This window comes from Drosophila ficusphila, unplaced genomic scaffold (assembly GCF_018152265.1).
Source record: "Drosophila ficusphila isolate 14025-0441.05 unplaced genomic scaffold, ASM1815226v1 contig_498, whole genome shotgun sequence".
Classification (NCBI taxonomy): domain Eukaryota; kingdom Metazoa; phylum Arthropoda; class Insecta; order Diptera; family Drosophilidae; genus Drosophila; species Drosophila ficusphila.
The window spans coordinates 1-67,500 of record NW_025064418.1 but is presented as its reverse complement, the minus strand read 5'-3'; the positions used below and the strand labels follow the sequence as shown (position 1 = coordinate 67,500).

The following is a 67,500-nucleotide window of genomic DNA, read 5'->3' as shown; positions in this document are numbered from 1 at the left end:
ATCATTAAAATTGTAATATTTAAACAATATTATGATAATAGTGTGCATTTTTTCCATATAAGGACATTGTAATCTATTAGCATACAAAATTTATCATAAAATATGGCTTATAGTTTATTTAAATTAAAATGCTTGCGTTTTAACACAAAATAAATGTCATTAATTTGATAAAGTGCTGATAGATTTATATGATTACAGTGCGTTAATTTTTCGGAATTATATAATGGCATAATTATCAATGATTTTTGTGTTTATTATATGCACTTGTATGATTAACAATGCGAAAGATTCAGGATACCTTCGGGACCCGTCTTGAAACACGGACCAAGGAGTCTAACATATGTGCAAGTTATTGGGATATAAACCTAATAGCGTAATTAACTTGACTAATAATGGGATTAGTTTTTTAACTATTTATAGTTAATTAACACAATCCCGGGGCGTTCTATATAGTTATGTATAATGATATTTATATTATTTATGCCTCTAACTGGAACGTACCTTGAGCATATATGCTGTGACCCGAAAGATGGTGAACTATACTTGATCAGGTTGAAGTCAGGGGAAACCCTGATGGAAGACCGAAACAGTTCTGACGTGCAAATCGATTGTCAGAATTGAGTATAGGGGCGAAAGACCAATCGAACCATCTAGTAGCTGGTTCCTTCCGAAGTTTCCCTCAGGATAGCTGGTGCATTTTAATATTATATAAAATAATCTTATCTGGTAAAGCGAATGATTAGAGGCCTTAGGGTCGAAACGATCTTAACCTATTCTCAAACTTTAAATGGGTAAGAACCTTAACTTTCTTGATATGAAGTTTAAGGTTATGATATAATGTGCCCAGTGGGCCACTTTTGGTAAGCAGAACTGGCGCTGTGGGATGAACCAAACGTAATGTTACGGTGCCCAAATTAACAACTCATGCAGATACCATGAAAGGCGTTGGTTGCTTAAAACAGCAGGACGGTGATCATGGAAGTCGAAATCCGCTAAGGAGTGTGTAACAACTCACCTGCCGAAGCAACTAGCCCTTAAAATGGATGGCGCTTAAGTTGTATACCTATACATTACCGCTAAAGTAGATGATTTATATTACTTGTAATATAAATTTTGAAACTTTAGTGAGTAGGAAGGTACAATGGTATGCGTAGAAGTGTTTGGCGTAAGCCTGCATGGAGCTGCCATTGGTACAGATCTTGGTGGTAGTAGCAAATAATCGAATGAGACCTTGGAGGACTGAAGTGGAGAAGGGTTTCGTGTGAACAGTGGTTGATCACGAGTTAGTCGGTCCTAAGTTCAAGGCGAAAGCCGAAAATTTTCAAGTAAAAAACTAATGACTAAATAAATATATATACAAGCCAAAAATAATATACTTGAATAATTTTGAACGAAAGGGAATACGGTTCCAATTCCGTAACCTGTTGAGTATCCGTTTGTTATTAAATATGGGCCTCGTGCTCATCCTGGCAACAGGAACGACCATAAAGAAGCCGTCGAGAGATATCGGAAGAGTTTTCTTTTCTGTTTTATAGCCGTACTACCATGGAAGTCTTTCGCAGAGAGATATGGTAGATGGGCTAGAAGAGCATGACATATACTGTTGTGTCGATATTTTCTCCTCGGACCTTGAAAATTTATGGTGGGGACACGCAAACTTCTCAACAGGCCGTACCAATATCCGCAGCTGGTCTCCAAGGTGAAGAGTCTCTAGTCGATAGAATAATGTAGGTAAGGGAAGTCGGCAAATTAGATCCGTAACTTCGGGATAAGGATTGGCTCTGAAGATTGAGATAGTCGGGCTTGATTGGGAAACAATAACATGGTTTATGTGCTCGTTCTGGGTAAATAGAGTGTCTATCATTTATGGTGGTTACTTGTTCCCCGGATAGTTTAGTTACGTAGCCAATTGTGGAACTTTCTTGCTAAAATTTTTAAGAATACTAATTGGCTCAAACCGATTAGTTCTTATTAATTATAACGATTATCAATTAACAATCAATTCAGAACTGGCACGGACTTGGGGAATCCGACTGTCTAATTAAAACAAAGCATTGTGATGGCCCTAGCGGGTGTTGACACAATGTGATTTCTGCCCAGTGCTCTGAATGTCAAAGTGAAGAAATTCAAGTAAGCGCGGGTCAACGGCGGGAGTAACTATGACTCTCTTAAGGTAGCCAAATGCCTCGTCATCTAATTAGTGACGCGCATGAATGGATTAACGAGATTCCTACTGTCCCTATCTACTATCTAGCGAAACCACAGCCAAGGGAACGGGCTTGGAATAATTAGCGGGGAAAGAAGACCCTTTTGAGCTTGACTCTAATCTGGCAGTGTAAGGAGACATAAGAGGTGTAGAATAAGTGGGAGATATTAGGCTTCGGTTTGATATCGCCAATGAAATACCACTACTCTTATTGTTTCCTTACTTACTTGATTAAATGGAACGTGTATCATTTCCTAGCCATTATACGGATATATTTATTATATCTTATGGTATTGGGTTTTGATGCAAGCTTCTTGATCAAAGTATCACGAGTTTGTTATATAATCGCAAACAAATTCTTTAATAAAACGATGCATTTATGTATTTTTGATTTGAAAATTTGGTATAACTCCAATTACTCAGGTATGATCCAATTCAAGGACATTGCCAGGTAGGGAGTTTGACTGGGGCGGTACATCTCTCAAATAATAACGGAGGTGTCCCAAGGCCAGCTCAGTGCGGACAGAAACCACACATAGAGCAAAAGGGCAAATGCTGACTTGATCTCGGTGTTCAGTACACACAGGGACAGCAAAAGCTCGGCCTATCGATCCTTTTGGTTTAAAGAGTTTTTAACAAGAGGTGTCAGAAAAGTTACCATAGGGATAACTGGCTTGTGGCGGCCAAGCGTTCATAGCGACGTCGCTTTTTGATCCTTCGATGTCGGCTCTTCCTATCATTGTGAAGCAAAATTCACCAAGCGTTGGATTGTTCACCCATGCAAGGGAACGTGAGCTGGGTTTAGACCGTCGTGAGACAGGTTAGTTTTACCCTACTAATGACAAAACGTTGTTGCGACAGCATTCCTGCGTAGTACGAGAGGAACCGCAGGTACGGACCAATGGCACAATACTTGTTCGAGCGAACAGTGGTATGACGCTACGTCCGTTGGATTATGCCTGAACGCCTCTAAGGTCGTATCCGTGCTGGACTGCAATGATAAATAAGGGGCAATTTGCATTGTATGGCTTCTAAACCATTTAAAGTTTATAATTCATTTTATAAACGACAATGGATGTGATGCCAATGTAATTTGTAACATAGTAAATTGGGAGGATCTTCGATCACCTGATGCCGCGCTAGTTACATATAAAAACATTATTTAATACAATGACAAAGCCTAGAATCAATTGTAAACGACTTTTGTAACAGGCAAGGTGTTGTAAGTGGTTGAGCAGCTGCCATACTGCGATCCACTGAAGCTTATCCTTTGCTTGATGATTCGATATTTAATAAAATAACGAAATGGAAAGAATATTATAATTATTAAATTTATTTTGATAATTATAATTTTGGATTTTTGGGGAATCCAAAGAAAAAGGTAGCCAAAAAGTACTCGTCATATTATTAGTGACGCATATAAGATCATGTCAAAGTAAAAGAAACAAAGTAATGTTTGAGATTAACTATGAATCCACTTTTACGGTAGCCAAATGTCCCGTCATATTATTAGTGACGCATATAAGATCATGTCAAAGTAAAAGAAACAAAGTAATGTTTGAGATTAACTATGAATCCACTTTTACGGTAGCCAAATGTTCCGTCATATTATTAGTGACGCATATAAGATCATGTCAAAGTAAAAGAAACAAAGTAATGTTTGAGATTAACTATGAATCCACTTTTACGGTAGCCAAATGTTCCGTCATATTATTAGTGACGCATATAAGATCATGTCAAAGTAAAAGAAACAAAGTAATGTTTGAGATTAACTATGAATCCACTTTTACGGTAGCCAAATGTCCCGTCATATTATTAGTGACGCATATAAGATCATGTCAAAGTAAAAGAAACAAAGTAATGTTTGAGATTAACTATGAATCCACTTTTACCGTAGCCAAATATTCCGTCATATTATTAGTGACGCATATAAGATCATGTCAAAGTAAAAGAAACAAAGTAATGTTTGAGATTAACTATGAATCCACTTTTACGGTAGCCAAATGTTCCGTCATATTAGTGACGCATATAAGATCATGTCAAAGTAAAAGAAACAAAGTAATGTTTGAGATTAACTATGAATCCACTTTTACGGTAGCCAAATGTTCCGTCATATTATTAGTGACGCATATAAGATCATGTCAAAGTAAAAGAAACAAAGTAATGTTTGAGATTAACTATGAATCCACTTTTACGGTAGCCAAATGTTCCGTCATATTATTAGTGACGCATATAAGATCATGTCAAAGTAAAAGAAACAAAGTAATGTTTGAGATTAACTATGAATCCACTTTTACGGTAGCCAAATGTTCCGTCATATTATTAGTGACGCATATAAGATCATGTCAAAGTAAAAGAAACAAAGTAATGTTTGAGATTAACTATGAATCCACTTTTACGGTAGCCAAATGTCCCGTCATATTATTAGTGACGCATATAAGATCATGTCAAAGTAAAAGAAACAAAGTAATGTTTGAGATTAACTATGAATCCACTTTTACGGTAGCCAAATGTCCCGTCATATTATTAGTGACGCATATAAGATCATGTCAAAGTAAAAGAAACAAAGTAATGTTTGAGATTAACTATGAATCCACTTTTACCGTAGCCAAATATTCCGTCATATTATTAGTGACGCATATAAGATCATGTCAAAGTAAAAGAAACAAAGTAATGTTTGAGATTAACTATGAATCCACTTTTACGGTAGCCAAATGTCCCGTCATATTATTAGTGACGCATATAAGATCATGTCAAAGTAAAAGAAACAAAGTAATGTTTGAGATTAACTATGAATCCACTTTTACCGTAGCCAAATGTTCCGTCATATTATTAGTGACGCATATAAGATCATGTCAAAGTAAAAGAAACAAAGTAATGTTTGAGATTAACTATGAATCCACTTTTACGGTAGCCAAATGTTCCGTCATATTATTAGTGACGCATATAAGATCATGTCAAAGTAAAAGAAACAAAGTAATGTTTGAGATTAACTATGAATCCACTTTTACGGTAGCCAAATGTCCCGTCATATTATTAGTGACGCATATAAGATCATGTCAAAGTAAAAGAAACAAAGTAATGTTTGAGATTAACTATGAATCCACTTTTACCGTAGCCAAATATTCCGTCATATTATTAGTGACGCATATAAGATCATGTCAAAGTAAAAGAAACAAAGTAATGTTTGAGATTAACTATGAATCCACTTTTACGGTAGCCAAATGTCCCGTCATATTATTAGTGACGCATATAAGATCATGTCAAAGTAAAAGAAACAAAGTAATGTTTGAGATAACTATATATAAACCTCTTTACGGTAACCAAGAGTCTCGTCACATTAATAATAATAGTTAATGAATGTATAGCCATATAGATGATTGGTGACCGGTAATGAATAAAAAAAAAACCTATATTTAATATATCTATAAATAATACATATTATTTGCGGAATCGTTCATATAATATTATACTATGATATAATATTATTAAAATAGGTAATTAATTTATTATTACGATATAAGTCACCCTGACTAACAAAAGATTTTTTAAAATACACAATTGAATGGCGGGAGTAACTGTAACTTTTAAAGTGTAGTTCAATGCCTTGTTAATCAATTAGTAATGTTCATCAATAAATTAATCAAATTCCTACTGTCCCGAAGAATTGCTACTGGGATAAAATTAAATTAAACCAACGCGGCTGGTGCTCACACTAAACACTTTTTTTCCATTAAAAATCATTATAGGTAGGCAAGGCAGTTTTGCCGATCAAAGTATTCTTCAAAATATATGAAATTATGATATCCGATATATATATATATATATATATGATATCAATAATATAAATAAATTTACCATATACATATGAAAATCAGTATGAATATCAATTATATGAAGAAATATATATCATATGTATATAAAAAAGTATGAAATATACCTATAAACCTACCTATAAGTGGTTGCCGACTCAAGTATTGTTTAAAACATATGATATGCATATGATTTTGTCAATAATATTAATAAATTAATCATATACATATGAAAATCAGCATAAATATCAATTATATTAAGAAATATATCATATGTATATAAAAAAGTATGAAATATACCTATAAACTCTTAAGTAAATTAAGAGAAAGCCACAGTGTGGGCTCATCTAGTACTGAAAACACCCGATATCTAGATAGGGTGTTCAAAAACTATTATAGGTAGGCAGTGGTTGCCGACCCAAGTATTGTTCAAAACATATGATATGCATATGATTTTGTCAATAATATTAATAAATTAACCATATACATATGAAAATCAGCATAAATATCAATTATATTAAGAAATATAACATATGTATATAAAAAAGTATGAAATATACCTATAAACTCTTAAGTAAATTGAGAAAAAGCCACAGTGTGGGCTCATCTAGTACTGAAAACACCCGATATCTAGATAGGGTGTTCAAAAACTATTATAGGTAGGCAGTGGTTGCCGACCCAAGTATTGTTCAAAACATATGATATGCATATGATTTTGTCAATAATATTAATAAATTAACCATATACATATGAAAATCAACATAAATATCAATTATATTAAGAAATATATCATATGTATATAAAAAAGTATGAAATATACCTATAAACTCTTAAGTAAATTAAGAGAAAGCCACAGTGTGGGCTCATCTAGTACAGAAAACACCCGATATCTAGATAGGGTGTTCAAAAACTATTATAGGTAGGCAGTGGTTGCCGACCCAAGTATTGTTCAAAACATATGATATGCATATGATTTTGTCAATAATATTAATAAATTAACCATATACATATGAAAATCAACATAAATATCAATTATATTAAGAAATATATCATATGTATATAAAAAAGTATGAAATATACCTATAAACTCTTAAGTAAATTAAGAGAAAGCCACAGTGTGGGCTCATCTAGTACAGAAAACACCCGATATCTAGATAGGGTGTTCAAAAACTATTATAGGTAGGCAGTGGTTGCCGACCCAAGTATTGTTCAAAACATATGATATGCATATGATTTTGTCAATAATATTAATAAATTAACCATATACATATGAAAATCAGCATAAATATCAATTATATTAAGAAATATATCATATGTATATAAAAAAGTATGAAATATACCTATAAACTCTTAAGTAAATTAAGAGAAAGCCACAGTGTGGGCTCATCTAGTACAGAAAACACCCGATATCTAGATAGGGTGTTCAAAAACTATTATAGGTAGGCAGTGGTTGCCGACCCAAGTATTGTTCAAAACATATGATATGCATATGATTTTGTCAATAATATAAATAAATTTACCATATACATATGAAAATCAGCATAAATATCAATTATATTAAGAAATATATCATATGTATATAAAAAAGTATGAAATATACCTATAAACTCTTAAGTAAATTAAGAGAAAGCCACAGTGTGGGCTCATCTAGTACAGAAAACACCCGATATCTAGATAGGGTGTTCAAAAACTATTATAGGTAGGCAGTGGTTGCCGACCCAAGTATTGTTCAAAACATATGATATGCATATGATTTTGTCAATAATATAAATAAATTTACCATATACATATGAAAATCAGCATAAATATAAATTATATGAAGAAGTAATTCATATGTATATAAAAAGTACTGAATTCAATATTCTCTTAAGTTATTATAGGAGAATAACTGTAGGGTGGGTGGCAAGCCCAATTGAAAATGCCCGATTTCAAGACATCGATGCAAAAAACTACTATAGGATGGTCAGTGGATGTCCATCTAGAATTGATATAAATCTATGTATATAATATGATTTAGTCAATGTTGACAATATATATTATAATATTATCCGTATAAATTTGTTTCTTTATTCTTTTTGAATACGAGACTTGGCTGAGCGGACTAATATTATTAAAACTCAAGATAATAACGTTGAAACGTGCGCCAAGGTTATATATGTATATATATAATAACAATTGGTTTCCAATTATTATCGTTAATTTTTGGTGGCAGGCTAATATAATGTATATTAAATTAGTACCTGCCTTAAAATCGGACGCACTATATCGTTTGCCGGTATAGTGAGTTCAAATAAAATAATAATATTTTTTAATAATATTATTATTAAATAAATACTTATTTTTCATATGCGCTCGGTTTTATATTATATATCATTCGAGAGTTATATGGAAAAATGTTAAATTTTAAATTTAACATCAAAATACAAATGATTTAATTCAATATTTATATTGATTAAACAAAAATTGCAAATGTGTGGATACATAAATAATTATGTATGTTGAAATAAAATGATATTTTAGAATAAAATATTGTACATATAATAAAATTATAGTAGCAAATATATATTAAATAAAAATTATGTTATAAAATTATACATACATACGTATATTTATATATATGATGTAATGAATAATTCTTATAACATCTAAAACTTGTTATATTAGTGGCGAAACAAGTATAAAACAAAACATAAAAGAAGGATTACGAATGCTATACAAGTTTTGGCCGTAATCAAATTCAAAAAATAGAATATTAAAATAATAGATCTATAATATTTATATTGCATTATTTCTATTCGAAAATATGAATGAAATATGTAAAGAAAAACATTATTCTGGTTGATCCTGCCAGTAGTTATATGCTTGTCTCAAAGATTAAGCCATGCATGTCTAAGTACACACGAATTAAAAGTGAAACCGCAAAAGGCTCATTATATCAGTTATGGTTCCTTAGATCGTTAACAGTTACTTGGATAACTGTGGTAATTCTAGAGCTAATACATGCAATTAAAACATGAACCTTTATGGGACATGTGCTTTTATTAGGCTAAAACCAAGCGATCGCAAGATCGTTATATTGGTTGAACTCTAGATAACATGCAGATCGTATGGTCATGTACCGACGACAGATCTTTCAAATGTCTGCCCTATCAACTTTTGATGGTAGTATCTAGGACTACCATGGTTGCAACGGGTAACGGGGAATCAGGGTTCGATTCCGGAGAGGGAGCCTGAGAAACGGCTACCACATCTAAGGAAGGCAGCAGGCGCGTAAATTACCCACTCCCAGCTCGGGGAGGTAGTGACGAAAAATAACAATACAGGACTCATATCCGAGGCCCTGTAATTGGAATGAGTACACTTTAAATCCTTTAACAAGGACCAATTGGAGGGCAAGTCTGGTGCCAGCAGCCGCGGTAATTCCAGCTCCAATAGCGTATATTAAAGTTGTTGCGGTTAAAACGTTCGTAGTTGAACTTGTGCTTCATACGGGTAGTACAACTTACATTTGTGGTTAGTACTATACCTTTATGTATGTAAGCGTATTACCGGTGGAGTTCTTATATGTGATTAAGTACTTGTATTTTTTCATATGTTCCTCCTATTTAAAAACCTGCATTAGTGCTCTTAAACGAGTGTTATTGTGGGCCGGTACAATTACTTTGAACAAATTAGAGTGCTTAAAGCAGGCTTCAAATGCCTGAATATTCTGTGCATGGGATAATGAAATAAGACCTCTGTTCTGCTTTCATTGGTTTTCAGATCAAGAGGTAATGATTAATAGAAGCAGTTTGGGGGCATTAGTATTACGACGCGAGAGGTGAAATTCTTGGACCGTCGTAAGACTAACTTAAGCGAAAGCATTTGCCAAAGATGTTTTCATTAATCAAGAACGAAAGTTAGAGGTTCGAAGGCGATCAGATACCGCCCTAGTTCTAACCATAAACGATGCCAGCTAGCAATTGGGTGTAGCTACTTTTATGGCTCTCTCAGTCGCTTCCCGGGAAACCAAAGCTTTTGGGCTCCGGGGGAAGTATGGTTGCAAAGCTGAAACTTAAAGGAATTGACGGAAGGGCACCACCAGGAGTGGAGCCTGCGGCTTAATTTGACTCAACACGGGAAAACTTACCAGGTCCGAACATAAGTGTGTAAGACAGATTGATAGCTCTTTCTCGAATCTATGGGTGGTGGTGCATGGCCGTTCTTAGTTCGTGGAGTGATTTGTCTGGTTAATTCCGATAACGAACGAGACTCAAATATATTAAATAGATATCTTCAGGATTATGGTGTTGAAGCTTATATAGCCTTCATTCATGGTGGGCAGTAAAATGTTTATTGTGTTTGAATGTGTTTATGTAAGTGGAGCCGTACCTGTTGGTTTGTCCCATTATAAGGACACTAGCTTCTTAAATGGACAAATTGCGTCTAGCAATAATGAGATTGAGCAATAACAGGTCTGTGATGCCCTTAGATGTCCTGGGCTGCACGCGCGCTACAATGAAAGTATCAACGTGTATTTCCTAGACCGAGAGGTCCGGGTAAACCGCTGAACCACTTTCATGCTTGGGATTGTGAACTGAAACTGTTCACATGAACTTGGAATTCCCAGTAAGTGTGAGTCATTAACTCGCATTGATTACGTCCCTGCCCTTTGTACACACCGCCCGTCGCTACTACCGATTGAATTATTTAGTGAGGTCTCCGGACGTGATCACTGTGACGCCTTGCGTGTTACGGTTGTTTCGCAAAAGTTGACCGAACTTGATTATTTAGAGGAAGTAAAAGTCGTAACAAGGTTTCCGTAGGTGAACCTGCGGAAGGATCATTATTGTATATAATATCTTTACCGTAAACAACAATAACTTGTTTTAATTATAAAATATATTTTTATAATATAACAAGATAAAATTGCCAAACAATTATATATTTATAAAAAAAGAAGTTCAATGAAAATTTGGATTAAATTTTTTTATAAATAAAATCAAGCAAACAAGAATAATAATCAAGCAAATTAAATTGTATTATAATATATTCACAAATTTATGTTTATATATTATAATATGAAACTTGCGTGTATATGGACCATAATATACACGCGTTGCGAATATGTATTGTTCATCATAGTTATGGGCATACATTGGCTAATGCAACAACCTAAAATGTTGAATGTTGTACCTGGTTTACTTCAGGTTAATGTTTTATATAAAAAACGCAATATTATATCACATTAAAATTATATGAAATTGTAAATTATCCAAGTAATAAATGGTATAATATTGTTTATATAAAACTAAGACATTTCGCAGCATTTCGTTTTAGGTATAAAAAAAAGATTTATTGAAGGAATTGATATATGCCAGTAAAATGGTGTATTTTTAATTTCTTTCAATAAATTCATATTTGACAAATTGAAATAATAAATATAAAAACTCTAAGCGGTGGATCACTCGGCTCATGGGTCGATGAAGAACGCAGCAAACTGTGCGTCATCGTGTGAACTGCAGGACACATGAACATCGACATTTTGAACGCATATCGCAGTCCATGCTGTTATGGTACTTTAATTAATTTTTTAGTGCTGCTTGGACTACATATGGTTGAGGGTTGTAAGACTATGCTAATTAAGTTGTTTAGAAATTTGGTAATCAAATTTCTAAGCATATGGTATATTATTGGATAAAAATTTTAATTAAATATAATTATTATTTTTATTCATAATATTAAAATATCTATGGAAAACATTATCTCACATTATAAATAATTTGATTGTGAAAAACGAAGAAAAATATTTTCATTTTCAATCATATAATACTGAGGAATGTCTAGCATAAAAAATGTTTGAAATATTTTTCATCTAGAATTGTCTCTTATTAATGATTTAGTAAAATTGAAATCTTTTGTAAATGTTATTGTTCTTCGTTAAATTCGTTTAAAACTCATAACTAAATTAAAACTAATTAACGAAAAAAATTTTTATACGAATTCATTAAATGTTTCTCCATTATATAAATGTAAAGAATATATTGAAAAAAAAAATGTTATATACAACCTCAACTCATATGGGACTACCCCCTGAATTTAAGCATATTAATTAGGGGAGGAAAAGAAACTAACTAGGATTTTCTTAGTAGCGGCGAGCGAAAAGAAATCAGTTCAGCACTAAGTCACTTTGTCTATATGGCAAATGTGAGATGCAGTGTATGGAGCGTCAATATTCTAGTATGAGAAATTAACGATTTAAGTCCTTCTTAAATGAGGCCATTTACCCATAGAGGGTGCCAGGCCCGTATAACGTTAATGATTACTAGATGATGTTTCCAAAGAGTCGTGTTGCTTGATAGTGCAGCACTAAGTGGGTGGTAAACTCCATCTAAAACTAAATATAACCATGAGACCGATAGTAAACAAGTACCGTGAGGGAAAGTTGAAAAGAACTCTGAATAGAGAGTTAAATAGTACGTGAAACTGCTTAGAGGTTAAGCCCGATGAACCTGAATATCCATTATGGAAAATTCATCATTAAAATTGTAATATTTAAACAATATTATGATAATAGTGTGCATTTTTTCCATATAAGGACATTGTAATCTATTAGCATACAAAATTTATCATAAAATATGGCTTATAGTTTATTTAAATTAAAATGCTTGCGTTTTAACACAAAATAAATGTCATTAATTTGATAAAGTGCTGATAGATTTATATGATTACAGTGCGTTAATTTTTCGGAATTATATAATGGCATAATTATCAATGATTTTTGTGTTTATTATATGCACTTGTATGATTAACAATGCGAAAGATTCAGGATACCTTCGGGACCCGTCTTGAAACACGGACCAAGGAGTCTAACATATGTGCAAGTTATTGGGATATAAACCTAATAGCGTAATTAACTTGACTAATAATGGGATTAGTTTTTTAACTATTTATAGTTAATTAACACAATCCCGGGGCGTTCTATATAGTTATGTATAATGATATTTATATTATTTATGCCTCTAACTGGAACGTACCTTGAGCATATATGCTGTGACCCGAAAGATGGTGAACTATACTTGATCAGGTTGAAGTCAGGGGAAACCCTGATGGAAGACCGAAACAGTTCTGACGTGCAAATCGATTGTCAGAATTGAGTATAGGGGCGAAAGACCAATCGAACCATCTAGTAGCTGGTTCCTTCCGAAGTTTCCCTCAGGATAGCTGGTGCATTTTAATATTATATAAAATAATCTTATCTGGTAAAGCGAATGATTAGAGGCCTTAGGGTCGAAACGATCTTAACCTATTCTCAAACTTTAAATGGGTAAGAACCTTAACTTTCTTGATATGAAGTTTAAGGTTATGATATAATGTGCCCAGTGGGCCACTTTTGGTAAGCAGAACTGGCGCTGTGGGATGAACCAAACGTAATGTTACGGTGCCCAAATTAACAACTCATGCAGATACCATGAAAGGCGTTGGTTGCTTAAAACAGCAGGACGGTGATCATGGAAGTCGAAATCCGCTAAGGAGTGTGTAACAACTCACCTGCCGAAGCAACTAGCCCTTAAAATGGATGGCGCTTAAGTTGTATACCTATACATTACCGCTAAAGTAGATGATTTATATTACTTGTAATATAAATTTTGAAACTTTAGTGAGTAGGAAGGTACAATGGTATGCGTAGAAGTGTTTGGCGTAAGCCTGCATGGAGCTGCCATTGGTACAGATCTTGGTGGTAGTAGCAAATAATCGAATGAGACCTTGGAGGACTGAAGTGGAGAAGGGTTTCGTGTGAACAGTGGTTGATCACGAGTTAGTCGGTCCTAAGTTCAAGGCGAAAGCCGAAAATTTTCAAGTAAAAAACTAATGACTAAATAAATATATATACAAGCCAAAAATAATATACTTGAATAATTTTGAACGAAAGGGAATACGGTTCCAATTCCGTAACCTGTTGAGTATCCGTTTGTTATTAAATATGGGCCTCGTGCTCATCCTGGCAACAGGAACGACCATAAAGAAGCCGTCGAGAGATATCGGAAGAGTTTTCTTTTCTGTTTTATAGCCGTACTACCATGGAAGTCTTTCGCAGAGAGATATGGTAGATGGGCTAGAAGAGCATGACATATACTGTTGTGTCGATATTTTCTCCTCGGACCTTGAAAATTTATGGTGGGGACACGCAAACTTCTCAACAGGCCGTACCAATATCCGCAGCTGGTCTCCAAGGTGAAGAGTCTCTAGTCGATAGAATAATGTAGGTAAGGGAAGTCGGCAAATTAGATCCGTAACTTCGGGATAAGGATTGGCTCTGAAGATTGAGATAGTCGGGCTTGATTGGGAAACAATAACATGGTTTATGTGCTCGTTCTGGGTAAATAGAGTGTCTATCATTTATGGTGGTTACTTGTTCCCCGGATAGTTTAGTTACGTAGCCAATTGTGGAACTTTCTTGCTAAAATTTTTAAGAATACTAATTGGCTCAAACCGATTAGTTCTTATTAATTATAACGATTATCAATTAACAATCAATTCAGAACTGGCACGGACTTGGGGAATCCGACTGTCTAATTAAAACAAAGCATTGTGATGGCCCTAGCGGGTGTTGACACAATGTGATTTCTGCCCAGTGCTCTGAATGTCAAAGTGAAGAAATTCAAGTAAGCGCGGGTCAACGGCGGGAGTAACTATGACTCTCTTAAGGTAGCCAAATGCCTCGTCATCTAATTAGTGACGCGCATGAATGGATTAACGAGATTCCTACTGTCCCTATCTACTATCTAGCGAAACCACAGCCAAGGGAACGGGCTTGGAATAATTAGCGGGGAAAGAAGACCCTTTTGAGCTTGACTCTAATCTGGCAGTGTAAGGAGACATAAGAGGTGTAGAATAAGTGGGAGATATTAGGCTTCGGTTTGATATCGCCAATGAAATACCACTACTCTTATTGTTTCCTTACTTACTTGATTAAATGGAACGTGTATCATTTCCTAGCCATTATACGGATATATTTATTATATCTTATGGTATTGGGTTTTGATGCAAGCTTCTTGATCAAAGTATCACGAGTTTGTTATATAATCGCAAACAAATTCTTTAATAAAACGATGCATTTATGTATTTTTGATTTGAAAATTTGGTATAACTCCAATTACTCAGGTATGATCCAATTCAAGGACATTGCCAGGTAGGGAGTTTGACTGGGGCGGTACATCTCTCAAATAATAACGGAGGTGTCCCAAGGCCAGCTCAGTGCGGACAGAAACCACACATAGAGCAAAAGGGCAAATGCTGACTTGATCTCGGTGTTCAGTACACACAGGGACAGCAAAAGCTCGGCCTATCGATCCTTTTGGTTTAAAGAGTTTTTAACAAGAGGTGTCAGAAAAGTTACCATAGGGATAACTGGCTTGTGGCGGCCAAGCGTTCATAGCGACGTCGCTTTTTGATCCTTCGATGTCGGCTCTTCCTATCATTGTGAAGCAAAATTCACCAAGCGTTGGATTGTTCACCCATGCAAGGGAACGTGAGCTGGGTTTAGACCGTCGTGAGACAGGTTAGTTTTACCCTACTAATGACAAAACGTTGTTGCGACAGCATTCCTGCGTAGTACGAGAGGAACCGCAGGTACGGACCAATGGCACAATACTTGTTCGAGCGAACAGTGGTATGACGCTACGTCCGTTGGATTATGCCTGAACGCCTCTAAGGTCGTATCCGTGCTGGACTGCAATGATAAATAAGGGGCAATTTGCATTGTATGGCTTCTAAACCATTTAAAGTTTATAATTCATTTTATAAACGACAATGGATGTGATGCCAATGTAATTTGTAACATAGTAAATTGGGAGGATCTTCGATCACCTGATGCCGCGCTAGTTACATATAAAAACATTATTTAATACAATGACAAAGCCTAGAATCAATTGTAAACGACTTTTGTAACAGGCAAGGTGTTGTAAGTGGTTGAGCAGCTGCCATACTGCGATCCACTGAAGCTTATCCTTTGCTTGATGATTCGATATTTAATAAAATAACGAAATGGAAAGAATATTATAATTATTAAATTTATTTTGATAATTATAATTTTGGATTTTTGGGGAATCCAAAGAAAAAGGTAGCCAAAAAGTACTCGTCATATTATTAGTGACGCATATAAGATCATGTCAAAGTAAAAGAAACAAAGTAATGTTTGAGATTAACTATGAATCCACTTTTACGGTAGCCAAATGTTCCGTCATATTATTAGTGACGCATATAAGATCATGTCAAAGTAAAAGAAACAAAGTAATGTTTGAGATTAACTATGAATCCACTTTTACGGTAGCCAAATGTTCCGTCATATTATTAGTGACGCATATAAGATCATGTAAAAAAAAAAAAAAAAATAATGTAATTAACTATACACTTTATCCAAATCCCGTCATATTATAGGACGCATATAAGATCATGCAAAGTAAAAGAAACAAAGTAATGTTTGAGATTAACTATGAATCCACTTTTACCGTAGCCAAATATTCCGTCATATTATTAGTGACGCATATAAGATCATGTCAAAGTAAAAGAAACAAAGTAATGTTTGAGATTAACTATGAATCCACTTTTACGGTAGCCAAATGTTCCGTCATATTATGTGACGCATATAAGATCATGTCAAAGTAAAAGAAACAAAGTAATGTTTGAGATTAACTATGAATCCACTTTTACGGTAGCCAAATGTTCCGTCATATTATTAGTGACGCATATAAGATCATGTCAAAGTAAAAGAAACAAAGTAATGTTTGAGATTAACTATGAATCCACTTTTACGGTAGCCAAATGTTCCGTCATATTATTAGTGACGCATATAAGATCATGTCAAAGTAAAAGAAACAAAGTAATGTTTGAGATTAACTATGAATCCACTTTTACGGTAGCCAAATGTTCCGTCATATTATTAGTGACGCATATAAGATCATGTCAAAGTAAAAGAAACAAAGTAATGTTTGAGATTAACTATGAATCCACTTTTACGGTAGCCAAATGTCCCGTCATATTATTAGTGACGCATATAAGATCATGTCAAAGTAAAAGAAACAAAGTAATGTTTGAGATTAACTATGAATCCACTTTTACGGTAGCCAAATGTCCCGTCATATTATTAGTGACGCATATAAGATCATGTCAAAGTAAAAGAAACAAAGTAATGTTTGAGATTAACTATGAATCCACTTTTACCGTAGCCAAATATTCCGTCATATTATTAGTGACGCATATAAGATCATGTCAAAGTAAAAGAAACAAAGTAATGTTTGAGATTAACTATGAATCCACTTTTACGGTAGCCAAATGTCCCGTCATATTATTAGTGACGCATATAAGATCATGTCAAAGTAAAAGAAACAAAGTAATGTTTGAGATTAACTATGAATCCACTTTTACCGTAGCCAAATGTTCCGTCATATTATTAGTGACGCATATAAGATCATGTCAAAGTAAAAGAAACAAAGTAATGTTTGAGATTAACTATGAATCCACTTTTACGGTAGCCAAATGTTCCGTCATATTATTAGTGACGCATATAAGATCATGTCAAAGTAAAAGAAACAAAGTAATGTTTGAGATTAACTATGAATCCACTTTTACGGTAGCCAAATGTCCCGTCATATTATTAGTGACGCATATAAGATCATGTCAAAGTAAAAGAAACAAAGTAATGTTTGAGATTAACTATGAATCCACTTTTACCGTAGCCAAATATTCCGTCATATTATTAGTGACGCATATAAGATCATGTCAAAGTAAAAGAAACAAAGTAATGTTTGAGATTAACTATGAATCCACTTTTACGGTAGCCAAATGTCCCGTCATATTATTAGTGACGCATATAAGATCATGTCAAAGTAAAAGAAACAAAGTAATGTTTGAGATAACTATATATAAACCTCTTTACGGTAACCAAGAGTCTCGTCACATTAATAATAATAGTTAATGAATGTATAGCCATATAGATGATTGGTGACCGGTAATGAATAAAAAAAAAACCTATATTTAATATATCTATAAATAATACATATTATTTGCGGAATCGTTCATATAATATTATACTATGATATAATATTATTAAAATAGGTAATTAATTTATTATTACGATATAAGTCACCCTGACTAACAAAAGATTTTTTAAAATACACAATTGAATGGCGGGAGTAACTGTAACTTTTAAAGTGTAGTTCAATGCCTTGTTAATCAATTAGTAATGTTCATCAATAAATTAATCAAATTCCTACTGTCCCGAAGAATTGCTACTGGGATAAAATTAAATTAAACCAACGCGGCTGGTGCTCACACTAAACACTTTTTTTCCATTAAAAATCATTATAGGTAGGCAAGGCAGTTTTGCCGATCAAAGTATTCTTCAAAATATATGAAATTATGATATCCGATATATATATATATATATATATGATATCAATAATATAAATAAATTTACCATATACATATGAAAATCAGTATGAATATCAATTATATGAAGAAATATATATCATATGTATATAAAAAAGTATGAAATATACCTATAAACCTACCTATAAGTGGTTGCCGACTCAAGTATTGTTTAAAACATATGATATGCATATGATTTTGTCAATAATATTAATAAATTAATCATATACATATGAAAATCAGCATAAATATCAATTATATTAAGAAATATATCATATGTATATAAAAAAGTATGAAATATACCTATAAACTCTTAAGTAAATTAAGAGAAAGCCACAGTGTGGGCTCATCTAGTACTGAAAACACCCGATATCTAGATAGGGTGTTCAAAAACTATTATAGGTAGGCAGTGGTTGCCGACCCAAGTATTGTTCAAAACATATGATATGCATATGATTTTGTCAATAATATTAATAAATTAACCATATACATATGAAAATCAGCATAAATATCAATTATATTAAGAAATATAACATATGTATATAAAAAAGTATGAAATATACCTATAAACTCTTAAGTAAATTGAGAAAAAGCCACAGTGTGGGCTCATCTAGTACTGAAAACACCCGATATCTAGATAGGGTGTTCAAAAACTATTATAGGTAGGCAGTGGTTGCCGACCCAAGTATTGTTCAAAACATATGATATGCATATGATTTTGTCAATAATATTAATAAATTAACCATATACATATGAAAATCAACATAAATATCAATTATATTAAGAAATATATCATATGTATATAAAAAAGTATGAAATATACCTATAAACTCTTAAGTAAATTAAGAGAAAGCCACAGTGTGGGCTCATCTAGTACAGAAAACACCCGATATCTAGATAGGGTGTTCAAAAACTATTATAGGTAGGCAGTGGTTGCCGACCCAAGTATTGTTCAAAACATATGATATGCATATGATTTTGTCAATAATATTAATAAATTAACCATATACATATGAAAATCAACATAAATATCAATTATATTAAGAAATATATCATATGTATATAAAAAAGTATGAAATATACCTATAAACTCTTAAGTAAATTAAGAGAAAGCCACAGTGTGGGCTCATCTAGTACAGAAAACACCCGATATCTAGATAGGGTGTTCAAAAACTATTATAGGTAGGCAGTGGTTGCCGACCCAAGTATTGTTCAAAACATATGATATGCATATGATTTTGTCAATAATATTAATAAATTAACCATATACATATGAAAATCAGCATAAATATCAATTATATTAAGAAATATATCATATGTATATAAAAAAGTATGAAATATACCTATAAACTCTTAAGTAAATTAAGAGAAAGCCACAGTGTGGGCTCATCTAGTACAGAAAACACCCGATATCTAGATAGGGTGTTCAAAAACTATTATAGGTAGGCAGTGGTTGCCGACCCAAGTATTGTTCAAAACATATGATATGCATATGATTTTGTCAATAATATAAATAAATTTACCATATACATATGAAAATCAGCATAAATATCAATTATATTAAGAAATATATCATATGTATATAAAAAAGTATGAAATATACCTATAAACTCTTAAGTAAATTAAGAGAAAGCCACAGTGTGGGCTCATCTAGTACAGAAAACACCCGATATCTAGATAGGGTGTTCAAAAACTATTATAGGTAGGCAGTGGTTGCCGACCCAAGTATTGTTCAAAACATATGATATGCATATGATTTTGTCAATAATATAAATAAATTTACCATATACATATGAAAATCAGCATAAATATAAATTATATGAAGAAGTAATTCATATGTATATAAAAAGTACTGAATTCAATATTCTCTTAAGTTATTATAGGAGAATAACTGTAGGGTGGGTGGCAAGCCCAATTGAAAATGCCCGATTTCAAGACATCGATGCAAAAAACTACTATAGGATGGTCAGTGGATGTCCATCTAGAATTGATATAAATCTATGTATATAATATGATTTAGTCAATGTTGACAATATATATTATAATATTATCCGTATAAATTTGTTTCTTTATTCTTTTTGAATACGAGACTTGGCTGAGCGGACTAATATTATTAAAACTCAAGATAATAACGTTGAAACGTGCGCCAAGGTTATATATGTATATATATAATAACAATTGGTTTCCAATTATTATCGTTAATTTTTGGTGGCAGGCTAATATAATGTATATTAAATTAGTACCTGCCTTAAAATCGGACGCACTATATCGTTTGCCGGTATAGTGAGTTCAAATAAAATAATAATATTTTTTAATAATATTATTATTAAATAAATACTTATTTTTCATATGCGCTCGGTTTTATATTATATATCATTCGAGAGTTATATGGAAAAATGTTAAATTTTAAATTTAACATCAAAATACAAATGATTTAATTCAATATTTATATTGATTAAACAAAAATTGCAAATGTGTGGATACATAAATAATTATGTATGTTGAAATAAAATGATATTTTAGAATAAAATATTGTACATATAATAAAATTATAGTAGCAAATATATATTAAATAAAAATTATGTTATAAAATTATACATACATACGTATATTTATATATATGATGTAATGAATAATTCTTATAACATCTAAAACTTGTTATATTAGTGGCGAAACAAGTATAAAACAAAACATAAAAGAAGGATTACGAATGCTATACAAGTTTTGGCCGTAATCAAATTCAAAAAATAGAATATTAAAATAATAGATCTATAATATTTATATTGCATTATTTCTATTCGAAAATATGAATGAAATATGTAAAGAAAAACATTATTCTGGTTGATCCTGCCAGTAGTTATATGCTTGTCTCAAAGATTAAGCCATGCATGTCTAAGTACACACGAATTAAAAGTGAAACCGCAAAAGGCTCATTATATCAGTTATGGTTCCTTAGATCGTTAACAGTTACTTGGATAACTGTGGTAATTCTAGAGCTAATACATGCAATTAAAACATGAACCTTTATGGGACATGTGCTTTTATTAGGCTAAAACCAAGCGATCGCAAGATCGTTATATTGGTTGAACTCTAGATAACATGCAGATCGTATGGTCATGTACCGACGACAGATCTTTCAAATGTCTGCCCTATCAACTTTTGATGGTAGTATCTAGGACTACCATGGTTGCAACGGGTAACGGGGAATCAGGGTTCGATTCCGGAGAGGGAGCCTGAGAAACGGCTACCACATCTAAGGAAGGCAGCAGGCGCGTAAATTACCCACTCCCAGCTCGGGGAGGTAGTGACGAAAAATAACAATACAGGACTCATATCCGAGGCCCTGTAATTGGAATGAGTACACTTTAAATCCTTTAACAAGGACCAATTGGAGGGCAAGTCTGGTGCCAGCAGCCGCGGTAATTCCAGCTCCAATAGCGTATATTAAAGTTGTTGCGGTTAAAACGTTCGTAGTTGAACTTGTGCTTCATACGGGTAGTACAACTTACATTTGTGGTTAGTACTATACCTTTATGTATGTAAGCGTATTACCGGTGGAGTTCTTATATGTGATTAAGTACTTGTATTTTTTCATATGTTCCTCCTATTTAAAAACCTGCATTAGTGCTCTTAAACGAGTGTTATTGTGGGCCGGTACAATTACTTTGAACAAATTAGAGTGCTTAAAGCAGGCTTCAAATGCCTGAATATTCTGTGCATGGGATAATGAAATAAGACCTCTGTTCTGCTTTCATTGGTTTTCAGATCAAGAGGTAATGATTAATAGAAGCAGTTTGGGGGCATTAGTATTACGACGCGAGAGGTGAAATTCTTGGACCGTCGTAAGACTAACTTAAGCGAAAGCATTTGCCAAAGATGTTTTCATTAATCAAGAACGAAAGTTAGAGGTTCGAAGGCGATCAGATACCGCCCTAGTTCTAACCATAAACGATGCCAGCTAGCAATTGGGTGTAGCTACTTTTATGGCTCTCTCAGTCGCTTCCCGGGAAACCAAAGCTTTTGGGCTCCGGGGGAAGTATGGTTGCAAAGCTGAAACTTAAAGGAATTGACGGAAGGGCACCACCAGGAGTGGAGCCTGCGGCTTAATTTGACTCAACACGGGAAAACTTACCAGGTCCGAACATAAGTGTGTAAGACAGATTGATAGCTCTTTCTCGAATCTATGGGTGGTGGTGCATGGCCGTTCTTAGTTCGTGGAGTGATTTGTCTGGTTAATTCCGATAACGAACGAGACTCAAATATATTAAATAGATATCTTCAGGATTATGGTGTTGAAGCTTATATAGCCTTCATTCATGGTGGGCAGTAAAATGTTTATTGTGTTTGAATGTGTTTATGTAAGTGGAGCCGTACCTGTTGGTTTGTCCCATTATAAGGACACTAGCTTCTTAAATGGACAAATTGCGTCTAGCAATAATGAGATTGAGCAATAACAGGTCTGTGATGCCCTTAGATGTCCTGGGCTGCACGCGCGCTACAATGAAAGTATCAACGTGTATTTCCTAGACCGAGAGGTCCGGGTAAACCGCTGAACCACTTTCATGCTTGGGATTGTGAACTGAAACTGTTCACATGAACTTGGAATTCCCAGTAAGTGTGAGTCATTAACTCGCATTGATTACGTCCCTGCCCTTTGTACACACCGCCCGTCGCTACTACCGATTGAATTATTTAGTGAGGTCTCCGGACGTGATCACTGTGACGCCTTGCGTGTTACGGTTGTTTCGCAAAAGTTGACCGAACTTGATTATTTAGAGGAAGTAAAAGTCGTAACAAGGTTTCCGTAGGTGAACCTGCGGAAGGATCATTATTGTATATAATATCTTTACCGTAAACAACAATAACTTGTTTTAATTATAAAATATATTTTTATAATATAACAAGATAAAATTGCCAAACAATTATATATTTATAAAAAAAAGAAGTTCAATGAAAATTTGGATTAAATTTTTTTATAAATAAAATCAAGCAAACAAGAATAATAATCAAGCAAATTAAATTGTATTATAATATATTCACAAATTTATGTTTATATATTATAATATGAAACTTGCGTGTATATGGACCATAATATACACGCGTTGCGAATATGTATTGTTCATCATAGTTATGGGCATACATTGGCTAATGCAACAACCTAAAATGTTGAATGTTGTACCTGGTTTACTTCAGGTTAATGTTTTATATAAAAAACGCAATATTATATCACATTAAAATTATATGAAATTGTAAATTATCCAAGTAATAAATGGTATAATATTGTTTATATAAAACTAAGACATTTCGCAGCATTTCGTTTTAGGTATAAAAAAAAAGATTTATTGAAGGAATTGATATATGCCAGTAAAATGGTGTATTTTTAATTTCTTTCAATAAATTCATATTTGACAAATTGAAATAATAAATATAAAAACTCTAAGCGGTGGATCACTCGGCTCATGGGTCGATGAAGAACGCAGCAAACTGTGCGTCATCGTGTGAACTGCAGGACACATGAACATCGACATTTTGAACGCATATCGCAGTCCATGCTGTTATGGTACTTTAATTAATTTTTTAGTGCTGCTTGGACTACATATGGTTGAGGGTTGTAAGACTATGCTAATTAAGTTGTTTAGAAATTTGGTAATCAAATTTCTAAGCATATGGTATATTATTGGATAAAAATTTTAATTAAATATAATTATTATTTTTATTCATAATATTAAAATATCTATGGAAAACATTATCTCACATTATAAATAATTTGATTGTGAAAAACGAAGAAAAATATTTTCATTTTCAATCATATAATACTGAGGAATGTCTAGCATAAAAAATGTTTGAAATATTTTTCATCTAGAATTGTCTCTTATTAATGATTTAGTAAAATTGAAATCTTTTGTAAATGTTATTGTTCTTCGTTAAATTCGTTTAAAACTCATAACTAAATTAAAACTAATTAACGAAAAAAATTTTTATACGAATTCATTAAATGTTTCTCCATTATATAAATGTAAAGAATATATTGAAAAAAAAAATGTTATATACAACCTCAACTCATATGGGACTACCCCCTGAATTTAAGCATATTAATTAGGGGAGGAAAAGAAACTAACTAGGATTTTCTTAGTAGCGGCGAGCGAAAAGAAATCAGTTCAGCACTAAGTCACTTTGTCTATATGGCAAATGTGAGATGCAGTGTATGGAGCGTCAATATTCTAGTATGAGAAATTAACGATTTAAGTCCTTCTTAAATGAGGCCATTTACCCATAGAGGGTGCCAGGCCCGTATAACGTTAATGATTACTAGATGATGTTTCCAAAGAGTCGTGTTGCTTGATAGTGCAGCACTAAGTGGGTGGTAAACTCCATCTAAAACTAAATATAACCATGAGACCGATAGTAAACAAGTACCGTGAGGGAAAGTTGAAAAGAACTCTGAATAGAGAGTTAAATAGTACGTGAAACTGCTTAGAGGTTAAGCCCGATGAACCTGAATATCCATTATGGAAAATTCATCATTAAAATTGTAATATTTAAACAATATTATGATAATAGTGTGCATTTTTTCCATATAAGGACATTGTAATCTATTAGCATACAAAATTTATCATAAAATATGGCTTATAGTTTATTTAAATTAAAATGCTTGCGTTTTAACACAAAATAAATGTCATTAATTTGATAAAGTGCTGATAGATTTATATGATTACAGTGCGTTAATTTTTCGGAATTATATAATGGCATAATTATCAATGATTTTTGTGTTTATTATATGCACTTGTATGATTAACAATGCGAAAGATTCAGGATACCTTCGGGACCCGTCTTGAAACACGGACCAAGGAGTCTAACATATGTGCAAGTTATTGGGATATAAACCTAATAGCGTAATTAACTTGACTAATAATGGGATTAGTTTTTTAACTATTTATAGTTAATTAACACAATCCCGGGGCGTTCTATATAGTTATGTATAATGATATTTATATTATTTATGCCTCTAACTGGAACGTACCTTGAGCATATATGCTGTGACCCGAAAGATGGTGAACTATACTTGATCAGGTTGAAGTCAGGGGAAACCCTGATGGAAGACCGAAACAGTTCTGACGTGCAAATCGATTGTCAGAATTGAGTATAGGGGCGAAAGACCAATCGAACCATCTAGTAGCTGGTTCCTTCCGAAGTTTCCCTCAGGATAGCTGGTGCATTTTAATATTATATAAAATAATCTTATCTGGTAAAGCGAATGATTAGAGGCCTTAGGGTCGAAACGATCTTAACCTATTCTCAAACTTTAAATGGGTAAGAACCTTAACTTTCTTGATATGAAGTTTAAGGTTATGATATAATGTGCCCAGTGGGCCACTTTTGGTAAGCAGAACTGGCGCTGTGGGATGAACCAAACGTAATGTTACGGTGCCCAAATTAACAACTCATGCAGATACCATGAAAGGCGTTGGTTGCTTAAAACAGCAGGACGGTGATCATGGAAGTCGAAATCCGCTAAGGAGTGTGTAACAACTCACCTGCCGAAGCAACTAGCCCTTAAAATGGATGGCGCTTAAGTTGTATACCTATACATTACCGCTAAAGTAGATGATTTATATTACTTGTAATATAAATTTTGAAACTTTAGTGAGTAGGAAGGTACAATGGTATGCGTAGAAGTGTTTGGCGTAAGCCTGCATGGAGCTGCCATTGGTACAGATCTTGGTGGTAGTAGCAAATAATCGAATGAGACCTTGGAGGACTGAAGTGGAGAAGGGTTTCGTGTGAACAGTGGTTGATCACGAGTTAGTCGGTCCTAAGTTCAAGGCGAAAGCCGAAAATTTTCAAGTAAAAAACTAATGACTAAATAAATATATATACAAGCCAAAAATAATATACTTGAATAATTTTGAACGAAAGGGAATACGGTTCCAATTCCGTAACCTGTTGAGTATCCGTTTGTTATTAAATATGGGCCTCGTGCTCATCCTGGCAACAGGAACGACCATAAAGAAGCCGTCGAGAGATATCGGAAGAGTTTTCTTTTCTGTTTTATAGCCGTACTACCATGGAAGTCTTTCGCAGAGAGATATGGTAGATGGGCTAGAAGAGCATGACATATACTGTTGTGTCGATATTTTCTCCTCGGACCTTGAAAATTTATGGTGGGGACACGCAAACTTCTCAACAGGCCGTACCAATATCCGCAGCTGGTCTCCAAGGTGAAGAGTCTCTAGTCGATAGAATAATGTAGGTAAGGGAAGTCGGCAAATTAGATCCGTAACTTCGGGATAAGGATTGGCTCTGAAGATTGAGATAGTCGGGCTTGATTGGGAAACAATAACATGGTTTATGTGCTCGTTCTGGGTAAATAGAGTGTCTATCATTTATGGTGGTTACTTGTTCCCCGGATAGTTTAGTTACGTAGCCAATTGTGGAACTTTCTTGCTAAAATTTTTAAGAATACTAATTGGCTCAAACCGATTAGTTCTTATTAATTATAACGATTATCAATTAACAATCAATTCAGAACTGGCACGGACTTGGGGAATCCGACTGTCTAATTAAAACAAAGCATTGTGATGGCCCTAGCGGGTGTTGACACAATGTGATTTCTGCCCAGTGCTCTGAATGTCAAAGTGAAGAAATTCAAGTAAGCGCGGGTCAACGGCGGGAGTAACTATGACTCTCTTAAGGTAGCCAAATGCCTCGTCATCTAATTAGTGACGCGCATGAATGGATTAACGAGATTCCTACTGTCCCTATCTACTATCTAGCGAAACCACAGCCAAGGGAACGGGCTTGGAATAATTAGCGGGGAAAGAAGACCCTTTTGAGCTTGACTCTAATCTGGCAGTGTAAGGAGACATAAGAGGTGTAGAATAAGTGGGAGATATTAGGCTTCGGTTTGATATCGCCAATGAAATACCACTACTCTTATTGTTTCCTTACTTACTTGATTAAATGGAACGTGTATCATTTCCTAGCCATTATACGGATATATTTATTATATCTTATGGTATTGGGTTTTGATGCAAGCTTCTTGATCAAAGTATCACGAGTTTGTTATATAATCGCAAACAAATTCTTTAATAAAACGATGCATTTATGTATTTTTGATTTGAAAATTTGGTATAACTCCAATTACTCAGGTATGATCCAATTCAAGGACATTGCCAGGTAGGGAGTTTGACTGGGGCGGTACATCTCTCAAATAATAACGGAGGTGTCCCAAGGCCAGCTCAGTGCGGACAGAAACCACACATAGAGCAAAAGGGCAAATGCTGACTTGATCTCGGTGTTCAGTACACACAGGGACAGCAAAAGCTCGGCCTATCGATCCTTTTGGTTTAAAGAGTTTTTAACAAGAGGTGTCAGAAAAGTTACCATAGGGATAACTGGCTTGTGGCGGCCAAGCGTTCATAGCGACGTCGCTTTTTGATCCTTCGATGTCGGCTCTTCCTATCATTGTGAAGCAAAATTCACCAAGCGTTGGATTGTTCACCCATGCAAGGGAACGTGAGCTGGGTTTAGACCGTCGTGAGACAGGTTAGTTTTACCCTACTAATGACAAAACGTTGTTGCGACAGCATTCCTGCGTAGTACGAGAGGAACCGCAGGTACGGACCAATGGCACAATACTTGTTCGAGCGAACAGTGGTATGACGCTACGTCCGTTGGATTATGCCTGAACGCCTCTAAGGTCGTATCCGTGCTGGACTGCAATGATAAATAAGGGGCAATTTGCATTGTATGGCTTCTAAACCATTTAAAGTTTATAATTCATTTTATAAACGACAATGGATGTGATGCCAATGTAATTTGTAACATAGTAAATTGGGAGGATCTTCGATCACCTGATGCCGCGCTAGTTACATATAAAAACATTATTTAATACAATGACAAAGCCTAGAATCAATTGTAAACGACTTTTGTAACAGGCAAGGTGTTGTAAGTGGTTGAGCAGCTGCCATACTGCGATCCACTGAAGCTTATCCTTTGCTTGATGATTCGATATTTAATAAAATAACGAAATGGAAAGAATATTATAATTATTAAATTTATTTTGATAATTATAATTTTGGATTTTTGGGGAATCCAAAGAAAAAGGTAGCCAAAAAGTACTCGTCATATTATTAGTGACGCATATAAGATCATGTCAAAGTAAAAGAAACAAAGTAATGTTTGAGATTAACTATGAATCCACTTTTACGGTAGCCAAATGTTCCGTCATATTATTAGTGACGCATATAAGATCATGTCAAAGTAAAAGAAACAAAGTAATGTTTGAGATTAACTATGAATCCACTTTTACGGTAGCCAAATGTTCCGTCATATTATTAGTGACGCATATAAGATCATGTCAAAGTAAAAGAAACAAAGTAATGTTTGAGATTAACTATGAATCCACTTTTACGGTAGCCAAATGTCCCGTCATATTATTAGTGACGCATATAAGATCATGTCAAAGTAAAAGAAACAAAGTAATGTTTGAGATTAACTATGAATCCACTTTTACCGTAGCCAAATATTCCGTCATATTATTAGTGACGCATATAAGATCATGTCAAAGTAAAAGAAACAAAGTAATGTTTGAGATTAACTATGAATCCACTTTTACGGTAGCCAAATGTTCCGTCATATTATTAGTGACGCATATAAGATCATGTCAAAGTAAAAGAAACAAAGTAATGTTTGAGATTAACTATGAATCCACTTTTACGGTAGCCAAATGTTCCGTCATATTATTAGTGACGCATATAAGATCATGTCAAAGTAAAAGAAACAAAGTAATGTTTGAGATTAACTATGAATCCACTTTTACGGTAGCCAAATGTTCCGTCATATTATTAGTGACGCATATAAGATCATGTCAAAGTAAAAGAAACAAAGTAATGTTTGAGATTAACTATGAATCCACTTTTACGGTAGCCAAATGTTCCGTCATATTATTAGTGACGCATATAAGATCATGTCAAAGTAAAAGAAACAAAGTAATGTTTGAGATTAACTATGAATCCACTTTTACGGTAGCCAAATGTCCCGTCATATTATTAGTGACGCATATAAGATCATGTCAAAGTAAAAGAAACAAAGTAATGTTTGAGATTAACTATGAATCCACTTTTACGGTAGCCAAATGTCCCGTCATATTATTAGTGACGCATATAAGATCATGTCAAAGTAAAAGAAACAAAGTAATGTTTGAGATTAACTATGAATCCACTTTTACCGTAGCCAAATATTCCGTCATATTATTAGTGACGCATATAAGATCATGTCAAAGTAAAAGAAACAAAGTAATGTTTGAGATTAACTATGAATCCACTTTTACGGTAGCCAAATGTCCCGTCATATTATTAGTGACGCATATAAGATCATGTCAAAGTAAAAGAAACAAAGTAATGTTTGAGATTAACTATGAATCCACTTTTACCGTAGCCAAATGTTCCGTCATATTATTAGTGACGCATATAAGATCATGTCAAAGTAAAAGAAACAAAGTAATGTTTGAGATTAACTATGAATCCACTTTTACGGTAGCCAAATGTTCCGTCATATTATTAGTGACGCATATAAGATCATGTCAAAGTAAAAGAAACAAAGTAATGTTTGAGATTAACTATGAATCCACTTTTACGGTAGCCAAATGTCCCGTCATATTATTAGTGACGCATATAAGATCATGTCAAAGTAAAAGAAACAAAGTAATGTTTGAGATTAACTATGAATCCACTTTTACCGTAGCCAAATATTCCGTCATATTATTAGTGACGCATATAAGATCATGTCAAAGTAAAAGAAACAAAGTAATGTTTGAGATTAACTATGAATCCACTTTTACGGTAGCCAAATGTCCCGTCATATTATTAGTGACGCATATAAGATCATGTCAAAGTAAAAGAAACAAAGTAATGTTTGAGATAACTATATATAAACCTCTTTACGGTAACCAAGAGTCTCGTCACATTAATAATAATAGTTAATGAATGTATAGCCATATAGATGATTGGTGACCGGTAATGAATAAAAAAAAAACCTATATTTAATATATCTATAAATAATACATATTATTTGCGGAATCGTTCATATAATATTATACTATGATATAATATTATTAAAATAGGTAATTAATTTATTATTACGATATAAGTCACCCTGACTAACAAAAGATTTTTTAAAATACACAATTGAATGGCGGGAGTAACTGTAACTTTTAAAGTGTAGTTCAATGCCTTGTTAATCAATTAGTAATGTTCATCAATAAATTAATCAAATTCCTACTGTCCCGAAGAATTGCTACTGGGATAAAATTAAATTAAACCAACGCGGCTGGTGCTCACACTAAACACTTTTTTTCCATTAAAAATCATTATAGGTAGGCAAGGCAGTTTTGCCGATCAAAGTATTCTTCAAAATATATGAAATTATGATATCCGATATATATATATATATATATATGATATCAATAATATAAATAAATTTACCATATACATATGAAAATCAGTATGAATATCAATTATATGAAGAAATATATATCATATGTATATAAAAAAGTATGAAATATACCTATAAACCTACCTATAAGTGGTTGCCGACTCAAGTATTGTTTAAAACATATGATATGCATATGATTTTGTCAATAATATTAATAAATTAATCATATACATATGAAAATCAGCATAAATATCAATTATATTAAGAAATATATCATATGTATATAAAAAAGTATGAAATATACCTATAAACTCTTAAGTAAATTAAGAGAAAGCCACAGTGTGGGCTCATCTAGTACTGAAAACACCCGATATCTAGATAGGGTGTTCAAAAACTATTATAGGTAGGCAGTGGTTGCCGACCCAAGTATTGTTCAAAACATATGATATGCATATGATTTTGTCAATAATATTAATAAATTAACCATATACATATGAAAATCAGCATAAATATCAATTATATTAAGAAATATAACATATGTATATAAAAAAGTGTATGAAATATACCTATAAACTCTTAAGTAAATTGAGAAAAAGCCACAGTGTGGGCTCATCTAGTACTGAAAACACCCGATATCTAGATAGGGTGTTCAAAAACTATTATAGGTAGGCAGTGGTTGCCGACCCAAGTATTGTTCAAAACATATGATATGCATATGATTTTGTCAATAATATTAATAAATTAACCATATACATATGAAAATCAACATAAATATCAATTATATTAAGAAATATATCATATGTATATAAAAAAGTATGAAATATACCTATAAACTCTTAAGTAAATTAAGAGAAAGCCACAGTGTGGGCTCATCTAGTACAGAAAACACCCGATATCTAGATAGGGTGTTCAAAAACTATTATAGGTAGGCAGTGGTTGCCGACCCAAGTATTGTTCAAAACATATGATATGCATATGATTTTGTCAATAATATTAATAAATTAACCATATACATATGAAAATCAACATAAATATCAATTATATTAAGAAATATATCATATGTATATAAAAAAGTATGAAATATACCTATAAACTCTTAAGTAAATTAAGAGAAAGCCACAGTGTGGGCTCATCTAGTACAGAAAACACCCGATATCTAGATAGGGTGTTCAAAAACTATTATAGGTAGGCAGTGGTTGCCGACCCAAGTATTGTTCAAAACATATGATATGCATATGATTTTGTCAATAATATTAATAAATTAACCATATACATATGAAAATCAGCATAAATATCAATTATATTAAGAAATATATCATATGTATATAAAAAAGTATGAAATATACCTATAAACTCTTAAGTAAATTAAGAGAAAGCCACAGTGTGGGCTCATCTAGTACAGAAAACACCCGATATCTAGATAGGGTGTTCAAAAACTATTATAGGTAGGCAGTGGTTGCCGACCCAAGTATTGTTCAAAACATATGATATGCATATGATTTTGTCAATAATATAAATAAATTTACCATATACATATGAAAATCAGCATAAATATCAATTATATTAAGAAATATATCATATGTATATAAAAAAGTATGAAATATACCTATAAACTCTTAAGTAAATTAAGAGAAAGCCACAGTGTGGGCTCATCTAGTACAGAAAACACCCGATATCTAGATAGGGTGTTCAAAAACTATTATAGGTAGGCAGTGGTTGCCGACCCAAGTATTGTTCAAAACATATGATATGCATATGATTTTGTCAATAATATAAATAAATTTACCATATACATATGAAAATCAGCATAAATATAAATTATATGAAGAAGTAATTCATATGTATATAAAAAGTACTGAATTCAATATTCTCTTAAGTTATTATAGGAGAATAACTGTAGGGTGGGTGGCAAGCCCAATTGAAAATGCCCGATTTCAAGACATCGATGCAAAAAACTACTATAGGATGGTCAGTGGATGTCCATCTAGAATTGATATAAATCTATGTATATAATATGATTTAGTCAATGTTGACAATATATATTATAATATTATCCGTATAAATTTGTTTCTTTATTCTTTTTGAATACGAGACTTGGCTGAGCGGACTAATATTATTAAAACTCAAGATAATAACGTTGAAACGTGCGCCAAGGTTATATATGTATATATATAATAACAATTGGTTTCCAATTATTATCGTTAATTTTTGGTGGCAGGCTAATATAATGTATATTAAATTAGTACCTGCCTTAAAATCGGACGCACTATATCGTTTGCCGGTATAGTGAGTTCAAATAAAATAATAATATTTTTTAATAATATTATTATTAAATAAATACTTATTTTTCATATGCGCTCGGTTTTATATTATATATCATTCGAGAGTTATATGGAAAAATGTTAAATTTTAAATTTAACATCAAAATACAAATGATTTAATTCAATATTTATATTGATTAAACAAAAATTGCAAATGTGTGGATACATAAATAATTATGTATGTTGAAATAAAATGATATTTTAGAATAAAATATTGTACATATAATAAAATTATAGTAGCAAATATATATTAAATAAAAATTATGTTATAAAATTATACATACATACGTATATTTATATATATGATGTAATGAATAATTCTTATAACATCTAAAACTTGTTATATTAGTGGCGAAACAAGTATAAAACAAAACATAAAAGAAGGATTACGAATGCTATACAAGTTTTGGCCGTAATCAAATTCAAAAAATAGAATATTAAAATAATAGATCTATAATATTTATATTGCATTATTTCTATTCGAAAATATGAATGAAATATGTAAAGAAAAACATTATTCTGGTTGATCCTGCCAGTAGTTATATGCTTGTCTCAAAGATTAAGCCATGCATGTCTAAGTACACACGAATTAAAAGTGAAACCGCAAAAGGCTCATTATATCAGTTATGGTTCCTTAGATCGTTAACAGTTACTTGGATAACTGTGGTAATTCTAGAGCTAATACATGCAATTAAAACATGAACCTTTATGGGACATGTGCTTTTATTAGGCTAAAACCAAGCGATCGCAAGATCGTTATATTGGTTGAACTCTAGATAACATGCAGATCGTATGGTCATGTACCGACGACAGATCTTTCAAATGTCTGCCCTATCAACTTTTGATGGTAGTATCTAGGACTACCATGGTTGCAACGGGTAACGGGGAATCAGGGTTCGATTCCGGAGAGGGAGCCTGAGAAACGGCTACCACATCTAAGGAAGGCAGCAGGCGCGTAAATTACCCACTCCCAGCTCGGGGAGGTAGTGACGAAAAATAACAATACAGGACTCATATCCGAGGCCCTGTAATTGGAATGAGTACACTTTAAATCCTTTAACAAGGACCAATTGGAGGGCAAGTCTGGTGCCAGCAGCCGCGGTAATTCCAGCTCCAATAGCGTATATTAAAGTTGTTGCGGTTAAAACGTTCGTAGTTGAACTTGTGCTTCATACGGGTAGTACAACTTACATTTGTGGTTAGTACTATACCTTTATGTATGTAAGCGTATTACCGGTGGAGTTCTTATATGTGATTAAGTACTTGTATTTTTTCATATGTTCCTCCTATTTAAAAACCTGCATTAGTGCTCTTAAACGAGTGTTATTGTGGGCCGGTACAATTACTTTGAACAAATTAGAGTGCTTAAAGCAGGCTTCAAATGCCTGAATATTCTGTGCATGGGATAATGAAATAAGACCTCTGTTCTGCTTTCATTGGTTTTCAGATCAAGAGGTAATGATTAATAGAAGCAGTTTGGGGGCATTAGTATTACGACGCGAGAGGTGAAATTCTTGGACCGTCGTAAGACTAACTTAAGCGAAAGCATTTGCCAAAGATGTTTTCATTAATCAAGAACGAAAGTTAGAGGTTCGAAGGCGATCAGATACCGCCCTAGTTCTAACCATAAACGATGCCAGCTAGCAATTGGGTGTAGCTACTTTTATGGCTCTCTCAGTCGCTTCCCGGGAAACCAAAGCTTTTGGGCTCCGGGGGAAGTATGGTTGCAAAGCTGAAACTTAAAGGAATTGACGGAAGGGCACCACCAGGAGTGGAGCCTGCGGCTTAATTTGACTCAACACGGGAAAACTTACCAGGTCCGAACATAAGTGTGTAAGACAGATTGATAGCTCTTTCTCGAATCTATGGGTGGTGGTGCATGGCCGTTCTTAGTTCGTGGAGTGATTTGTCTGGTTAATTCCGATAACGAACGAGACTCAAATATATTAAATAGATATCTTCAGGATTATGGTGTTGAAGCTTATATAGCCTTCATTCATGGTGGGCAGTAAAATGTTTATTGTGTTTGAATGTGTTTATGTAAGTGGAGCCGTACCTGTTGGTTTGTCCCATTATAAGGACACTAGCTTCTTAAATGGACAAATTGCGTCTAGCAATAATGAGATTGAGCAATAACAGGTCTGTGATGCCCTTAGATGTCCTGGGCTGCACGCGCGCTACAATGAAAGTATCAACGTGTATTTCCTAGACCGAGAGGTCCGGGTAAACCGCTGAACCACTTTCATGCTTGGGATTGTGAACTGAAACTGTTCACATGAACTTGGAATTCCCAGTAAGTGTGAGTCATTAACTCGCATTGATTACGTCCCTGCCCTTTGTACACACCGCCCGTCGCTACTACCGATTGAATTATTTAGTGAGGTCTCCGGACGTGATCACTGTGACGCCTTGCGTGTTACGGTTGTTTCGCAAAAGTTGACCGAACTTGATTATTTAGAGGAAGTAAAAGTCGTAACAAGGTTTCCGTAGGTGAACCTGCGGAAGGATCATTATTGTATATAATATCTTTACCGTAAACAACAATAACTTGTTTTAATTATAAAATATATTTTTATAATATAACAAGATAAAATTGCCAAACAATTATATATTTATAAAAAAAGAAGTTCAATGAAAATTTGGATTAAATTTTTTTATAAATAAAATCAAGCAAACAAGAATAATAATCAAGCAAATTAAATTGTATTATAATATATTCACAAATTTATGTTTATATATTATAATATGAAACTTGCGTGTATATGGACCATAATATACACGCGTTGCGAATATGTATTGTTCATCATAGTTATGGGCATACATTGGCTAATGCAACAACCTAAAATGTTGAATGTTGTACCTGGTTTACTTCAGGTTAATGTTTTATATAAAAAACGCAATATTATATCACATTAAAATTATATGAAATTGTAAATTATCCAAGTAATAAATGGTATAATATTGTTTATATAAAACTAAGACATTTCGCAGCATTTCGTTTTAGGTATAAAAAAAAGATTTATTGAAGGAATTGATATATGCCAGTAAAATGGTGTATTTTTAATTTCTTTCAATAAATTCATATTTGACAAATTGAAATAATAAATATAAAAACTCTAAGCGGTGGATCACTCGGCTCATGGGTCGATGAAGAACGCAGCAAACTGTGCGTCATCGTGTGAACTGCAGGACACATGAACATCGACATTTTGAACGCATATCGCAGTCCATGCTGTTATGGTACTTTAATTAATTTTTTAGTGCTGCTTGGACTACATATGGTTGAGGGTTGTAAGACTATGCTAATTAAGTTGTTTAGAAATTTGGTAATCAAATTTCTAAGCATATGGTATATTATTGGATAAAAATTTTAATTAAATATAATTATTATTTTTATTCATAATATTAAAATATCTATGGAAAACATTATCTCACATTATAAATAATTTGATTGTGAAAAACGAAGAAAAATATTTTCATTTTCAATCATATAATACTGAGGAATGTCTAGCATAAAAAATGTTTGAAATATTTTTCATCTAGAATTGTCTCTTATTAATGATTTAGTAAAATTGAAATCTTTTGTAAATGTTATTGTTCTTCGTTAAATTCGTTTAAAACTCATAACTAAATTAAAACTAATTAACGAAAAAAATTTTTATACGAATTCATTAAATGTTTCTCCATTATATAAATGTAAAGAATATATTGAAAAAAAAAATGTTATATACAACCTCAACTCATATGGGACTACCCCCTGAATTTAAGCATATTAATTAGGGGAGGAAAAGAAACTAACTAGGATTTTCTTAGTAGCGGCGAGCGAAAAGAAATCAGTTCAGCACTAAGTCACTTTGTCTATATGGCAAATGTGAGATGCAGTGTATGGAGCGTCAATATTCTAGTATGAGAAATTAACGATTTAAGTCCTTCTTAAATGAGGCCATTTACCCATAGAGGGTGCCAGGCCCGTATAACGTTAATGATTACTAGATGATGTTTCCAAAGAGTCGTGTTGCTTGATAGTGCAGCACTAAGTGGGTGGTAAACTCCATCTAAAACTAAATATAACCATGAGACCGATAGTAAACAAGTACCGTGAGGGAAAGTTGAAAAGAACTCTGAATAGAGAGTTAAATAGTACGTGAAACTGCTTAGAGGTTAAGCCCGATGAACCTGAATATCCATTATGGAAAATTCATCATTAAAATTGTAATATTTAAACAATATTATGATAATAGTGTGCATTTTTTCCATATAAGGACATTGTAATCTATTAGCATACAAAATTTATCATAAAATATGGCTTATAGTTTATTTAAATTAAAATGCTTGCGTTTTAACACAAAATAAATGTCATTAATTTGATAAAGTGCTGATAGATTTATATGATTACAGTGCGTTAATTTTTCGGAATTATATAATGGCATAATTATCAATGATTTTTGTGTTTATTATATGCACTTGTATGATTAACAATGCGAAAGATTCAGGATACCTTCGGGACCCGTCTTGAAACACGGACCAAGGAGTCTAACATATGTGCAAGTTATTGGGATATAAACCTAATAGCGTAATTAACTTGACTAATAATGGGATTAGTTTTTTAACTATTTATAGTTAATTAACACAATCCCGGGGCGTTCTATATAGTTATGTATAATGATATTTATATTATTTATGCCTCTAACTGGAACGTACCTTGAGCATATATGCTGTGACCCGAAAGATGGTGAACTATACTTGATCAGGTTGAAGTCAGGGGAAACCCTGATGGAAGACCGAAACAGTTCTGACGTGCAAATCGATTGTCAGAATTGAGTATAGGGGCGAAAGACCAATCGAACCATCTAGTAGCTGGTTCCTTCCGAAGTTTCCCTCAGGATAGCTGGTGCATTTTAATATTATATAAAATAATCTTATCTGGTAAAGCGAATGATTAGAGGCCTTAGGGTCGAAACGATCTTAACCTATTCTCAAACTTTAAATGGGTAAGAACCTTAACTTTCTTGATATGAAGTTTAAGGTTATGATATAATGTGCCCAGTGGGCCACTTTTGGTAAGCAGAACTGGCGCTGTGGGATGAACCAAACGTAATGTTACGGTGCCCAAATTAACAACTCATGCAGATACCATGAAAGGCGTTGGTTGCTTAAAACAGCAGGACGGTGATCATGGAAGTCGAAATCCGCTAAGGAGTGTGTAACAACTCACCTGCCGAAGCAACTAGCCCTTAAAATGGATGGCGCTTAAGTTGTATACCTATACATTACCGCTAAAGTAGATGATTTATATTACTTGTAATATAAATTTTGAAACTTTAGTGAGTAGGAAGGTACAATGGTATGCGTAGAAGTGTTTGGCGTAAGCCTGCATGGAGCTGCCATTGGTACAGATCTTGGTGGTAGTAGCAAATAATCGAATGAGACCTTGGAGGACTGAAGTGGAGAAGGGTTTCGTGTGAACAGTGGTTGATCACGAGTTAGTCGGTCCTAAGTTCAAGGCGAAAGCCGAAAATTTTCAAGTAAAAAACTAATGACTAAATAAATATATATACAAGCCAAAAATAATATACTTGAATAATTTTGAACGAAAGGGAATACGGTTCCAATTCCGTAACCTGTTGAGTATCCGTTTGTTATTAAATATGGGCCTCGTGCTCATCCTGGCAACAGGAACGACCATAAAGAAGCCGTCGAGAGATATCGGAAGAGTTTTCTTTTCTGTTTTATAGCCGTACTACCATGGAAGTCTTTCGCAGAGAGATATGGTAGATGGGCTAGAAGAGCATGACATATACTGTTGTGTCGATATTTTCTCCTCGGACCTTGAAAATTTATGGTGGGGACACGCAAACTTCTCAACAGGCCGTACCAATATCCGCAGCTGGTCTCCAAGGTGAAGAGTCTCTAGTCGATAGAATAATGTAGGTAAGGGAAGTCGGCAAATTAGATCCGTAACTTCGGGATAAGGATTGGCTCTGAAGATTGAGATAGTCGGGCTTGATTGGGAAACAATAACATGGTTTATGTGCTCGTTCTGGGTAAATAGAGTGTCTATCATTTATGGTGGTTACTTGTTCCCCGGATAGTTTAGTTACGTAGCCAATTGTGGAACTTTCTTGCTAAAATTTTTAAGAATACTAATTGGCTCAAACCGATTAGTTCTTATTAATTATAACGATTATCAATTAACAATCAATTCAGAACTGGCACGGACTTGGGGAATCCGACTGTCTAATTAAAACAAAGCATTGTGATGGCCCTAGCGGGTGTTGACACAATGTGATTTCTGCCCAGTGCTCTGAATGTCAAAGTGAAGAAATTCAAGTAAGCGCGGGTCAACGGCGGGAGTAACTATGACTCTCTTAAGGTAGCCAAATGCCTCGTCATCTAATTAGTGACGCGCATGAATGGATTAACGAGATTCCTACTGTCCCTATCTACTATCTAGCGAAACCACAGCCAAGGGAACGGGCTTGGAATAATTAGCGGGGAAAGAAGACCCTTTTGAGCTTGACTCTAATCTGGCAGTGTAAGGAGACATAAGAGGTGTAGAATAAGTGGGAGATATTAGGCTTCGGTTTGATATCGCCAATGAAATACCACTACTCTTATTGTTTCCTTACTTACTTGATTAAATGGAACGTGTATCATTTCCTAGCCATTATACGGATATATTTATTATATCTTATGGTATTGGGTTTTGATGCAAGCTTCTTGATCAAAGTATCACGAGTTTGTTATATAATCGCAAACAAATTCTTTAATAAAACGATGCATTTATGTATTTTTGATTTGAAAATTTGGTATAACTCCAATTACTCAGGTATGATCCAATTCAAGGACATTGCCAGGTAGGGAGTTTGACTGGGGCGGTACATCTCTCAAATAATAACGGAGGTGTCCCAAGGCCAGCTCAGTGCGGACAGAAACCACACATAGAGCAAAAGGGCAAATGCTGACTTGATCTCGGTGTTCAGTACACACAGGGACAGCAAAAGCTCGGCCTATCGATCCTTTTGGTTTAAAGAGTTTTTAACAAGAGGTGTCAGAAAAGTTACCATAGGGATAACTGGCTTGTGGCGGCCAAGCGTTCATAGCGACGTCGCTTTTTGATCCTTCGATGTCGGCTCTTCCTATCATTGTGAAGCAAAATTCACCAAGCGTTGGATTGTTCACCCATGCAAGGGAACGTGAGCTGGGTTTAGACCGTCGTGAGACAGGTTAGTTTTACCCTACTAATGACAAAACGTTGTTGCGACAGCATTCCTGCGTAGTACGAGAGGAACCGCAGGTACGGACCAATGGCACAATACTTGTTCGAGCGAACAGTGGTATGACGCTACGTCCGTTGGATTATGCCTGAACGCCTCTAAGGTCGTATCCGTGCTGGACTGCAATGATAAATAAGGGGCAATTTGCATTGTATGGCTTCTAAACCATTTAAAGTTTATAATTCATTTTATAAACGACAATGGATGTGATGCCAATGTAATTTGTAACATAGTAAATTGGGAGGATCTTCGATCACCTGATGCCGCGCTAGTTACATATAAAAACATTATTTAATACAATGACAAAGCCTAGAATCAATTGTAAACGACTTTTGTAACAGGCAAGGTGTTGTAAGTGGTTGAGCAGCTGCCATACTGCGATCCACTGAAGCTTATCCTTTGCTTGATGATTCGATATTTAATAAAATAACGAAATGGAAAGAATATTATAATTATTAAATTTATTTTGATAATTATAATTTTGGATTTTTGGGGAATCCAAAGAAAAAGGTAGCCAAAAAGTACTCGTCATATTATTAGTGACGCATATAAGATCATGTCAAAGTAAAAGAAACAAAGTAATGTTTGAGATTAACTATGAATCCACTTTTACGGTAGCCAAATGTTCCGTCATATTATTAGTGACGCATATAAGATCATGTCAAAGTAAAAGAAACAAAGTAATGTTTGAGATTAACTATGAATCCACTTTTACGGTAGCCAAATGTCCCGTCATATTATTAGTGACGCATATAAGATCATGTCAAAGTAAAAGAAACAAAGTAATGTTTGAGATTAACTATGAATCCACTTTTACGGTAGCCAAATATTCCGTCATATTATTAGTGACGCATATAAGATCATGTCAAAGTAAAAGAAACAAAGTAATGTTTGAGATTAACTATGAATCCACTTTTACGGTAGCCAAATGTTCCGTCATATTATGTGACGCAAATAATAATAAAAAGATCATGTCAAAGTAAAAGAAACAAAGTAATGTTTGAGATTAACTATGAATCCACTTTTACGGTAGCCAAATGTTCCGTCATATTATTAGTGACGCATATAAGATCATGTCAAAGTAAAAGAAACAAAGTAATGTTTGAGATTAACTATGAATCCACTTTTACGGTAGCCAAATGTTCCGTCATATTATTAGTGACGCATATAAGATCATGTCAAAGTAAAAGAAACAAAGTAATGTTTGAGATTAACTATGAATCCACTTTTACGGTAGCCAAATGTTCCGTCATATTATTAGTGACGCATATAAGATCATGTCAAAGTAAAAGAAACAAAGTAATGTTTGAGATTAACTATGAATCCACTTTTACGGTAGCCAAATGTCCCGTCATATTATTAGTGACGCATATAAGATCATGTCAAAGTAAAAGAAACAAAGTAATGTTTGAGATTAACTATGAATCCACTTTTACGGTAGCCAAATGTCCCGTCATATTATTAGTGACGCATATAAGATCATGTCAAAGTAAAAGAAACAAAGTAATGTTTGAGATTAACTATGAATCCACTTTTACCGTAGCCAAATATTCCGTCATATTATTAGTGACGCATATAAGATCATGTCAAAGTAAAAGAAACAAAGTAATGTTTGAGATTAACTATGAATCCACTTTTACGGTAGCCAAATGTCCCGTCATATTATTAGTGACGCATATAAGATCATGTCAAAGTAAAAGAAACAAAGTAATGTTTGAGATTAACTATGAATCCACTTTTACCGTAGCCAAATGTTCCGTCATATTATTAGTGACGCATATAAGATCATGTCAAAGTAAAAGAAACAAAGTAATGTTTGAGATTAACTATGAATCCACTTTTACGGTAGCCAAATGTTCCGTCATATTATTAGTGACGCATATAAGATCATGTCAAAGTAAAAGAAACAAAGTAATGTTTGAGATTAACTATGAATCCACTTTTACGGTAGCCAAATGTCCCGTCATATTATTAGTGACGCATATAAGATCATGTCAAAGTAAAAGAAACAAAGTAATGTTTGAGATTAACTATGAATCCACTTTTACCGTAGCCAAATATTCCGTCATATTATTAGTGACGCATATAAGATCATGTCAAAGTAAAAGAAACAAAGTAATGTTTGAGATTAACTATGAATCCACTTTTACGGTAGCCAAATGTCCCGTCATATTATTAGTGACGCATATAAGATCATGTCAAAGTAAAAGAAACAAAGTAATGTTTGAGATAACTATATATAAACCTCTTTACGGTAACCAAGAGTCTCGTCACATTAATAATAATAGTTAATGAATGTATAGCCATATAGATGATTGGTGACCGGTAATGAATAAAAAAAAAACCTATATTTAATATATCTATAAATAATACATATTATTTGCGGAATCGTTCATATAATATTATACTATGATATAATATTATTAAAATAGGTAATTAATTTATTATTACGATATAAGTCACCCTGACTAACAAAAGATTTTTTAAAATACACAATTGAATGGCGGGAGTAACTGTAACTTTTAAAGTGTAGTTCAATGCCTTGTTAATCAATTAGTAATGTTCATCAATAAATTAATCAAATTCCTACTGTCCCGAAGAATTGCTACTGGGATAAAATTAAATTAAACCAACGCGGCTGGTGCTCACACTAAACACTTTTTTTCCATTAAAAATCATTATAGGTAGGCAAGGCAGTTTTGCCGATCAAAGTATTCTTCAAAATATATGAAATTATGATATCCGATATATATATATATATATATATGATATCAATAATATAAATAAATTTACCATATACATATGAAAATCAGTATGAATATCAATTATATGAAGAAATATATATCATATGTATATAAAAAAGTATGAAATATACCTATAAACCTACCTATAAGTGGTTGCCGACTCAAGTATTGTTTAAAACATATGATATGCATATGATTTTGTCAATAATATTAATAAATTAATCATATACATATGAAAATCAGCATAAATATCAATTATATTAAGAAATATATCATATGTATATAAAAAAGTATGAAATATACCTATAAACTCTTAAGTAAATTAAGAGAAAGCCACAGTGTGGGCTCATCTAGTACTGAAAACACCCGATATCTAGATAGGGTGTTCAAAAACTATTATAGGTAGGCAGTGGTTGCCGACCCAAGTATTGTTCAAAACATATGATATGCATATGATTTTGTCAATAATATTAATAAATTAACCATATACATATGAAAATCAGCATAAATATCAATTATATTAAGAAATATAACATATGTATATAAAAAAGTATGAAATATACCTATAAACTCTTAAGTAAATTGAGAAAAAGCCACAGTGTGGGCTCATCTAGTACTGAAAACACCCGATATCTAGATAGGGTGTTCAAAAACTATTATAGGTAGGCAGTGGTTGCCGACCCAAGTATTGTTCAAAACATATGATATGCATATGATTTTGTCAATAATATTAATAAATTAACCATATACATATGAAAATCAACATAAATATCAATTATATTAAGAAATATATCATATGTATATAAAAAAGTATGAAATATACCTATAAACTCTTAAGTAAATTAAGAGAAAGCCACAGTGTGGGCTCATCTAGTACAGAAAACACCCGATATCTAGATAGGGTGTTCAAAAACTATTATAGGTAGGCAGTGGTTGCCGACCCAAGTATTGTTCAAAACATATGATATGCATATGATTTTGTCAATAATATTAATAAATTAACCATATACATATGAAAATCAACATAAATATCAATTATATTAAGAAATATATCATATGTATATAAAAAAGTATGAAATATACCTATAAACTCTTAAGTAAATTAAGAGAAAGCCACAGTGTGGGCTCATCTAGTACAGAAAACACCCGATATCTAGATAGGGTGTTCAAAAACTATTATAGGTAGGCAGTGGTTGCCGACCCAAGTATTGTTCAAAACATATGATATGCATATGATTTTGTCAATAATATTAATAAATTAACCATATACATATGAAAATCAGCATAAATATCAATTATATTAAGAAATATATCATATGTATATAAAAAAGTATGAAATATACCTATAAACTCTTAAGTAAATTAAGAGAAAGCCACAGTGTGGGCTCATCTAGTACAGAAAACACCCGATATCTAGATAGGGTGTTCAAAAACTATTATAGGTAGGCAGTGGTTGCCGACCCAAGTATTGTTCAAAACATATGATATGCATATGATTTTGTCAATAATATAAATAAATTTACCATATACATATGAAAATCAGCATAAATATCAATTATATTAAGAAATATATCATATGTATATAAAAAAGTATGAAATATACCTATAAACTCTTAAGTAAATTAAGAGAAAGCCACAGTGTGGGCTCATCTAGTACAGAAAACACCCGATATCTAGATAGGGTGTTCAAAAACTATTATAGGTAGGCAGTGGTTGCCGACCCAAGTATTGTTCAAAACATATGATATGCATATGATTTTGTCAATAATATAAATAAATTTACCATATACATATGAAAATCAGCATAAATATAAATTATATGAAGAAGTAATTCATATGTATATAAAAAGTACTGAATTCAATATTCTCTTAAGTTATTATAGGAGAATAACTGTAGGGTGGGTGGCAAGCCCAATTGAAAATGCCCGATTTCAAGACATCGATGCAAAAAACTACTATAGGATGGTCAGTGGATGTCCATCTAGAATTGATATAAATCTATGTATATAATATGATTTAGTCAATGTTGACAATATATATTATAATATTATCCGTATAAATTTGTTTCTTTATTCTTTTTGAATACGAGACTTGGCTGAGCGGACTAATATTATTAAAACTCAAGATAATAACGTTGAAACGTGCGCCAAGGTTATATATGTATATATATAATAACAATTGGTTTCCAATTATTATCGTTAATTTTTGGTGGCAGGCTAATATAATGTATATTAAATTAGTACCTGCCTTAAAATCGGACGCACTATATCGTTTGCCGGTATAGTGAGTTCAAATAAAATAATAATATTTTTTAATAATATTATTATTAAATAAATACTTATTTTTCATATGCGCTCGGTTTTATATTATATATCATTCGAGAGTTATATGGAAAAATGTTAAATTTTAAATTTAACATCAAAATACAAATGATTTAATTCAATATTTATATTGATTAAACAAAAATTGCAAATGTGTGGATACATAAATAATTATGTATGTTGAAATAAAATGATATTTTAGAATAAAATATTGTACATATAATAAAATTATAGTAGCAAATATATATTAAATAAAAATTATGTTATAAAATTATACATACATACGTATATTTATATATATGATGTAATGAATAATTCTTATAACATCTAAAACTTGTTATATTAGTGGCGAAACAAGTATAAAACAAAACATAAAAGAAGGATTACGAATGCTATACAAGTTTTGGCCGTAATCAAATTCAAAAAATAGAATATTAAAATAATAGATCTATAATATTTATATTGCATTATTTCTATTCGAAAATATGAATGAAATATGTAAAGAAAAACATTATTCTGGTTGATCCTGCCAGTAGTTATATGCTTGTCTCAAAGATTAAGCCATGCATGTCTAAGTACACACGAATTAAAAGTGAAACCGCAAAAGGCTCATTATATCAGTTATGGTTCCTTAGATCGTTAACAGTTACTTGGATAACTGTGGTAATTCTAGAGCTAATACATGCAATTAAAACATGAACCTTTATGGGACATGTGCTTTTATTAGGCTAAAACCAAGCGATCGCAAGATCGTTATATTGGTTGAACTCTAGATAACATGCAGATCGTATGGTCATGTACCGACGACAGATCTTTCAAATGTCTGCCCTATCAACTTTTGATGGTAGTATCTAGGACTACCATGGTTGCAACGGGTAACGGGGAATCAGGGTTCGATTCCGGAGAGGGAGCCTGAGAAACGGCTACCACATCTAAGGAAGGCAGCAGGCGCGTAAATTACCCACTCCCAGCTCGGGGAGGTAGTGACGAAAAATAACAATACAGGACTCATATCCGAGGCCCTGTAATTGGAATGAGTACACTTTAAATCCTTTAACAAGGACCAATTGGAGGGCAAGTCTGGTGCCAGCAGCCGCGGTAATTCCAGCTCCAATAGCGTATATTAAAGTTGTTGCGGTTAAAACGTTCGTAGTTGAACTTGTGCTTCATACGGGTAGTACAACTTACATTTGTGGTTAGTACTATACCTTTATGTATGTAAGCGTATTACCGGTGGAGTTCTTATATGTGATTAAGTACTTGTATTTTTTCATATGTTCCTCCTATTTAAAAACCTGCATTAGTGCTCTTAAACGAGTGTTATTGTGGGCCGGTACAATTACTTTGAACAAATTAGAGTGCTTAAAGCAGGCTTCAAATGCCTGAATATTCTGTGCATGGGATAATGAAATAAGACCTCTGTTCTGCTTTCATTGGTTTTCAGATCAAGAGGTAATGATTAATAGAAGCAGTTTGGGGGCATTAGTATTACGACGCGAGAGGTGAAATTCTTGGACCGTCGTAAGACTAACTTAAGCGAAAGCATTTGCCAAAGATGTTTTCATTAATCAAGAACGAAAGTTAGAGGTTCGAAGGCGATCAGATACCGCCCTAGTTCTAACCATAAACGATGCCAGCTAGCAATTGGGTGTAGCTACTTTTATGGCTCTCTCAGTCGCTTCCCGGGAAACCAAAGCTTTTGGGCTCCGGGGGAAGTATGGTTGCAAAGCTGAAACTTAAAGGAATTGACGGAAGGGCACCACCAGGAGTGGAGCCTGCGGCTTAATTTGACTCAACACGGGAAAACTTACCAGGTCCGAACATAAGTGTGTAAGACAGATTGATAGCTCTTTCTCGAATCTATGGGTGGTGGTGCATGGCCGTTCTTAGTTCGTGGAGTGATTTGTCTGGTTAATTCCGATAACGAACGAGACTCAAATATATTAAATAGATATCTTCAGGATTATGGTGTTGAAGCTTATATAGCCTTCATTCATGGTGGGCAGTAAAATGTTTATTGTGTTTGAATGTGTTTATGTAAGTGGAGCCGTACCTGTTGGTTTGTCCCATTATAAGGACACTAGCTTCTTAAATGGACAAATTGCGTCTAGCAATAATGAGATTGAGCAATAACAGGTCTGTGATGCCCTTAGATGTCCTGGGCTGCACGCCGCTACAATGAAAGTATCAACGTGTATTTCCTAGACCGAGAGGTCCGGGTAAACCGCTGAACCACTTTCATGCTTGGGATTGTGAACTGAAACTGTTCACATGAACTTGGAATTCCCAGTAAGTGTGAGTCATTAACTCGCATTGATTACGTCCCTGCCCTTTGTACACACCGCCCGTCGCTACTACCGATTGAATTATTTAGTGAGGTCTCCGGACGTGATCACTGTGACGCCTTGCGTGTTACGGTTGTTTCGCAAAAGTTGACCGAACTTGATTATTTAGAGGAAGTAAAAGTCGTAACAAGGTTTCCGTAGGTGAACCTGCGGAAGGATCATTATTGTATATAATATCTTTACCGTAAACAACAATAACTTGTTTTAATTATAAAATATATTTTTATAATATAACAAGATAAAATTGCCAAACAATTATATATTTATAAAAAAAAGAAGTTCAATGAAAATTTGGATTAAATTTTTTTATAAATAAAATCAAGCAAACAAGAATAATAATCAAGCAAATTAAATTGTATTATAATATATTCACAAATTTATGTTTATATATTATAATATGAAACTTGCGTGTATATGGACCATAATATACACGCGTTGCGAATATGTATTGTTCATCATAGTTATGGGCATACATTGGCTAATGCAACAACCTAAAATGTTGAATGTTGTACCTGGTTTACTTCAGGTTAATGTTTTATATAAAAAACGCAATATTATATCACATTAAAATTATATGAAATTGTAAATTATCCAAGTAATAAATGGTATAATATTGTTTATATAAAACTAAGACATTTCGCAGCATTTCGTTTTAGGTATAAAAAAAAGATTTATTGAAGGAATTGATATATGCCAGTAAAATGGTGTATTTTTAATTTCTTTCAATAAATTCATATTTGACAAATTGAAATAATAAATATAAAAACTCTAAGCGGTGGATCACTCGGCTCATGGGTCGATGAAGAACGCAGCAAACTGTGCGTCATCGTGTGAACTGCAGGACACATGAACATCGACATTTTGAACGCATATCGCAGTCCATGCTGTTATGGTACTTTAATTAATTTTTTAGTGCTGCTTGGACTACATATGGTTGAGGGTTGTAAGACTATGCTAATTAAGTTGTTTAGAAATTTGGTAATCAAATTTCTAAGCATATGGTATATTATTGGATAAAAATTTTAATTAAATATAATTATTATTTTTATTCATAATATTAAAATATCTATGGAAAACATTATCTCACATTATAAATAATTTGATTGTGAAAAACGAAGAAAAATATTTTCATTTTCAATCATATAATACTGAGGAATGTCTAGCATAAAAAATGTTTGAAATATTTTTCATCTAGAATTGTCTCTTATTAATGATTTAGTAAAATTGAAATCTTTTGTAAATGTTATTGTTCTTCGTTAAATTCGTTTAAAACTCATAACTAAATTAAAACTAATTAACGAAAAAAATTTTTATACGAATTCATTAAATGTTTCTCCATTATATAAATGTAAAGAATATATTGAAAAAAAAAATGTTATATACAACCTCAACTCATATGGGACTACCCCCTGAATTTAAGCATATTAATTAGGGGAGGAAAAGAAACTAACTAGGATTTTCTTAGTAGCGGCGAGCGAAAAGAAATCAGTTCAGCACTAAGTCACTTTGTCTATATGGCAAATGTGAGATGCAGTGTATGGAGCGTCAATATTCTAGTATGAGAAATTAACGATTTAAGTCCTTCTTAAATGAGGCCATTTACCCATAGAGGGTGCCAGGCCCGTATAACGTTAATGATTACTAGATGATGTTTCCAAAGAGTCGTGTTGCTTGATAGTGCAGCACTAAGTGGGTGGTAAACTCCATCTAAAACTAAATATAACCATGAGACCGATAGTAAACAAGTACCGTGAGGGAAAGTTGAAAAGAACTCTGAATAGAGAGTTAAATAGTACGTGAAACTGCTTAGAGGTTAAGCCCGATGAACCTGAATATCCATTATGGAAAATTCATCATTAAAATTGTAATATTTAAACAATATTATGATAATAGTGTGCATTTTTTCCATATAAGGACATTGTAATCTATTAGCATACAAAATTTATCATAAAATATGGCTTATAGTTTATTTAAATTAAAATGCTTGCGTTTTAACACAAAATAAATGTCATTAATTTGATAAAGTGCTGATAGATTTATATGATTACAGTGCGTTAATTTTTCGGAATTATATAATGGCATAATTATCAATGATTTTTGTGTTTATTATATGCACTTGTATGATTAACAATGCGAAAGATTCAGGATACCTTCGGGACCCGTCTTGAAACACGGACCAAGGAGTCTAACATATGTGCAAGTTATTGGGATATAAACCTAATAGCGTAATTAACTTGACTAATAATGGGATTAGTTTTTTAACTATTTATAGTTAATTAACACAATCCCGGGGCGTTCTATATAGTTATGTATAATGATATTTATATTATTTATGCCTCTAACTGGAACGTACCTTGAGCATATATGCTGTGACCCGAAAGATGGTGAACTATACTTGATCAGGTTGAAGTCAGGGGAAACCCTGATGGAAGACCGAAACAGTTCTGACGTGCAAATCGATTGTCAGAATTGAGTATAGGGGCGAAAGACCAATCGAACCATCTAGTAGCTGGTTCCTTCCGAAGTTTCCCTCAGGATAGCTGGTGCATTTTAATATTATATAAAATAATCTTATCTGGTAAAGCGAATGATTAGAGGCCTTAGGGTCGAAACGATCTTAACCTATTCTCAAACTTTAAATGGGTAAGAACCTTAACTTTCTTGATATGAAGTTTAAGGTTATGATATAATGTGCCCAGTGGGCCACTTTTGGTAAGCAGAACTGGCGCTGTGGGATGAACCAAACGTAATGTTACGGTGCCCAAATTAACAACTCATGCAGATACCATGAAAGGCGTTGGTTGCTTAAAACAGCAGGACGGTGATCATGGAAGTCGAAATCCGCTAAGGAGTGTGTAACAACTCACCTGCCGAAGCAACTAGCCCTTAAAATGGATGGCGCTTAAGTTGTATACCTATACATTACCGCTAAAGTAGATGATTTATATTACTTGTAATATAAATTTTGAAACTTTAGTGAGTAGGAAGGTACAATGGTATGCGTAGAAGTGTTTGGCGTAAGCCTGCATGGAGCTGCCATTGGTACAGATCTTGGTGGTAGTAGCAAATAATCGAATGAGACCTTGGAGGACTGAAGTGGAGAAGGGTTTCGTGTGAACAGTGGTTGATCACGAGTTAGTCGGTCCTAAGTTCAAGGCGAAAGCCGAAAATTTTCAAGTAAAAAACTAATGACTAAATAAATATATATACAAGCCAAAAATAATATACTTGAATAATTTTGAACGAAAGGGAATACGGTTCCAATTCCGTAACCTGTTGAGTATCCGTTTGTTATTAAATATGGGCCTCGTGCTCATCCTGGCAACAGGAACGACCATAAAGAAGCCGTCGAGAGATATCGGAAGAGTTTTCTTTTCTGTTTTATAGCCGTACTACCATGGAAGTCTTTCGCAGAGAGATATGGTAGATGGGCTAGAAGAGCATGACATATACTGTTGTGTCGATATTTTCTCCTCGGACCTTGAAAATTTATGGTGGGGACACGCAAACTTCTCAACAGGCCGTACCAATATCCGCAGCTGGTCTCCAAGGTGAAGAGTCTCTAGTCGATAGAATAATGTAGGTAAGGGAAGTCGGCAAATTAGATCCGTAACTTCGGGATAAGGATTGGCTCTGAAGATTGAGATAGTCGGGCTTGATTGGGAAACAATAACATGGTTTATGTGCTCGTTCTGGGTAAATAGAGTGTCTATCATTTATGGTGGTTACTTGTTCCCCGGATAGTTTAGTTACGTAGCCAATTGTGGAACTTTCTTGCTAAAATTTTTAAGAATACTAATTGGCTCAAACCGATTAGTTCTTATTAATTATAACGATTATCAATTAACAATCAATTCAGAACTGGCACGGACTTGGGGAATCCGACTGTCTAATTAAAACAAAGCATTGTGATGGCCCTAGCGGGTGTTGACACAATGTGATTTCTGCCCAGTGCTCTGAATGTCAAAGTGAAGAAATTCAAGTAAGCGCGGGTCAACGGCGGGAGTAACTATGACTCTCTTAAGGTAGCCAAATGCCTCGTCATCTAATTAGTGACGCGCATGAATGGATTAACGAGATTCCTACTGTCCCTATCTACTATCTAGCGAAACCACAGCCAAGGGAACGGGCTTGGAATAATTAGCGGGGAAAGAAGACCCTTTTGAGCTTGACTCTAATCTGGCAGTGTAAGGAGACATAAGAGGTGTAGAATAAGTGGGAGATATTAGGCTTCGGTTTGATATCGCCAATGAAATACCACTACTCTTATTGTTTCCTTACTTACTTGATTAAATGGAACGTGTATCATTTCCTAGCCATTATACGGATATATTTATTATATCTTATGGTATTGGGTTTTGATGCAAGCTTCTTGATCAAAGTATCACGAGTTTGTTATATAATCGCAAACAAATTCTTTAATAAAACGATGCATTTATGTATTTTTGATTTGAAAATTTGGTATAACTCCAATTACTCAGGTATGATCCAATTCAAGGACATTGCCAGGTAGGGAGTTTGACTGGGGCGGTACATCTCTCAAATAATAACGGAGGTGTCCCAAGGCCAGCTCAGTGCGGACAGAAACCACACATAGAGCAAAAGGGCAAATGCTGACTTGATCTCGGTGTTCAGTACACACAGGGACAGCAAAAGCTCGGCCTATCGATCCTTTTGGTTTAAAGAGTTTTTAACAAGAGGTGTCAGAAAAGTTACCATAGGGATAACTGGCTTGTGGCGGCCAAGCGTTCATAGCGACGTCGCTTTTTGATCCTTCGATGTCGGCTCTTCCTATCATTGTGAAGCAAAATTCACCAAGCGTTGGATTGTTCACCCATGCAAGGGAACGTGAGCTGGGTTTAGACCGTCGTGAGACAGGTTAGTTTTACCCTACTAATGACAAAACGTTGTTGCGACAGCATTCCTGCGTAGTACGAGAGGAACCGCAGGTACGGACCAATGGCACAATACTTGTTCGAGCGAACAGTGGTATGACGCTACGTCCGTTGGATTATGCCTGAACGCCTCTAAGGTCGTATCCGTGCTGGACTGCAATGATAAATAAGGGGCAATTTGCATTGTATGGCTTCTAAACCATTTAAAGTTTATAATTCATTTTATAAACGACAATGGATGTGATGCCAATGTAATTTGTAACATAGTAAATTGGGAGGATCTTCGATCACCTGATGCCGCGCTAGTTACATATAAAAACATTATTTAATACAATGACAAAGCCTAGAATCAATTGTAAACGACTTTTGTAACAGGCAAGGTGTTGTAAGTGGTTGAGCAGCTGCCATACTGCGATCCACTGAAGCTTATCCTTTGCTTGATGATTCGATATTTAATAAAATAACGAAATGGAAAGAATATTATAATTATTAAATTTATTTTGATAATTATAATTTTGGATTTTTGGGGAATCCAAAGAAAAAGGTAGCCAAAAAGTACTCGTCATATTATTAGTGACGCATATAAGATCATGTCAAAGTAAAAGAAACAAAGTAATGTTTGAGATTAACTATGAATCCACTTTTACGGTAGCCAAATATTCCGTCATATTATTAGTGACGCATATAAGATCATGTCAAAGTAAAAGAAACAAAGTAATGTTTGAGATTAACTATGAATCCACTTTTACGGTAGCCAAATGTCCCGTCATATTATTAGTGACGCATATAAGATCATGTCAAAGTAAAAGAAACAAAGTAATGTTTGAGATTAACTATGAATCCACTTTTACCGTAGCCAAATATTCCGTCATATTATTAGTGACGCATATAAGATCATGTCAAAGTAAAAGAAACAAAGTAATGTTTGAGATTAACTATGAATCCACTTTTACGGTAGCCAAATGTTCCGTCATATTAGTGACGCATATAAGATCATGTCAAAGTAAAAGAAACAAAGTAATGTTTGAGATTAACTATGAATCCACTTTTACGGTAGCCAAATGTTCCGTCATATTATTAGTGACGCATATAAGATCATGTCAAAGTAAAAGAAACAAAGTAATGTTTGAGATTAACTATGAATCCACTTTTACGGTAGCCAAATGTTCCGTCATATTATTAGTGACGCATATAAGATCATGTCAAAGTAAAAGAAACAAAGTAATGTTTGAGATTAACTATGAATCCACTTTTACGGTAGCCAAATGTTCCGTCATATTATTAGTGACGCATATAAGATCATGTCAAAGTAAAAGAAACAAAGTAATGTTTGAGATTAACTATGAATCCACTTTTACGGTAGCCAAATGTCCCGTCATATTATTAGTGACGCATATAAGATCATGTCAAAGTAAAAGAAACAAAGTAATGTTTGAGATTAACTATGAATCCACTTTTACGGTAGCCAAATGTCCCGTCATATTATTAGTGACGCATATAAGATCATGTCAAAGTAAAAGAAACAAAGTAATGTTTGAGATTAACTATGAATCCACTTTTACCGTAGCCAAATATTCCGTCATATTATTAGTGACGCATATAAGATCATGTCAAAGTAAAAGAAACAAAGTAATGTTTGAGATTAACTATGAATCCACTTTTACGGTAGCCAAATGTCCCGTCATATTATTAGTGACGCATATAAGATCATGTCAAAGTAAAAGAAACAAAGTAATGTTTGAGATTAACTATGAATCCACTTTTACCGTAGCCAAATGTTCCGTCATATTATTAGTGACGCATATAAGATCATGTCAAAGTAAAAGAAACAAAGTAATGTTTGAGATTAACTATGAATCCACTTTTACGGTAGCCAAATGTTCCGTCATATTATTAGTGACGCATATAAGATCATGTCAAAGTAAAAGAAACAAAGTAATGTTTGAGATTAACTATGAATCCACTTTTACGGTAGCCAAATGTCCCGTCATATTATTAGTGACGCATATAAGATCATGTCAAAGTAAAAGAAACAAAGTAATGTTTGAGATTAACTATGAATCCACTTTTACCGTAGCCAAATATTCCGTCATATTATTAGTGACGCATATAAGATCATGTCAAAGTAAAAGAAACAAAGTAATGTTTGAGATTAACTATGAATCCACTTTTACGGTAGCCAAATGTCCCGTCATATTATTAGTGACGCATATAAGATCATGTCAAAGTAAAAGAAACAAAGTAATGTTTGAGATAACTATATATAAACCTCTTTACGGTAACCAAGAGTCTCGTCACATTAATAATAATAGTTAATGAATGTATAGCCATATAGATGATTGGTGACCGGTAATGAATAAAAAAAAAACCTATATTTAATATATCTATAAATAATACATATTATTTGCGGAATCGTTCATATAATATTATACTATGATATAATATTATTAAAATAGGTAATTAATTTATTATTACGATATAAGTCACCCTGACTAACAAAAGATTTTTTAAAATACACAATTGAATGGCGGGAGTAACTGTAACTTTTAAAGTGTAGTTCAATGCCTTGTTAATCAATTAGTAATGTTCATCAATAAATTAATCAAATTCCTACTGTCCCGAAGAATTGCTACTGGGATAAAATTAAATTAAACCAACGCGGCTGGTGCTCACACTAAACACTTTTTTTCCATTAAAAATCATTATAGGTAGGCAAGGCAGTTTTGCCGATCAAAGTATTCTTCAAAATATATGAAATTATGATATCCGATATATATATATATATATATATGATATCAATAATATAAATAAATTTACCATATACATATGAAAATCAGTATGAATATCAATTATATGAAGAAATATATATCATATGTATATAAAAAAGTATGAAATATACCTATAAACCTACCTATAAGTGGTTGCCGACTCAAGTATTGTTTAAAACATATGATATGCATATGATTTTGTCAATAATATTAATAAATTAATCATATACATATGAAAATCAGCATAAATATCAATTATATTAAGAAATATATCATATGTATATAAAAAAGTATGAAATATACCTATAAACTCTTAAGTAAATTAAGAGAAAGCCACAGTGTGGGCTCATCTAGTACTGAAAACACCCGATATCTAGATAGGGTGTTCAAAAACTATTATAGGTAGGCAGTGGTTGCCGACCCAAGTATTGTTCAAAACATATGATATGCATATGATTTTGTCAATAATATTAATAAATTAACCATATACATATGAAAATCAGCATAAATATCAATTATATTAAGAAATATAACATATGTATATAAAAAAGTATGAAATATACCTATAAACTCTTAAGTAAATTGAGAAAAAGCCACAGTGTGGGCTCATCTAGTACTGAAAACACCCGATATCTAGATAGGGTGTTCAAAAACTATTATAGGTAGGCAGTGGTTGCCGACCCAAGTATTGTTCAAAACATATGATATGCATATGATTTTGTCAATAATATTAATAAATTAACCATATACATATGAAAATCAACATAAATATCAATTATATTAAGAAATATATCATATGTATATAAAAAAGTATGAAATATACCTATAAACTCTTAAGTAAATTAAGAGAAAGCCACAGTGTGGGCTCATCTAGTACAGAAAACACCCGATATCTAGATAGGGTGTTCAAAAACTATTATAGGTAGGCAGTGGTTGCCGACCCAAGTATTGTTCAAAACATATGATATGCATATGATTTTGTCAATAATATTAATAAATTAACCATATACATATGAAAATCAACATAAATATCAATTATATTAAGAAATATATCATATGTATATAAAAAAGTATGAAATATACCTATAAACTCTTAAGTAAATTAAGAGAAAGCCACAGTGTGGGCTCATCTAGTACAGAAAACACCCGATATCTAGATAGGGTGTTCAAAAACTATTATAGGTAGGCAGTGGTTGCCGACCCAAGTATTGTTCAAAACATATGATATGCATATGATTTTGTCAATAATATTAATAAATTAACCATATACATATGAAAATCAGCATAAATATCAATTATATTAAGAAATATATCATATGTATATAAAAAAGTATGAAATATACCTATAAACTCTTAAGTAAATTAAGAGAAAGCCACAGTGTGGGCTCATCTAGTACAGAAAACACCCGATATCTAGATAGGGTGTTCAAAAACTATTATAGGTAGGCAGTGGTTGCCGACCCAAGTATTGTTCAAAACATATGATATGCATATGATTTTGTCAATAATATAAATAAATTTACCATATACATATGAAAATCAGCATAAATATCAATTATATTAAGAAATATATCATATGTATATAAAAAAGTATGAAATATACCTATAAACTCTTAAGTAAATTAAGAGAAAGCCACAGTGTGGGCTCATCTAGTACAGAAAACACCCGATATCTAGATAGGGTGTTCAAAAACTATTATAGGTAGGCAGTGGTTGCCGACCCAAGTATTGTTCAAAACATATGATATGCATATGATTTTGTCAATAATATAAATAAATTTACCATATACATATGAAAATCAGCATAAATATAAATTATATGAAGAAGTAATTCATATGTATATAAAAAGTACTGAATTCAATATTCTCTTAAGTTATTATAGGAGAATAACTGTAGGGTGGGTGGCAAGCCCAATTGAAAATGCCCGATTTCAAGACATCGATGCAAAAAACTACTATAGGATGGTCAGTGGATGTCCATCTAGAATTGATATAAATCTATGTATATAATATGATTTAGTCAATGTTGACAATATATATTATAATATTATCCGTATAAATTTGTTTCTTTATTCTTTTTGAATACGAGACTTGGCTGAGCGGACTAATATTATTAAAACTCAAGATAATAACGTTGAAACGTGCGCCAAGGTTATATATGTATATATATAATAACAATTGGTTTCCAATTATTATCGTTAATTTTTGGTGGCAGGCTAATATAATGTATATTAAATTAGTACCTGCCTTAAAATCGGACGCACTATATCGTTTGCCGGTATAGTGAGTTCAAATAAAATAATAATATTTTTTAATAATATTATTATTAAATAAATACTTATTTTTCATATGCGCTCGGTTTTATATTATATATCATTCGAGAGTTATATGGAAAAATGTTAAATTTTAAATTTAACATCAAAATACAAATGATTTAATTCAATATTTATATTGATTAAACAAAAATTGCAAATGTGTGGATACATAAATAATTATGTATGTTGAAATAAAATGATATTTTAGAATAAAATATTGTACATATAATAAAATTATAGTAGCAAATATATATTAAATAAAAATTATGTTATAAAATTATACATACATACGTATATTTATATATATGATGTAATGAATAATTCTTATAACATCTAAAACTTGTTATATTAGTGGCGAAACAAGTATAAAACAAAACATAAAAGAAGGATTACGAATGCTATACAAGTTTTGGCCGTAATCAAATTCAAAAAATAGAATATTAAAATAATAGATCTATAATATTTATATTGCATTATTTCTATTCGAAAATATGAATGAAATATGTAAAGAAAAACATTATTCTGGTTGATCCTGCCAGTAGTTATATGCTTGTCTCAAAGATTAAGCCATGCATGTCTAAGTACACACGAATTAAAAGTGAAACCGCAAAAGGCTCATTATATCAGTTATGGTTCCTTAGATCGTTAACAGTTACTTGGATAACTGTGGTAATTCTAGAGCTAATACATGCAATTAAAACATGAACCTTTATGGGACATGTGCTTTTATTAGGCTAAAACCAAGCGATCGCAAGATCGTTATATTGGTTGAACTCTAGATAACATGCAGATCGTATGGTCATGTACCGACGACAGATCTTTCAAATGTCTGCCCTATCAACTTTTGATGGTAGTATCTAGGACTACCATGGTTGCAACGGGTAACGGGGAATCAGGGTTCGATTCCGGAGAGGGAGCCTGAGAAACGGCTACCACATCTAAGGAAGGCAGCAGGCGCGTAAATTACCCACTCCCAGCTCGGGGAGGTAGTGACGAAAAATAACAATACAGGACTCATATCCGAGGCCCTGTAATTGGAATGAGTACACTTTAAATCCTTTAACAAGGACCAATTGGAGGGCAAGTCTGGTGCCAGCAGCCGCGGTAATTCCAGCTCCAATAGCGTATATTAAAGTTGTTGCGGTTAAAACGTTCGTAGTTGAACTTGTGCTTCATACGGGTAGTACAACTTACATTTGTGGTTAGTACTATACCTTTATGTATGTAAGCGTATTACCGGTGGAGTTCTTATATGTGATTAAGTACTTGTATTTTTTCATATGTTCCTCCTATTTAAAAACCTGCATTAGTGCTCTTAAACGAGTGTTATTGTGGGCCGGTACAATTACTTTGAACAAATTAGAGTGCTTAAAGCAGGCTTCAAATGCCTGAATATTCTGTGCATGGGATAATGAAATAAGACCTCTGTTCTGCTTTCATTGGTTTTCAGATCAAGAGGTAATGATTAATAGAAGCAGTTTGGGGGCATTAGTATTACGACGCGAGAGGTGAAATTCTTGGACCGTCGTAAGACTAACTTAAGCGAAAGCATTTGCCAAAGATGTTTTCATTAATCAAGAACGAAAGTTAGAGGTTCGAAGGCGATCAGATACCGCCCTAGTTCTAACCATAAACGATGCCAGCTAGCAATTGGGTGTAGCTACTTTTATGGCTCTCTCAGTCGCTTCCCGGGAAACCAAAGCTTTTGGGCTCCGGGGGAAGTATGGTTGCAAAGCTGAAACTTAAAGGAATTGACGGAAGGGCACCACCAGGAGTGGAGCCTGCGGCTTAATTTGACTCAACACGGGAAAACTTACCAGGTCCGAACATAAGTGTGTAAGACAGATTGATAGCTCTTTCTCGAATCTATGGGTGGTGGTGCATGGCCGTTCTTAGTTCGTGGAGTGATTTGTCTGGTTAATTCCGATAACGAACGAGACTCAAATATATTAAATAGATATCTTCAGGATTATGGTGTTGAAGCTTATATAGCCTTCATTCATGGTGGGCAGTAAAATGTTTATTGTGTTTGAATGTGTTTATGTAAGTGGAGCCGTACCTGTTGGTTTGTCCCATTATAAGGACACTAGCTTCTTAAATGGACAAATTGCGTCTAGCAATAATGAGATTGAGCAATAACAGGTCTGTGATGCCCTTAGATGTCCTGGGCTGCACGCGCGCTACAATGAAAGTATCAACGTGTATTTCCTAGACCGAGAGGTCCGGGTAAACCGCTGAACCACTTTCATGCTTGGGATTGTGAACTGAAACTGTTCACATGAACTTGGAATTCCCAGTAAGTGTGAGTCATTAACTCGCATTGATTACGTCCCTGCCCTTTGTACACACCGCCCGTCGCTACTACCGATTGAATTATTTAGTGAGGTCTCCGGACGTGATCACTGTGACGCCTTGCGTGTTACGGTTGTTTCGCAAAAGTTGACCGAACTTGATTATTTAGAGGAAGTAAAAGTCGTAACAAGGTTTCCGTAGGTGAACCTGCGGAAGGATCATTATTGTATATAATATCTTTACCGTAAACAACAATAACTTGTTTTAATTATAAAATATATTTTTATAATATAACAAGATAAAATTGCCAAACAATTATATATTTATAAAAAAAGAAGTTCAATGAAAATTTGGATTAAATTTTTTTATAAATAAAATCAAGCAAACAAGAATAATAATCAAGCAAATTAAATTGTATTATAATATATTCACAAATTTATGTTTATATATTATAATATGAAACTTGCGTGTATATGGACCATAATATACACGCGTTGCGAATATGTATTGTTCATCATAGTTATGGGCATACATTGGCTAATGCAACAACCTAAAATGTTGAATGTTGTACCTGGTTTACTTCAGGTTAATGTTTTATATAAAAAACGCAATATTATATCACATTAAAATTATATGAAATTGTAAATTATCCAAGTAATAAATGGTATAATATTGTTTATATAAAACTAAGACATTTCGCAGCATTTCGTTTTAGGTATAAAAAAAAAGATTTATTGAAGGAATTGATATATGCCAGTAAAATGGTGTATTTTTAATTTCTTTCAATAAATTCATATTTGACAAATTGAAATAATAAATATAAAAACTCTAAGCGGTGGATCACTCGGCTCATGGGTCGATGAAGAACGCAGCAAACTGTGCGTCATCGTGTGAACTGCAGGACACATGAACATCGACATTTTGAACGCATATCGCAGTCCATGCTGTTATGGTACTTTAATTAATTTTTTAGTGCTGCTTGGACTACATATGGTTGAGGGTTGTAAGACTATGCTAATTAAGTTGTTTAGAAATTTGGTAATCAAATTTCTAAGCATATGGTATATTATTGGATAAAAATTTTAATTAAATATAATTATTATTTTTATTCATAATATTAAAATATCTATGGAAAACATTATCTCACATTATAAATAATTTGATTGTGAAAAACGAAGAAAAATATTTTCATTTTCAATCATATAATACTGAGGAATGTCTAGCATAAAAAATGTTTGAAATATTTTTCATCTAGAATTGTCTCTTATTAATGATTTAGTAAAATTGAAATCTTTTGTAAATGTTATTGTTCTTCGTTAAATTCGTTTAAAACTCATAACTAAATTAAAACTAATTAACGAAAAAAATTTTTATACGAATTCATTAAATGTTTCTCCATTATATAAATGTAAAGAATATATTGAAAAAAAAAATGTTATATACAACCTCAACTCATATGGGACTACCCCCTGAATTTAAGCATATTAATTAGGGGAGGAAAAGAAACTAACTAGGATTTTCTTAGTAGCGGCGAGCGAAAAGAAATCAGTTCAGCACTAAGTCACTTTGTCTATATGGCAAATGTGAGATGCAGTGTATGGAGCGTCAATATTCTAGTATGAGAAATTAACGATTTAAGTCCTTCTTAAATGAGGCCATTTACCCATAGAGGGTGCCAGGCCCGTATAACGTTAATGATTACTAGATGATGTTTCCAAAGAGTCGTGTTGCTTGATAGTGCAGCACTAAGTGGGTGGTAAACTCCATCTAAAACTAAATATAACCATGAGACCGATAGTAAACAAGTACCGTGAGGGAAAGTTGAAAAGAACTCTGAATAGAGAGTTAAATAGTACGTGAAACTGCTTAGAGGTTAAGCCCGATGAACCTGAATATCCATTATGGAAAATTCATCATTAAAATTGTAATATTTAAACAATATTATGATAATAGTGTGCATTTTTTCCATATAAGGACATTGTAATCTATTAGCATACAAAATTTATCATAAAATATGGCTTATAGTTTATTTAAATTAAAATGCTTGCGTTTTAACACAAAATAAATGTCATTAATTTGATAAAGTGCTGATAGATTTATATGATTACAGTGCGTTAATTTTTCGGAATTATATAATGGCATAATTATCAATGATTTTTGTGTTTATTATATGCACTTGTATGATTAACAATGCGAAAGATTCAGGATACCTTCGGGACCCGTCTTGAAACACGGACCAAGGAGTCTAACATATGTGCAAGTTATTGGGATATAAACCTAATAGCGTAATTAACTTGACTAATAATGGGATTAGTTTTTTAACTATTTATAGTTAATTAACACAATCCCGGGGCGTTCTATATAGTTATGTATAATGATATTTATATTATTTATGCCTCTAACTGGAACGTACCTTGAGCATATATGCTGTGACCCGAAAGATGGTGAACTATACTTGATCAGGTTGAAGTCAGGGGAAACCCTGATGGAAGACCGAAACAGTTCTGACGTGCAAATCGATTGTCAGAATTGAGTATAGGGGCGAAAGACCAATCGAACCATCTAGTAGCTGGTTCCTTCCGAAGTTTCCCTCAGGATAGCTGGTGCATTTTAATATTATATAAAATAATCTTATCTGGTAAAGCGAATGATTAGAGGCCTTAGGGTCGAAACGATCTTAACCTATTCTCAAACTTTAAATGGGTAAGAACCTTAACTTTCTTGATATGAAGTTTAAGGTTATGATATAATGTGCCCAGTGGGCCACTTTTGGTAAGCAGAACTGGCGCTGTGGGATGAACCAAACGTAATGTTACGGTGCCCAAATTAACAACTCATGCAGATACCATGAAAGGCGTTGGTTGCTTAAAACAGCAGGACGGTGATCATGGAAGTCGAAATCCGCTAAGGAGTGTGTAACAACTCACCTGCCGAAGCAACTAGCCCTTAAAATGGATGGCGCTTAAGTTGTATACCTATACATTACCGCTAAAGTAGATGATTTATATTACTTGTAATATAAATTTTGAAACTTTAGTGAGTAGGAAGGTACAATGGTATGCGTAGAAGTGTTTGGCGTAAGCCTGCATGGAGCTGCCATTGGTACAGATCTTGGTGGTAGTAGCAAATAATCGAATGAGACCTTGGAGGACTGAAGTGGAGAAGGGTTTCGTGTGAACAGTGGTTGATCACGAGTTAGTCGGTCCTAAGTTCAAGGCGAAAGCCGAAAATTTTCAAGTAAAAAACTAATGACTAAATAAATATATATACAAGCCAAAAATAATATACTTGAATAATTTTGAACGAAAGGGAATACGGTTCCAATTCCGTAACCTGTTGAGTATCCGTTTGTTATTAAATATGGGCCTCGTGCTCATCCTGGCAACAGGAACGACCATAAAGAAGCCGTCGAGAGATATCGGAAGAGTTTTCTTTTCTGTTTTATAGCCGTACTACCATGGAAGTCTTTCGCAGAGAGATATGGTAGATGGGCTAGAAGAGCATGACATATACTGTTGTGTCGATATTTTCTCCTCGGACCTTGAAAATTTATGGTGGGGACACGCAAACTTCTCAACAGGCCGTACCAATATCCGCAGCTGGTCTCCAAGGTGAAGAGTCTCTAGTCGATAGAATAATGTAGGTAAGGGAAGTCGGCAAATTAGATCCGTAACTTCGGGATAAGGATTGGCTCTGAAGATTGAGATAGTCGGGCTTGATTGGGAAACAATAACATGGTTTATGTGCTCGTTCTGGGTAAATAGAGTGTCTATCATTTATGGTGGTTACTTGTTCCCCGGATAGTTTAGTTACGTAGCCAATTGTGGAACTTTCTTGCTAAAATTTTTAAGAATACTAATTGGCTCAAACCGATTAGTTCTTATTAATTATAACGATTATCAATTAACAATCAATTCAGAACTGGCACGGACTTGGGGAATCCGACTGTCTAATTAAAACAAAGCATTGTGATGGCCCTAGCGGGTGTTGACACAATGTGATTTCTGCCCAGTGCTCTGAATGTCAAAGTGAAGAAATTCAAGTAAGCGCGGGTCAACGGCGGGAGTAACTATGACTCTCTTAAGGTAGCCAAATGCCTCGTCATCTAATTAGTGACGCGCATGAATGGATTAACGAGATTCCTACTGTCCCTATCTACTATCTAGCGAAACCACAGCCAAGGGAACGGGCTTGGAATAATTAGCGGGGAAAGAAGACCCTTTTGAGCTTGACTCTAATCTGGCAGTGTAAGGAGACATAAGAGGTGTAGAATAAGTGGGAGATATTAGGCTTCGGTTTGATATCGCCAATGAAATACCACTACTCTTATTGTTTCCTTACTTACTTGATTAAATGGAACGTGTATCATTTCCTAGCCATTATACGGATATATTTATTATATCTTATGGTATTGGGTTTTGATGCAAGCTTCTTGATCAAAGTATCACGAGTTTGTTATATAATCGCAAACAAATTCTTTAATAAAACGATGCATTTATGTATTTTTGATTTGAAAATTTGGTATAACTCCAATTACTCAGGTATGATCCAATTCAAGGACATTGCCAGGTAGGGAGTTTGACTGGGGCGGTACATCTCTCAAATAATAACGGAGGTGTCCCAAGGCCAGCTCAGTGCGGACAGAAACCACACATAGAGCAAAAGGGCAAATGCTGACTTGATCTCGGTGTTCAGTACACACAGGGACAGCAAAAGCTCGGCCTATCGATCCTTTTGGTTTAAAGAGTTTTTAACAAGAGGTGTCAGAAAAGTTACCATAGGGATAACTGGCTTGTGGCGGCCAAGCGTTCATAGCGACGTCGCTTTTTGATCCTTCGATGTCGGCTCTTCCTATCATTGTGAAGCAAAATTCACCAAGCGTTGGATTGTTCACCCATGCAAGGGAACGTGAGCTGGGTTTAGACCGTCGTGAGACAGGTTAGTTTTACCCTACTAATGACAAAACGTTGTTGCGACAGCATTCCTGCGTAGTACGAGAGGAACCGCAGGTACGGACCAATGGCACAATACTTGTTCGAGCGAACAGTGGTATGACGCTACGTCCGTTGGATTATGCCTGAACGCCTCTAAGGTCGTATCCGTGCTGGACTGCAATGATAAATAAGGGGCAATTTGCATTGTATGGCTTCTAAACCATTTAAAGTTTATAATTCATTTTATAAACGACAATGGATGTGATGCCAATGTAATTTGTAACATAGTAAATTGGGAGGATCTTCGATCACCTGATGCCGCGCTAGTTACATATAAAAACATTATTTAATACAATGACAAAGCCTAGAATCAATTGTAAACGACTTTTGTAACAGGCAAGGTGTTGTAAGTGGTTGAGCAGCTGCCATACTGCGATCCACTGAAGCTTATCCTTTGCTTGATGATTCGATATTTAATAAAATAACGAAATGGAAAGAATATTATAATTATTAAATTTATTTTGATAATTATAATTTTGGATTTTTGGGGAATCCAAAGAAAAAGGTAGCCAAAAAGTACTCGTCATATTATTAGTGACGCATATAAGATCATGTCAAAGTAAAAGAAACAAAGTAATGTTTGAGATTAACTATGAATCCACTTTTACGGTAGCCAAATGTCCCGTCATATTATTAGTGACGCATATAAGATCATGTCAAAGTAAAAGAAACAAAGTAATGTTTGAGATTAACTATGAATCCACTTTTACGGTAGCCAAATGTTCCGTCATATTATTAGTGACGCATATAAGATCATGTCAAAGTAAAAGAAACAAAGTAATGTTTGAGATTAACTATGAATCCACTTTTACGGTAGCCAAATGTTCCGTCATATTATTAGTGACGCATATAAGATCATGTCAAAGTAAAAGAAACAAAGTAATGTTTGAGATTAACTATGAATCCACTTTTACGGTAGCCAAATGTCCCGTCATATTATTAGTGACGCATATAAGATCATGTCAAAGTAAAAGAAACAAAGTAATGTTTGAGATTAACTATGAATCCACTTTTACCGTAGCCAAATATTCCGTCATATTATTAGTGACGCATATAAGATCATGTCAAAGTAAAAGAAACAAAGTAATGTTTGAGATTAACTATGAATCCACTTTTACGGTAGCCAAATGTTCCGTCATATTATTAGTGACGCATATAAGATCATGTCAAAGTAAAAGAAACAAAGTAATGTTTGAGATTAACTATGAATCCACTTTTACGGTAGCCAAATGTTCCGTCATATTATTAGTGACGCATATAAGATCATGTCAAAGTAAAAGAAACAAAGTAATGTTTGAGATTAACTATGAATCCACTTTTACGGTAGCCAAATGTTCCGTCATATTATTAGTGACGCATATAAGATCATGTCAAAGTAAAAGAAACAAAGTAATGTTTGAGATTAACTATGAATCCACTTTTACGGTAGCCAAATGTTCCGTCATATTATTAGTGACGCATATAAGATCATGTCAAAGTAAAAGAAACAAAGTAATGTTTGAGATTAACTATGAATCCACTTTTACGGTAGCCAAATGTCCCGTCATATTATTAGTGACGCATATAAGATCATGTCAAAGTAAAAGAAACAAAGTAATGTTTGAGATTAACTATGAATCCACTTTTACGGTAGCCAAATGTCCCGTCATATTATTAGTGACGCATATAAGATCATGTCAAAGTAAAAGAAACAAAGTAATGTTTGAGATTAACTATGAATCCACTTTTACCGTAGCCAAATATTCCGTCATATTATTAGTGACGCATATAAGATCATGTCAAAGTAAAAGAAACAAAGTAATGTTTGAGATTAACTATGAATCCACTTTTACGGTAGCCAAATGTCCCGTCATATTATTAGTGACGCATATAAGATCATGTCAAAGTAAAAGAAACAAAGTAATGTTTGAGATTAACTATGAATCCACTTTTACGGTAGCCAAATGTTCCGTCATATTATTAGTGACGCATATAAGATCATGTCAAAGTAAAAGAAACAAAGTAATGTTTGAGATTAACTATGAATCCACTTTTACGGTAGCCAAATGTTCCGTCATATTATTAGTGACGCATATAAGATCATGTCAAAGTAAAAGAAACAAAGTAATGTTTGAGATTAACTATGAATCCACTTTTACGGTAGCCAAATGTCCCGTCATATTATTAGTGACGCATATAAGATCATGTCAAAGTAAAAGAAACAAAGTAATGTTTGAGATTAACTATGAATCCACTTTTACCGTAGCCAAATATTCCGTCATATTATTAGTGACGCATATAAGATCATGTCAAAGTAAAAGAAACAAAGTAATGTTTGAGATTAACTATGAATCCACTTTTACGGTAGCCAAATGTCCCGTCATATTA

At 33.5% G+C, this 67,500-nt stretch overlaps 16 non-coding genes across 16 annotated transcripts in view; all 16 read left to right on the top strand.

The window, feature by feature from the left end:
* LOC122320400 overlaps positions 1 to 3,492 on the top strand; it is a 3,962-nt gene extending 470 nt beyond the window's left edge. Inside the window, exon 1 of the ribosomal RNA XR_006245660.1 lies at positions 1 to 3,492. This exon is cut by the window's left edge and continues 470 nt beyond it. This is a non-coding gene — a ribosomal RNA (large subunit ribosomal RNA).
* Positions 3,493 to 8,849: 5,357 nt separating this feature from the next.
* On the top strand, positions 8,850 to 10,846 carry LOC122320385. The gene has a single exon (XR_006245645.1). It is a non-coding gene; the product is annotated as a small subunit ribosomal RNA (ribosomal RNA).
* A 599-nt stretch (positions 10,847 to 11,445) lies between these two features.
* LOC122320408 lies at positions 11,446 to 11,625 on the top strand. Its single transcript, XR_006245666.1, has one exon. It is a non-coding gene; the product is annotated as a 5.8S ribosomal RNA (ribosomal RNA).
* Positions 11,626 to 12,063: 438 nt separating this feature from the next.
* On the top strand, positions 12,064 to 16,025 carry LOC122320399. The gene has a single exon (XR_006245659.1). It is a non-coding gene; the product is annotated as a large subunit ribosomal RNA (ribosomal RNA).
* A 5,235-nt stretch (positions 16,026 to 21,260) lies between these two features.
* Positions 21,261 to 23,257, top strand: LOC122320383. The gene has a single exon (XR_006245643.1). It is a non-coding gene; the product is annotated as a small subunit ribosomal RNA (ribosomal RNA).
* A 601-nt stretch (positions 23,258 to 23,858) lies between these two features.
* On the top strand, positions 23,859 to 24,038 carry LOC122320406. The gene has a single exon (XR_006245665.1). It is a non-coding gene; the product is annotated as a 5.8S ribosomal RNA (ribosomal RNA).
* A 438-nt stretch (positions 24,039 to 24,476) lies between these two features.
* LOC122320398 lies at positions 24,477 to 28,438 on the top strand. Its single transcript, XR_006245658.1, has one exon. It is a non-coding gene; the product is annotated as a large subunit ribosomal RNA (ribosomal RNA).
* A 5,260-nt stretch (positions 28,439 to 33,698) lies between these two features.
* Positions 33,699 to 35,695, top strand: LOC122320382. The gene has a single exon (XR_006245642.1). It is a non-coding gene; the product is annotated as a small subunit ribosomal RNA (ribosomal RNA).
* A 599-nt stretch (positions 35,696 to 36,294) lies between these two features.
* Positions 36,295 to 36,474, top strand: LOC122320395. The gene has a single exon (XR_006245655.1). It is a non-coding gene; the product is annotated as a 5.8S ribosomal RNA (ribosomal RNA).
* Positions 36,475 to 36,912: 438 nt separating this feature from the next.
* Positions 36,913 to 40,874, top strand: LOC122320397. Its single transcript, XR_006245657.1, has one exon. It is a non-coding gene; the product is annotated as a large subunit ribosomal RNA (ribosomal RNA).
* Positions 40,875 to 46,037: 5,163 nt separating this feature from the next.
* On the top strand, positions 46,038 to 48,033 carry LOC122320391. The gene has a single exon (XR_006245651.1). It is a non-coding gene; the product is annotated as a small subunit ribosomal RNA (ribosomal RNA).
* Positions 48,034 to 48,633: 600 nt separating this feature from the next.
* LOC122320384 lies at positions 48,634 to 48,813 on the top strand. The gene has a single exon (XR_006245644.1). It is a non-coding gene; the product is annotated as a 5.8S ribosomal RNA (ribosomal RNA).
* A 438-nt stretch (positions 48,814 to 49,251) lies between these two features.
* LOC122320396 lies at positions 49,252 to 53,213 on the top strand. Its single transcript, XR_006245656.1, has one exon. It is a non-coding gene; the product is annotated as a large subunit ribosomal RNA (ribosomal RNA).
* Positions 53,214 to 58,366: 5,153 nt separating this feature from the next.
* Positions 58,367 to 60,363, top strand: LOC122320381. Its single transcript, XR_006245641.1, has one exon. It is a non-coding gene; the product is annotated as a small subunit ribosomal RNA (ribosomal RNA).
* A 600-nt stretch (positions 60,364 to 60,963) lies between these two features.
* On the top strand, positions 60,964 to 61,143 carry LOC122320373. Its single transcript, XR_006245633.1, has one exon. It is a non-coding gene; the product is annotated as a 5.8S ribosomal RNA (ribosomal RNA).
* Positions 61,144 to 61,581: 438 nt separating this feature from the next.
* LOC122320394 lies at positions 61,582 to 65,543 on the top strand. The gene has a single exon (XR_006245654.1). It is a non-coding gene; the product is annotated as a large subunit ribosomal RNA (ribosomal RNA).
* The last annotated feature ends 1,957 nt before the right edge of the window (positions 65,544 to 67,500 follow it).